At 34.9% G+C, this 72,089-nt stretch overlaps 2 protein-coding genes across 3 annotated transcripts; both read right to left on the reverse strand.

Moving 5' to 3' along the window:
- Positions 1 to 13: 13 nt before the first annotated feature.
- LOC138698313 (uncharacterized) lies at positions 14 to 8,898 on the reverse strand. Of its 2 annotated transcripts, XM_069824146.1 has the most exons (3): positions 8,703 to 8,898; positions 1,057 to 3,249; positions 436 to 722 (listed from the first exon to the last, which is right to left on the reverse strand). In XM_069824146.1, exons 1-3 carry the CDS (start codon positions 8,748 to 8,750, stop codon positions 570 to 572), a joined length of 2,394 nt encoding a protein of 797 aa, XP_069680247.1. In that variant the 5' UTR covers positions 8,751 to 8,898; the 3' UTR covers positions 436 to 569. The 2 variants fall into 2 exon arrangements, with proteins under 2 accessions (XP_069680239.1, XP_069680247.1); XM_069824138.1 differs by having other exon boundaries at positions 14 to 3,249.
- Positions 8,899 to 31,300: 22,402 nt separating this feature from the next.
- Positions 31,301 to 38,143, reverse strand: LOC138698321 (uncharacterized). Its single transcript, XM_069824160.1, has 2 exons — positions 37,913 to 38,143; positions 31,301 to 35,238 (listed from the first exon to the last, which is right to left on the reverse strand). The coding sequence occupies exons 1-2, from the start codon at positions 37,973 to 37,975 to the stop codon at positions 32,848 to 32,850; spliced, it is 2,454 nt and encodes an 817-aa protein (XP_069680261.1). The 5' UTR covers positions 37,976 to 38,143; the 3' UTR covers positions 31,301 to 32,847.
- Between the last annotated feature and the right edge of the window lie 33,946 nt (positions 38,144 to 72,089).

Consider the following 72,089-nt stretch of genomic DNA (forward strand, 5'->3'; position numbering starts at 1 on the left):
TTGGTTCTTATAAACAGTTCATTTATTATGTATTACATAAAACTATGTACAAGTTCATAACATCTCAGTAACGTATAACAAAATATATAGAGAAAAAAACAGACGGTTAACAAAACAATATACAAATGTGTAAAACTTTTATGTACAATTTTATGTACAGATACATCTACAGTTGCCTGGAAAGTGAAATATTTTGCCACTATTCTCTCCAATAGTTTCAATTTTTCCGTACTCTGCAATGTTGTCCAATAGTGTTGACAGACCAATATCTGAATTCAGCACACTCAAATTGACGTCAAGCGACTCTCCAGAATAGTACGGAGTAACTTTCTTATTTACTGGTGCAAATTTTCTCTCACTGCTGTGGATTTCTTCTTCTACTTGTATCTCTTCTTGTTCATCCAAATTCGTGCTTATTTTTCCGCTAAACTTACCTATATTTTCTTTTATATTCGACGCAGATTTCTGCTCTTCTAGGTCCTTGGCTATAGAAATGGTCAAGATATCCTTTTCCAAATCGTATAACAATTCACTGCTGCTCTCAATTTCACCATTTCCCGAATTTTTACTTAGGATAGATGATACAATATTAGTTCTCTCTTCGTTTGCACCGTTTCCAGGTGATTCATTGTGCGATAATGTTGGGATCGCTGTGGTGAGGACTGAGCTCTCGGAAGTAGAGAGGAATAAAGTGGTAACTGGATGTGCTGTTGTGGTAGCAACTGAAAATACAGAAGAAGATTTCACTATTTTGTTAGGAACTTCATCATCAGCAGCAAATAAATAAACTTCATCATTTAGTATTTCTTTGGAATCAGGGAAGGAATTCCTTGTATTGTGTAGTTCAGAACCCTCCAAAGGATTTTTATTTATGACTATAGATTTGTCTGGAATAGCGACTACTTTAGGCGATAAAGAATCTTGAGATGAGGTATAAATTTCATCTGCAAGCTTGGAAAATTGTGAACCTTTCATATTTTCTGCAATAGAAGGTGAAGTTAACTCATTGCAACTTGATAATGTAACTGGCCCTTCAGTGATAAAGTCTGAAGATACCTTTGTATCAGATGTTGAGACTTCTGCTGGAGGAACAATATCAATAATGATGTCTTGTCCATTTGGAAGTTTGATAACTATGTTCTTTGCTTCGGCAGGTAGGGAAACTCTGTGAGACTTCGGACCCAAAGGCAATGGCGCTGGTGTTTCAGTTGTCTTCGCAATTGTTGTTCTGTTTACTTCTTCAGTATACGAAGATATTTTAATAGCTGTTGGCGCACTTATTGATTCATTATGCACTTTGTCTGTAGTGTCTGATGACTGGAGTGATGAACTTTGACTTATTTGATCACTTGATGATTCTTTTTGTGCTACTTCTCTGTCATGAGTATTGGATGTTTGTTGATCAAATATCTCACCCGGGATTTCTGGAATTGCTGTGGTAGTTGAGGAGGTTGTTTCGAATGCTTTCAATACTTCCTGAAAGCTTGGGGAGTTTATACCTTCTCCCACACTGAGTGTTTTATCGCCGACTGAAGTACCCTCAAAATCTTCAAGTTTTATTTCATCAGCTAAAACCGTTTTTTGAGATGGTTTCGTGAGTTCATGACTAGAAAATTCACTTAAACTGTTCGAAATTTCGGAAATCTTTTCAGGTTGTTCAAAGCTTTCGTTTGACTCTACATCTAAAAGTGACTCAGATATTTGTACTGAGTCTTTATTTGGTAACTGAGTGTTATCACTTATATTTGCAGATGTCAAATCAGTGCCTGATGTCAGTGTTATTTTCTCTATAACAAAAGTTTTATCTTCTATGTTATTATCTACTGACGGATAGTCGTTAGATTCATTAGTGGATATGTTGTCTATAATTTGTGATTCACTTTTACTAATATAGAGAGGTTCAAGAACTTCTACTGAAACAATTTCATTATAAGGTACCTCAACTATTTTAACATTTTCTAATATTACAGGACTACTTATGTCTCCAACTTCATTGTCTGAAGTTACATACACTATATCCGGTACAGAATCTTCTACATATTTCTCGGATATGTCATTGTCATCTCCGAAAGTTGAAAGTGGTTTTAAAATATCGACGTAATTATTTTCAGAATTTTTGACGTTACCGAACACTAATTCTTCAGTCCATTCACCGAATTCATTGTGTGACGGTTCTATTTTTCCAATACTATTTTCGAAAGGATTTTTCTGTGGAAATGGCAATGCAGAGTGAAGGTGTGCTGAATTTATGTGAACCGGGTTTTGCATTGTCGTAATAGGAATATTCTGGGTGGGAGCTATTGAAGCCGCTGTTGATGAAGATACGAATGGAATGCGTTGATATTTATAAGGTTGTTTGGAAGATAGTGGGGAATAAATTAAATTGTTAGATTGTGTGTGGTAGTCGGGTTGATAATTGTACACTGATTGCTTTGGATATGGATGTTGATTAAAATAATTATGATTATATATGGAACGTGAGTCAGGATATTGTTGATATGGATAAGGGATGTTCTGGCTTGCTGTTCCATACGTCGAGTTTGTTGATATTGGGTAACTTAGTGGTGAACTCCATTCTATTTCATTGGTTTGTAGATTGTTCGGATATGTCTGGAAGTCATACTTAGACTGTGCTTGTCGTTTCCTTTGAGAAGAGTGTCCATCTTGTTGGATGTTAGTTGGAGGGAAGTTGGCGTAGCGTACACTTCTGTGAAACTGGAAGTGATGATGTGGATCCTGATAGTTATTATTTTCTGAATACAAGTGTGGATGGTTCATTTCCACTTCTCTCTTGGAGGAGCCTCCGGCTTTCATTTCAGCGACTGAATACCTCTTATATTTATTGTTATCCTTTGTAGCTGCAAGTGATATTTCCTCTCTCTCTTTGGTTGAATAGCCATATTTTGCTTTGTTTCCGATTTCTTTCCCTGGCAACAAGTTTACTTGGGAGTAGTAGGCCTGTTGGCTTCTTCCTTTCCTCCCGTAAGCAGTGGCACTTCTGCGACTTCTCAGGTAACTTGTAGAACTGGTCTCGTCTAAAGCTTCAAGTCGTCCATTTTGTTTTGTATACATTACATTTAACTTATTATTTCTCATGTTTTTGTATACGTCTGTATTTTTATGCATGCTCTCTTCAGCGGCAGTTTCTCCCTCTATGTTCCTGCTCATCAAATTGTAGGAACCTGACATATTTTTTTGTTGATTTATCTCGTGGGGTCCAGACTCATCCTGTTGGGATGTTGATATCGCCTGTAAAAAACATACAATTAATAGTAATTTAAAGTATAAGAGAGTAAAATTAGATTTTATGCGCACGAAGAAAGTTTAGCGCCCGAGCCGAAGCCGAGGATGATAATTTCCACGAGCGAATAAAATCTGTTTATTCTCGTGTGCTATACAATATTTGATCCATTACTGGTATCTAATTTAATTTTAAATTGTACGCCTTTTTTGTAATGTGTTGTTGCTAAAGAAGTTATAAATGAATGAATGTATGGTTTTTATGGTTGCTAATATGTTGGTTGTCTGGAAGTAGTTATTTATGAGAACGTTCGTAAAAGTTCTGTTTTTGGTACGAGTGTAAAAAACTTTACACTCATTTCAAAAAACAGGTGAGTTTACTAATGACTGTCATACAATTTTTCTTCTAAAATAACATAAATTTACATTAAATAAATGTTTGAAGTTGGAGGAGCTATAAGATCACAATGTCATGGCCGTCTAAACTCAGAACCATTAAGAAGTAAGTATCCATGGAATGGCAGCCTGTTTTATTCATATTCACGATTTCATGGCCGTCTAAACTGGTCATATAATCAACAAAGCGGTTAGGAACAGTTGAATGATAAATATTGTTACAATGAGTACTACATTTAACTTCAGAATAATAAAGACTGAAATATAGAGATGATTGTTAAATTTGTTACTTATTTGTGTTGCTTCTAATATTTAAGTAATGAAAGTTCGAGGTAATGCCTTAATTTCTTACTGAATGAAGTTTGTACATAGAATATTACATTTCCTTTGGTAGTGCGTAAAATGAATAAAGTGCATAAAGTGATTACTTATTTTTTTTTACGGATTAATGTTTTAAAGACTCACTTTAGGCACTGATAACAATGAGTAAAATGCAACCTTGCGCACTATCATAGAAAAATGTTTTTAATTCATAGCAATGAATAATTTTAATCATTAAAAATTTTTAATTCAGTACTGTGAATAAAGCCATTGTTTAGCTTGCTAAGGACGATGAAATGAAGACCAATTTAGATACCAATCATAGATAAAATTAAAAATATCTCTTCATTAATATGAAAATGTGGCAAGCTAAAACTTAGTAAATTATTATCTATCTCTCATAACTCTGAAGAAATTTTTTGATATCAGGGTAGTAATAATATATTGTTAGGGTAGTAATAATATATTGTTTACAAAATACGTCTCTTGCAGGGTGTCTCTACTGTCTGAAGGAGCAGAGAGAGTGAACATCCGACTCTCCTCAATAGTAGACCTGCTTAAGTGACATGAGGTTGCATCAGAATGCCGAAACAAAAATCAAACGAAGGACAGATAATAGGAGGACTGAATTCAGAACACGGGGAAATTGTGTCTGACTTAATTGATAATGATGTTTTTTTGTAAATTTAATATTTGTTGCGAGTTAATTACTTTAAAACATAAGTATTGCTGTAAATGTAAATTCTATTATTAGTTCATTCATACGATGCGGACTGTACAAGCAGCCGCTGGTATGCACACAAGCATTTTGTAAATACAGAGCTTTATATACGATGCAGCGAAACCTATAACCAATACTTTTTTCAGTCCTACTCATAACACATATTTATGATGAACGAGCGGCTGTGGAATATACTTTCCTCGACAGTTTGGTTTTTAAGCCCATTGCTAAGCCAATATCGTCGCATCATCATGAATTCATTGTTTATAAATAGCTTTCATGGTTAAAATATCACCAAATAAAATTATATTGAACATGCAAATAAAAATACCTTAATTTTGTGGTTTATAAACCGAGAAATAATAGCATTATTTTTAAATACTTTTAATTCGAAATGAAATACAACCAGTGATTAAAAATACAACAATTGTACGAAATCAGCTCGTACATGATAACTACAGTCCTGCGTTTGGTTAACTAAAGCCTCCAAGCGATTCGCAATAGTGTAGGTGTGTATGGAATAGGCTATAGATCACAGGCACCCGACCGTACTACATAATTCAGGTCTGCTATTCAGTGAACATGCCAAAACAAAACAAAGTACTTGTCAGCGATGCAGTGAAGGGCAGCTTGGGAGTCACTAAATAGGCTATGCGGGCTGTGTTTTAGTTGTAGCTATAGCTGTATCGATTATAACAAAATAAATGTATTATCTTACAGGGAAATACGGATCTAACGCTATTTCTCCCGCATACTAGGCCTATACTATTTCGTCTAACTAATTCGGCCTGTTTAAATTTTAGAGATTATTCACGTCTGTGGTATAACGATATAGTGTTAGTGGAGTAGTAGTAAAATAATTATAATTTCGTAAGAAAAATATATCTCAAAATTTATTTCTAAAGAAAAACACAACATTTACCAGAGCTCCAACTTTAACCACCTGATGGAGAGCCATCAGAACTAAACTAAATGTAATAGAATGGCGTTATAATGAGAAAAAAAAACAGAAATGTTCTTTAGGTACTGTCCGTTACTCAGGAGAAGACGAGAGGAAAGAATGTGACCATCTTGACTATCGCTGTCGATTATTATAAACATCGCTCAGATAAGCATCCCAGTAGCCAGGTTATTACTCGTACAGGAAACATGAGTAACAATGCGTATGAAAATTAAAGCCAAGTTGAACAGAAGGAGACCTAATGTTTCCGCTTACTGCAGTACAAATATTGCACGTGTTGTCGTACGTTATCTGTTCACATCCCTCCCGTCCGCTCTCGTCTTCTCCTGTGTCACCGACAATAGTCCCCTCAATTAGACTCAGTGTAAAAATTCTCTAAATATTGAAGTAAAAAGGCGATGATGATGATCATAATAATAATAATAATAATAATAATAATAATAATAATAATAATAATAGTTATTTACTCTCAATAGCCTTTGGGAGTAATTATTTTGTCATACTTCTAAACTGGGATGATAGTGATTTTCAAAGATAACGCTATGAAACTAGGTTAGGAGTCTATTTTTATAAGAGGCAAGCTAGATAAAAAAGAATCAAGCGGTACGAACTAAAATTGACAATGAGATTTAAGGAAATCTCAGTTATGTGAAACATCTATATTAGTATTAAGGTAGACCTAATAAAATACAATATATACTTTATTTAACACCGTATTTTATCTTATTTGATATTCATTCATATACATCTGTCATCATCCTCTGATTGAGGGTTCTGGCTGATATATACATCTGTTATCAGGCAGTACATCTCACTTTACGATATGTGCCAGAGGAAGAACAATTATTTGTATGAATCTGAAATCTGACTAATGTAATATGTAGCTAATTGGCGATGTATGCAATGGAGGGGGAAAGGAACTGGCAACCCTACCTCATTATCTCCTGATTTAGTTGCCTCATAAGTGGTGCCTTCTTGCTATCACTTGTGAGGTTCAGACCTGTCTTCGGACAATTGACTAAACAGCAACAAAATCTGTCATCTTGCCCTGCCGTCTCCAATGAAAGCTACATTATTTTTAAATACTGACGGCCTCGACTGCTAATTGGTTTCATCGCTAAATGCAGTATATTGGAAAATAATAAGAACATTACTCATATACATTGCTCCGCCGATTTAGTAGAATGCATTTGAGTCTAAAGAAAGCAACAAAACAGTACAACGTGGTCTGTTGTTGTGACGAGAATCAAAACCCCCGCATACCGGTAAGGCATCGTGTCACAAACACGTTTACGTCTGAGTATTTCTGACAAAGTAAATATTATTCAAAGCGTTGAAAACGGCGTAAATATTAAGAATATTGTTGATGTGTTTAAAGTGATATTTATTTATTTGATATTGTATTTTATAGATAGACATATTCTGGTAAATTAATTTTCATTAAAGTTGTATCAGATTCACATTTTATAATGAATTAACAACTCTTAAATATCCATTCCCATATGATCGATTTTTTACTGTCCATAACATTTCTTGGCTATCATGCTCTACCTAAACATGATGCTTTCCGATTGTAGAGGACTTGCTCTGCGTGTTATATCTAAATAGGTAAACATTTGCTTTCTATTATGTTGACAGAGCAGTGTAGGGCCTACCCATCACTGTTGTATGTAATACACCCTCGAGGCATATTAATTAGGGAATGGAGAGAGACAGACCGCGTGAAAAACAAACGACGCACGAAGTTTATGTATGTATATATGTATGTATGTATGTATTTATTTATTCACACTGCAGTGGGTATATACCCGGTGGCAGTGGTAACTAATTACACTCAATAATGACAATAATAAACTTATTAATTAAAATACAATTAATAATAATACTAATAATTAATACTAACAATAATTAATAACAACAACAACAACAACAGGGAATATACTAAATTAAACGTTATCTTACACTTTGTGTCCATAGTACCACGAGTGACGTTGGAGTAAACATTTTATGTGAAAAATTACAATTTTTCTCTCTTCTACCTCAAGCACAGGGATTTTGGGTCAAAAATAAATTGGAATGTCAAACTCACGGAAAACAATGCATTAGTATAGATGAGAATGCGAGACCTGACAAGTGATTTGTGCGAGAAGGAAAAGAATGAGTTATCAGAAAGAGAGTTTCTTTCAGGATTGTTAATATTATACCTATCTACTGACACGGAAGTTCATCTCAGACTAAAACCTATCTTCCCCCTCCATACCCATTGGTGATATAGCCACGGCACATGATGAGGTCACGGGACAGGTCTTGCCGCCTCTACTATATAACAAGTAAAATTATGGAAATTCTGATTGAAGAACATATTAAAAACGAACACTACAAGCTTGAATGAAAGCAACATAAAAGAAGAGTTGTATTTGAAAGTAAATAATTTCAACGAATTTCTTATAAGTCTCATCTGCATACAATAAAATCTTGTTTCAGCGTGAAGATATTGTGGTAAATGAATCGTATAAATGAATTATAGAATCAGTTGTGACTGACGTTTTTAAATGTTTTTTTCTTCTTCTATGTTGAGACAATGGCATGATGAAAGTACGTAAAATTGTCCTACATTCTCGAAATACTTCGTGAACTTGCGACGTTCTTAAGACGTATTTTCTGTACTACAATGACATTAGTAAAGTTGAAATATTTGTCCTCCTAATTAAAGAGAGTAAACGCAAGTAACATTGTCAAGGTCAGCAGTGCATTGAGCTTTGGGTGGTTCTTCTAGTTTAATTTTCAGTGAATTTTAGAAAACATTTCCTGGAAGTTTCATGCAATGTTGATTAATATTTTCTTATAATACATTTATGCCTTTACTTTTAATAATTCAATGAACAACAGAAGAAATAAGAAAAAATTGTAATTCTAAGTATTACGAATTTGTTTATTTTTTCGAACAGTCTTCGAAGTATTTTAGCTATTCTTATTTAGCATGATTTGCTGAAGCCTTCTAGTAGAAATAAATAGGATTTAGTACAATAAGCACTATAAATATAATACTGTCTTATACATTACCTGGATCAGTAAGAAAATTGCGATGATAAAATATGATTTTACTGGCATATTTCTTCCTCTACACTTCAGTAATCCTCTCGACTCATTAATATTTGTATCAGGCACAGTTTTTAGTTTCTTACACTTAATACAGTCCCTTAATTATTTCTGTATCAGTTCACTGCACTGTAAAGAATCACTGGTAACAGTGCACTTATCATCCACAACTGATGGGATGAGCGCTAAGCTCAGGTTTTATAACATTTATTCGAATTTAGTTTTGCTGTCATGTGAATTTTTGGCATATTGTGCACAATACAGTGTCGTGAAGTCATTTTGCTTGGAGAACGTGACTGGTTTGTACACAATTGTCATGGACGTAATAAAAGAGTGAAGTAGATTTACGTGACCATGATACATACATCACTCCAAGGACCAAAGTATCTTGAGAGCTGCATCTATAACAACTTGAAAGTTAATTGGGTTGCCTGTCTTTAAGGGGAAAGCTTTTACTAACAAGAAAGTGTTTATTACACTGGTCAATAGTCATTTTGCGCCAGATATGAAACTAACAAATTACTACTAATTTCGACTTGCTGAATTCAAAAATAACAAACACAATGTTCCATGCGTTCGGATTTTCGAGATGCACAATATAATTAACTTTCTATATATTTTGTTTAAAATAACTGTATTTCGTGTGTAATTATTTTGTTTTACAAATTTGACGACCCATTATATGAAAACAATTTTAGTATAAGTAGGCCACCATGTCAGAAGCATTTGTAGAAACAGAAATTATTTTATTGCCCTTTTACGAGTCTATTACTAGGGGGTGAAACAGGTTCGCGGTATGAATTCGCTTGAGTTTACCTGATTTTACTTGAGATGTATATTGTTTATACTTTTAGCTTTAAGGACATTACTGTAGTTTATATTTTGCAATACACCACCCTGTCAAAACCACTTCTAGGAGCGGAATTTGTTTTATTATCCTTTTCGGTTCTCTTTGGAATGAGAGAAACAGGTTCGTCATATGAAATCGCTTTAATTTACTAGAAGATTTTCGTGGTGTTAGTATTCTGCGTAAGACTATATTTCTTTAAAGTGTGCTTTAATGGTAATTAATAGTTTATGTTATACAGGATAAGTGCAAACTGTCTGGTAACAAAATCGACAGTTTCTGCTATATTTATGATGAGTTCGTTCCAGTTAAACAAAAATGAAAATTAACACCATTAACTAAAAAAGTATACGAATTATATTTAGGGTGAAAAGTGGGTGATTTTGATAAAATAAATGGGCCCCTAATGCTTGTTGCAAAACTTGTACCTCAAATGTAGATACAATACTAGTTAGAAAAAAAATCGAGCCATGAGGTTTGCCGTATTATTCGACCAAGGCGAGTGGAGTCGCGAGCGTAATGTGAAATATCGCGATGCGGTATTACGAACGCAGAAGCAGTACCGCCACGGCTCCGGGCTGCAGGACTCCACTGGCCTTGGTCGAGTAATACCAATGATTTGGAGGGAAGCAACAAATCATAATATAAACTGTTACTTTTGTTTGACTCCACCAGTACAGGGTATAACATCTAAAAGCAGACATACAATCTCCTATCCAAAAATTCCATCAGCTATCCGACAGTTCCGAATTGCTCGTGCAAATTTTCTGCATGATTCTTCTTCGTCACCGAATAAGAAGCTGGCCCTTCTGAAGCCTTCGGATACGAAAGCAGTTCCTCAACAGTGCATCATTTAGTGAAACAAGGAGAACTAAACGATTTAGTTAGAGATCTGGATATTAGTAAATCTAAAGAAGAACTATTAGCCTCCAGACTAAAGGGTTATAATTATTTAGCAGAAGACGTCAGAGTGAGAGCATTTCATGTTTGGTATGAATCTTATGTTCCATTCTATTCGAAAATGGACAACGTTCTCTTTTGTAATGATGTTTTCCCCCAGAATTGTGGCGATTTCAGTGATGAGCATGGTGAGAGCTTTCATCAAGAAATTTCAACTGTGGCAAAAGATACCAAGGACAGTGGAGTACCAATATGCTAGCAGATTTATTGTTGGACGTTAGCTCGTGATGTACAGCTGTCAAAAGAAAAAGTGGCCGCTCTCCTGAAACAATGTTCCCTTCGGGTATCTTCGCTACAATTCGGTGACAGGCGATGTTACATGTTTTTGGACCACGTTGTCTGATATCTACAATTATAATTGAAGTATTCTGTGTGTTATTCGATAGCGTAATGTTCCTGCCTCTTATTCGTGAGGTCCTGAGTTCGACTACAACCTCGTGCTTTTTATGTTCTTTTTTGTCCTATTTTTGAGAGAGACAAACTATACATAATGGCTCCTTTCTCTTTTACGATTATTTTAGTAATTAACATCAGGTTCATTAATATATTATGCCATGACTATATCATTATGATATTGTGGCTGCAAATGGAAAGAAAAAAGATTTTATTCTCAATAAAAATATCTTTCGTGGCATAAACAAAACAAATTTACTGGCGTCAGCCTTAAAACGTTCAAACAATTAAGCGTTCAAAAAACAAAACAAAAAGCCACTATTCAATATTTAGTCTATCTTCCTCTTATCTCGGTCATCTTGCAGTCGAGTGGGCATGGAATCGACTAGTCTTTGCAAATAGCGACTGTTCTTAGACACGATATTCCAGGCATTCTGAACATACATACATAAGTGTTCTGCCCATGGGCAGGTCTTTCATTGCAAATCCAGCAATCTCCAATCTTTCCTCGTTTCTGCCTTCCTCTTAGTCTCCGTATATGATCCACATATCCTAATGTCGTCTATTATTATTTTCAACCAGAGACCCAACCAATTCCTTTTTTCTCTTTCTAATCAGTTTCAGCATCATTCTTTCTTCACTCACTTTTTCAAACACAATTTTATTTCTTATTCTGTCTGTCTACTTCACACGCATCGTTCTTCTCCACATCCACATTTCAAATGCTTCAATTCGTTTCTCTTCATTTCGTCATAATGTCCATGTTCCTTCCCCATACAATGCCAAACTCCACACAAAGCACTTCACTAGTCTCTTCCTTAGTTATTTTTCCAGAGGTCCGCAGAAGATCCTTCTTCTTCTATTAAAAGCTTCCTTTGTTCATGTTTGCAGTTTTTATTGGGAAGGATAGGTCTAAATGCGGTAACATCCCGTTGCTTTCCGCACACCACTATCTCTTTCGCATCTTATTAGATTCCAGGGGGCCTAAGCGTGGAGATGAGGAGAGTGGATTTGACTAATTGGGCCCTCCGGACTTCACCGAAAGTCACGGCAAGGGTTAAATATTAGTTCTATCAGGATGTTTGACCCAATCAGAGACCGGGAAATCCCAATTAGCCTTTGCCCCCCACATCCTGGACTAGCTTCTACGAATCATCAGAAAATCTTAGAGTGTGATTGGGCCAATTTTTCCGAAAATGTTTCTACACTTTTGCCCTCGTAGCTCAGCGGACGAACGTCGGAATTTAGATGTCAACGTCTCAGGTTCAATTCCTCGTTACTCCTTTTCATTTTATTGTGGTTCAAGATAGTATAATGTAATAATACAAAAAGAAAAACTAATACCAGTATTATGCAACTGGATTTTTCCAAACCTAATATTAAATTTATGTTATTTATATCGCTAAAGAACGATTACAATATAAATAACTTGAATATTATTTATACAGTATCACTAAAGAACGATAACAGAATATAAATGATAAATATCGGTTTGTTTAATTAATATAAGATATTATATAATGCGTATTTAATTATCTAAATAAAATAACCTATTTTACAAAGAAAGATGTTTATTTGTGTTATAATAATTACTTACATAAAATACAGATTATTTATATTGCGAAAGAACAATAACAACATAAATAACTTGAATATTATGTTATAATGCTAATGAAGGAAAACAGAATATAAATGATAACTTGAATATTATTTATATCGCTAAAGAACGATAACAGAATATAAAAAATGTGGATATTATTCATATGGGAATTTCACAGATCTATTTAAGAAATTGTAGAAGAATAGTAATTAGTAACAGTGTCCTATTTATTCTACACTGGAGCCAAATTTGTAACTTTTAAAAGTGTGGTTACTATGTTGATTCCATTTTTCATTCATTTATTTTATTCCATAGATCTTACATGAGCAATGAGGCTTTAAGATGTGGAACATGTTAACATTTTAGAATATTACAATTACAATTTTTACAAATTTTTATAGTTTTACAATTTAGTAATTTTCTACAATTTTTACAATTTTGTACAATTTTTTTTACATTTTGGCGAGATGTAGTGAGATGAGATGAGGCCCGAGGATTCCCTAAAATATTACCCGGCATTTGCCTTTTCGGTGGGAGAAACCTCGGAAAAACCCAACCAGGTAATCAAATCAAAGGGGTTGATGCCAAGGACTCGCCATAGACTCGCCATAGACCATCCGGCTTCAGTCCCACGGCTGGGGAAAACCTCCGAAGAAACCAAAGTCCAAAGGGGGATCCAACCCAAGCCCGAACGCAGCTCCGGATCAGCAGCCCAGCGAGTCTGCCGACTGAGTTACATCGATGGCTCTACTAAAAGTATACAATACATAGCCAATCAGATTATTAAATTTACAAACGCAAACGATCATTCATAAGTTGAGCTATGTTATAATACAAAACAATTTAATTAAATTTAAGCCATAAACAATTCAACCAGTTGTGATATACAGAAATTGATAATACATATCATGCAAACTACTTCAAATTACAAACACAAACAATTTATCAGTAGAACTATATAGATTACTATTCAATTTAAAGCATATACAATTCATCGGCCAAAACTATACAAATATATACAATACAAAGTAGCATACTTTCATTAAGCTATACAAATTTGTGCAATTAGTATCAAGTAGATTAATTCAATTTATAATCATAAACAATTCATCAGTTGAGCTATACATATTACCATTCAATTTACAGTAGGTCTATATACAATTCATCAGTAGAGCTACACAGACTAGTAATCATTTTAAGAACATATACAATTCATCAGCCAAACTATACAAACATATACAATCAAATTAGTTCAATTTACAAACTTATTTTCGTTAAGCTATACAATTCATATGAAGTAGATTAATTCAATTTATAAGCTTAAACAATTCATCAGTTGACCTATACAGTATATTATTCAATTTACAGTACATACAATTCATCAGTTATGCTAAACAAAAAATACAATACATAGTAAACAGATTAAGTCAATATAAAAACATATTTTAGTTGAGCTATATAAAATTGTACATGTCATTTAAGTAGAATAATTCAATTCACAAGCATAAACAATTCATCAATTGTGTAGAAGGTATGAGTATGTAGAAATTAGGTTAATTCTTTTCTGAACCTTTTCTCGTTGTTCTTCAAATCTTTAAGATAATTAGGCAGTGCATTGAAGACTGTTATACATGAATAGCGAACTCCTTTTTTAAAACAGCTTAGACTAACAGAGGGTAGATGAAGATCTGATTTATGTCTTGTATTAAAATGATGAATGTCTTGATTAGTACTGAATTTATCTCGGTTCTTAATATACAGCATCATTAGGGAAAGAATGTATTCACAAGGTAAAGTCAAGATTTCTAAGTTTCGGAAAATATTTTTACATGAGGTTCTTTTATGCACACCGGCCATTATTCTTATAGCTTTCTTTTGTAAAACAAAAACGTGTTTAGCTTGAGACGAGTTACCCCAGAATATTAATCCATATTTCATTACAGAGTGAAAATATGCAAAGTATGACATTTTAAGTAAGTTTATACCACCAATAGTAGATAAGGATCTTAATGCATAACAGGCAGAGCTCAATTTACGAGTAATACATTCTATATGCGTTTTCCAGTTCAAGTGATTATCCAATTCTAAACCAAGAAACTTTGTGCTTATAGATTCTTTGAGATGAGTTCCATTTAATCGAATACTGTAGGAAACCTGAGCACTATTGTGTGTACTAAATTTAACTGCACTGGTTTTAACAACATTAAGTGCTAGTTTATTTGCATGGAACCATTCATTCATTAGATTCAGCACTGTATTAGAAGTGTTTATAAAATGATCGTATTGTTTGCTTGAAATAATTACACTTGTATCATCTGTAAATAAAATTACATGGGATGAATTGTTTATGGTCAAGGCTAAATCATTAATATAAACTAGAAACAACAATGGACCTAAAATTGACCCCTGCGGAACACCATGTTTAATATTTCTAAATTCTGAATAAGTAACTTTATGACTATTTGGTACATTTATTTCTACTTTTTGTTTTCTATTTGATAAGTACGATGTAAACCAACCCAACATCTCATCTTTAATACCATAAAACTTCAATTTTTTTTACTAATATACTATGGTCTACACAATCAAATGCTTTAGCCAAGTCACAAAAAATCCCACCTACATGTAGTTTCGAATTTAATGAATTTAGTATTTCATCCACCAAACTAAAAGCAGCATTCTCTGTCGATTTTTGTTTTCTAAATCCAAACTGTTCTAAAACTAATATATTGTTGGACTCCAGGTAATGATATAATCTATTATACATAACTTTCTCAAACACTTTTGAAAATGTTGTTAATAATGATATGAGTCTATAATTAGCAATAGTGCATTTATCTCCCTTTTTGTACATTGGTTTTACTATTGAATATTTAAGTCTTTCTGGAAAAATACCACATTGCATTGACAAATTGCATAGATAGCTTAACGGAGGGGATAATATTTCAGAACAAGCTTTCAGAACTTTACTTGGAATTTCATCATATCCAGAGGAATATTTTGTTTTTAGTTGTTTTATCACATGCATGATTTCTGCTGCGGTAGTGGGAATAAATTTGAGACCTAAAAACTCAGTGTTAAATGCATCAGTTAGGTAACCAAGTGCAGCATCTTCTGCACAATCTTGAATGTTTAAGTTCTGAATAATATTTATATAGAAGTCGTTAAAATGATTTGCAATTGATTTTGGGTTATCTATTTTACTATCATTGATTTTAATGCAAGTAATATTTTCACTCTTTGAATATCGATTAGTTTCATTTTTAATAATATCCCAAATAGTTTTAATCTTATTATCTGAATTTTGTATTTTTTCATTCAGATACATTTTCTTTGCATCTTTTATAACTTTTGTCAAAGTTTTACAGTAATTCTTGTAGTAATTAAGAACATGAGAATCATCACTATTCCTACTCATTAAATATAAATTCCTTTTTCTAGCACATGATATTTTAATTCCCTGAGTTATTCACATGTTTTTACTTTTACATTTTTTCACCACCTTGACTGGAAAACATTCATTGAAATAATTCTTAAATGTAGTGAAAAATACATTAAATTTAGTATTAATATCAATGGTATCGGTACTATACACATTTTCCCAAGATTCATTTTGTAGACATGTATTTAAATGATGAAGAGATTCAGCATTTATAATCCTTTTTTATTTTTAGATTAACACTTTGGAATTTTTCACTCATATTGAAAACACTTAGAATTTGTGCATCGTGATCAGACAGGCCATTGACTAATGGTACTGTTGAATAGGAATTCAATCTACTTTTATCTATAAATATATTATCAATGGCAGTACTACTTCCAGCTTGTGTTCTGGTTGGAAAACTTACTGTGTGACTAAGATTATAAGTTTCAAGAAGTGAGTTTAATTTTCTTTTACGTGAGCTTTCTGATAGATAATCTATGTTTATGTCACCACAGATTACAAATTCGGTATGTGGTTTATAAAGTCTTTTCAATAATGAATCTAAGTTAGTTGTATGTGTTGTAACGGATGCTTGATTTGTTATGTATGTGAGTCAGTTATGAGATGCTTGATGTCGTCACAATGTCGTAATTATAGTTTGATTGTGTTTATGTGACTATTGTGTATTAATTTATGATGTATGGTACGGAAAGCTGCATATCTGTGTTATAGAAGTGTTACGTATGTGTGTTGTTAATGTTTTTGTATGCTTAAAATTGATATCTGATATTTGTTTTGCAATCGCAATGCCTAATTTACGGATTGTTTATGTTTTGTTTACATCGCATAAGCTAATTTAATTTTCTTTTCCATTTCTCTTTATGCTTATGTTTTTTGTGTATAAAACTATAGCCCTAACATACATGTGTAAAATAGGGCTAACTCCCATTGGAGATACAATAATAATTATTATTATTATTCATACCGTTATAAAACGATAACAGAATATAAATGATGACTTGAATTTTATTCATATGTCTAAAGAACGATAACAAAATATAAATAACGTGATATCCATAAAGAACGATAACTGAATATAAATGATAATTTGAATATCATTTACATCGCTAAAGAACGATTAAAAAATAAAATGAAAACTTGAAGAAGGCCCGAACCCACGACCTTTGAATCATTAAACAAGCACTCTACCGCTGGTCTACGAGGCGCAGATATGGAACACTTTCATAGTTCCGGAACTGCTTGTACAAGCACATGCATCGTGTAACATCGCCGCGACCCGAAGTGGACTTTGAAAATATTCGCTGTTCATGAGTGCGGCCACTTTTTTTTTTTGACAACTGTACGTGATGCCCAGTGTAAAAGAAAATGCAGAAAAAGAAAGTTTTCATCTTCTGAACAGTGAGTATTTAACCTTATTGTCATAAAGCAGTATTTTGAATAGATATAAATTCGAAACAACCAACAACAGTTTTCTATTGTCATATTCGTATTCAGGGCGTTCAAATTATAGCCTATAGAAAACATGTATCACATGCCCAGCGCAAAAAAAAATAATAAAATTTGTTACGCAGTTATCGAGTAAGAATCCAATAAGTAAGCATAACAATAATAATAATAATAATAATAATAATAATAATAATAATAATAATAAGTTATATTTTCCCTGGCAGAGTTAAGGCGATCAAGCCTTCTCTTCCACTCAACCAGGATCAAATCACATACAGAAAATTACATACCGGTATACAAATATTAACTTAAAAATAATAATAAACATAATTAAGTAAAAAAGAGAGCATAGAATAAAGGAAAGAATTTATACAAATCTTATATCTGGAATATACTTTTGTATGCTTGGGGAAGGGAGGCAAAGGCCAATTGGGATTTCCCTATCTCTGATCGGGTCAAAAATCCTGATAGAACTGACATTTAACCGTTCCGGTGAATTTCTGTGAAGTCCGGAGGGCCTAATTAGTCGAATACACTCTCCTCACCTCCACGCTGGGGCCCCTGGTATCTTTTAAGATGCGATAGAGGGAGTGGTGTGCGGAAAGCAACGGGAAGCCTACCGCATTTACCTTTTCCAAGAAAAAACTACAAACATGGCATGTTCATATGTGGAGACTAAGAGGAAGGGAGAACACTATGAATTAATGAAAGAATGAATGCTTGTTGGGCCCTGAAAGATAAAAACATTGGATAAATAGAAGAATGACTTTGAAGAAGAAAGAGAAGGATTAGCTGAACACGTAAATAAGAAAAAAAACAGCAAGTGCTTTATGAAATAGAAGAAAACAGATCACTAATTTTTTAAATTATCAATTTAAATATCAATGATAATACACAAGCCTCAGTACGTTATCTGTTTTGTTTTTGATTCCCCGCTTAGCCCTGCTTCTTCATCCCTCAAGTTCCAAGATTGGAGTCTTCAACAGTACTGATAGTGTAGACTGTAGAGGCTCTCATCAGTATTTCCGTCGGTACTTTAAGGAGCAGCCATGGACGATGACGCGTGTGCTACAACCTCCAACGCGGAGTATTCAACGGATGGAATACGACCAGATAACCTGGAGATACCGCAACATTTCATTGAATTACCTGAGTTAATGGACTTATCCGACGAATCATATTATGCGAATATAAACAAACGGAATACAGCACTTGACACACTGTTGTGCGTGTTTAAGAAAATTAAGCCAAATGCAAATAGTGAAGGTGCGAAAAATAATTAAATACCTCGAGCTCTAATCACCGGAGGGAATTAAAAAAAATAATAGCGCCGAAGCGCTAAAAAAAAACTGGTAGAGATGATGAATATGAACCATCATCATGTGTGTTACATGCACTTAAATTTCTGTAGAATTGAGAAGTTCATATGTCTAGTCCACAAACTAAGCTTAACCCTACACATCATTCAACTGAGATATCTGCTCATAATAATATTCTACTGACACTTTTCCCCCCATACACGGAAGAATGAACTTGATTTTTAAGTTTAAATTATCATACTGCATTTCTTTAGTTTATTTACCTTCTTTTCTTTTCTGAACTGATAAAAGATGGTGCCATTATAATAGACAAATTTACATCTTTAAAACTTCGTTCAGTCACAAGATATCGCAATATTACAAACAGTCTCAGTTCAACTGATAAACAGGTCCTCATGTTCGTCTTCTGTCTCTTTGAAAGGGGGTATACCATTCGAAGTAAGTTGCCTAAAGTAGGCTCACACTCGTTCCGAAATATTTTTTGTAATCTTCTGCACAATAAGCTACATTTCCTGCAACAGATTCATGCGAAATTAGCCTACATCTTTCGCTTTTGTAGCCAATATTTAACTTATCATTTCGGTTTAACTCTGCATTTTGTGACTAGTGCTAATACTGTATTATGCTAAACACGTCTTCCTTGTATAGGATCTACTGTACGTGAGCGTCTGTACTGAAGAAGAAGGGCATTGATTCTGACCATAAATATTGACAGCAATACTGATCACGTAGGACCGTTAAACATTGATGCCTACTGTCTGTATTATTGACTCAATATTACTGATTGATCAATATTACTGACCGTGTAAGGGCTGTATTGCACTTGCTCCAAGTAAAGAATAAAAATAGGATTGTAAGACAATTATTGGCATTCAGACATATCTTATAGAGTTGCAATTCATGTTGTACATCGTGTACCTCTTATCTAAGAGGGCTCACATGGCAGGAAACGGTGAAAGTTTGGTTCTTAGACAACCACTTTTTTGTATTATTTCTTATCTGTTTTTGGGTCATGGTTGTTGACACATTATCTTTGTGACATCTCAGGCAAATGTAGGTATAGTAGTGTCGTATATTTCATGCTCTATGTTCGGTTCAAGTTTGTCGAGCGTGACAAGAACCGAAGTCTGCTTTGAAGAAGCGGATTGTCTCGCTCGCTCGGTCTTGCGCCTTGTATGATCTATGCTCTTGAAGTTCGCTGGCCTCTCTTACACTCCTATCCAAATCCTTCATGCTTTTAGCTGAGAAAGGATTTTAGAACAAATCTTATGACGTATTATTTATTGTAAGGGAGATAATTTTCATTATAAAAATATTATTAAACTTCGACAGAAATACACATACATGTAGGTACATCACATTATGTTTTTAAAATACATGACAGTTGTTACTATAGGTACCAATTACAGAAAGAAAATAGCTAAAATTACATTCTTCACATAATATTCAAATAAATAACAGTTTCTCGGTAACAATATTTGTGTGACTACACGGATGATGAAAGTATTACAGGCGCTATGTTCGATTTAAGTTAGTCGAGTTTGACAAAGTTCGACATTCGTCAATGTTCGCTCTGCAGAAGAAGGCCTGTCGTGTTTGTTTCACTTTGTTATAAAAATATTGGCTGTTCTCCACTCCCACTCCTTTATGTTTTAGCGTAGACCTTGCAATTAGTTTTTTATATAAAATAAGACGAAGTTTGTAATGTCTTAGTTGTCTCTCTCATGTTCGAACATTGCAGGACACTTTTTTGAACCGCTTAAGGATTTGAGCGCGTATTTTGCGATTACTTTTTTTTTCATACGGAATAAGACGGAAGTTTTCAATGTCTTGGTTTCCTCTCTCATGTTTGAACATTGCACGTACTAGTCGGCACTTTGAACATATACATTTTAAAATATATTTTGTTTGATCTATTTATGCTACATTTATGTGAATGTTCAGTCATATTAATAACAAGAAAAATTACCTATATTCATTATTATTCGTAACTTCGAAAGATATGTGTCTGATATCCTTATGCAGGTAAAGCATAAAGTCGAAGGGAGAGTAGGAACTAAAGAGAATGACACCGAACATATGTAAGGAAAGGGAAATATTGAACAAATGCAAAGGGAGCTTCAGTTCTACAGAGACTCAGCAAACATGAACCGAACATAATACCTCTTACCAGTTTTCAATGGACTCGGTTATTTTAGTTTACATGCTTCACTTCCACGTACTGTTGGGATGTCTATGAAGTAGAGCGAAGTTTGTAGTATCTTGATGTTCGAACATTGCACTATAACACTAAGTTATAGCGTCCATTTCATGACGCTTAATTTGCGCGAGTATCTGTTTAATGACAAGACAAAATGTCCTAATGTGTTGAAATAAACTCATGAGAATTTATTAAAAACCATTTATATGGTATGGTATTTTAATTTAAAAAACCTGCAAGTTACGGTGTGCCTTCACATTTCTGAATTTAGATCACACCATCACTATCTACTTATAGTAATATACCGAGGATATTGCTAAGCGTTTAAGCTCTGGTGACAAACTGATATTCATACTGATGTTAGGAGGCCTAAATTTACTCAGCATTGTTACAATAAATTTTTCCAAGCCCATTTTTTCAGTCACAGTTATTTATTATTCACTTTACTATGTTCTCTTCTTCCAATAAATTCTTCTACATCGCTCTATTATGTCACTTAAAATAATTTATCAACACCTTTAAACTTTTTTTCCACTATTCCTTACACAACTATGTTCACTTTTCTTATTTTACCCCATCACACGCTTTCATACAATCTTTCATCCATGGACTAGGTCATTTAAATCTACACAATTCCTAATAATTTGTTACAGTTCTTCTATTATCATTTATTATTATTTATTCACCACACACTGATATAAAAATGTTGAATTTAATAATGAAAAAATCATATAATACTGCAGTAAATTGGTTTCGGGTGAATGGTTTCAGTTTAAATTTAAATAAAACTCAAAGTATAATATTTTCATTGAAAAATACATCGAACGCCGAAGCTCAGTCACAGGTAAAATTGTTAGGACTTGTATTGGATTCTAAACTAGCTTGGGATGAACATATTAATTTGTTAAGTATTAGGCTATCAAGAGTAATTTACTTATTAAGACATTTAAAACCTTCAATACCAAAATTCTACCTCATAAATTCTTATTACGCCTTTTTCAATAATATATTATCATATGGTATTTATATTTGGGGAAATAGCAGTAACATATCCAAGATTCTCATTCCACAAAAAACGCTATAGGCCTACGCATTTTAACAGGGTCTGCATATGACGCTCACTGTAGACCACTATTTATTCAAGAAAAAATTTTAATTGTCATAAATTTATATATATTCCAATGAATGTGAAGGGCCATGTACGCTGGTGGAATAAATATATCATATCATCATCAATATATATTCCAACTAGTGGCTTGTGCAGCAAATGCTGCAAACTAAGTAAATTAGACGTTCAAATAAAAACTTTTCAGATTTATTTTCAATAAAGAATACCAGACATTTTGAAAGTTATTTTCTTCCATAATAATGAAACATACTCTCTCTGAATGTTTTTTATGTCAAATACTTTTTCTTGAACCTATCCACCTTCAGGCTTTGAGTTTCAACGCGAAAACGCAAGTAACAATGTCAGAACGATCAGTGGGTTTTTCATGTGGGACTAAATAATAGCTAATTCAGGTTATTGTGAATTGTACGCGAAATTTAAAGAAATGTCAGGTTTGCTATGCTTTCGAGCAATAAACATAGCTTCTTGGTATACCTGCTGCACGGAGAGCTTGAAATGTAGAGGGTAAAATCATTTTATCCTCCTAAGAGATCTTGCTGAAATGATCGGGAGACTACAACATTTTCTAGGTCTCTTATTTTATCAGTAAGTAATACCTTTTGGTTTTTCCTTAGGAACTGTAATTTTTGCGCTCTCTCGAGCCAATACTGAAGAGAATTACGCATATAAATATCTACACCACACCGCCATTAAGTATATGAAAAAGACCCAACCACACTTGATTAATAACTATAAAAATAGTTCATTTTTAATAACAATATTATTATCTTAGTAAGTATTGTAGTTATATACTACATAGCCGCCAGTCAGTAAATTATAGAAATGAAGGTCTAATTTCATACATTCTCTACATCTACTTATATAATCCCAAAAGTTTCACTTTCATATCATCAATATAGAATTAATACGTATAATTTTATTAATGAAAATAGTCGCATCGTGGCATTAATTATAATAATATTTAATTTCTAATGATAATAATATCATCAAACTATCTCAAGTTCTGTAGATTTTAATTTTTTTTTGGTAGGTTATTTTACGACGCTTTATCAACATCTAAGGTTATTTAGCGTCTGAATGAGATGAAGGTGATAATGCCGGTGAAATGAATCCGGGGTCCAACACCGAAAGTTACCCAGCATTTGCTCATATTGGGTTGAGGGAAAACCCCGGAAAAAACCTCAACCAGGTAACTTGCCCCGACCGGGAATCGAACCCGGGCCACCTGGTTTCGCAGCCAGAAGCGCTGACCGTTACTCCACAGGTGTGGACTGTAGATTTTAATACTCAATACACAACTGTACTCATAAAATTACACACCGCAGAATCAGACCTGTAAATTAGTTTTAGTAAGCCTTGAAGTTTTTAATAACCAATTGAATTTTTGAGCTCTAAATATGTCAGCAATCCTGCAGGTCATGGCCTTCGTGTAATAGCCTATTGTGTATTGTAAGCTAGTGTGTGTTTTGTTTTATTCTGAAATGATGCAATTAGTTCTCAAAACTGACGAAATATGGATTTTGGAAACTATGAAAATTATGTTGGAAAACTAATGCTTCACTGAAAGTTACTCTTTTTCTGAAAAACTTCAGGTTCTAAGCTTCAAAATGAGGGGTCATTTATTAAAATCCGTTCAGCCGTTTTCCCGTAATTTCGATTACCAGTTCAAATTATGTATATAGATGTCAATAATATATTATCATATGGTATTTATATTTGGGGAAATAGCAGTAGCATATCCAAGATTCTCATTCCAAAAAAAAAAAAAAAAGCTATACGCATTTTAACAGGGTCTGCATATGACGCTCACTGTAGACCACTATTTATTCAAGAAAACATTTTAACTGTCGTAAATTTATATATATATATATATGAAGAGCCATCACGACCGATGTAAGCTGGTGGAATAAATATATCATCATATCATCATCAATATATATTAATCGTAACACTTATCACCCTAAAACAGAAGTTCATCACTACAAAACAAGGTACAATTTACTGTCTTTCAGAACCTAGAGTTAGATTAAGTAAGTCCAAAAAATGGTTCAATTCTATTGCTATAACAATGTTTAATAAGTTACCACAAAAGGCACATGATGCAAGTTATATACAATTTAAATCCATTTTGTATAACTGGTTAATCAACCATCCATTCTATAGTATTAGTGAATTGCTTGACTCCACTGTAAATGTATTCTAAATTTATAAGCTGCATTCTTCTGTATATTACGATTATTATTAATAGTATTGGTTATTATTATTATTATTATTATTATTATTATTATTATTATTATTATTATTACTATATCATTTGTATTGTTGTATTGATCTGTTTTTATATTTCATGTCAAATATTACTTTACATCTCTTTTAATTTAGTATATTTTAGGTCTATTGCAACAAACTGTTGCTCATGACATTAATAAACGATTGATTGATTGATTGATTGATTGATATCTTGCTTAGCCCTCCAAAATGCTGTTCCCCTAATTATCCAATCATATTTATACTTTCGCCTTGACTAATTTATCCTATCTTCATCATTATATTTGACCGGCCAATACTTCAGTAAAACAATCCAGTGTTTAAAAATAACCTTTGAAAGTTGTTTACAGAAAATTAGTTATAGACATAGGCCTATAGGCCTGCTGTGCCTCATAAGAGGTTTCTAGTTTTACCAACAATAGCCATTAGTTTCGAAGCAAGATTTTTGTCTGTATTTAATAATTTGACACTGTGTATGTCACGACTAATAGTTCAGAGAAGGTAACTCAAGGGAGCAAAGATTTTGCTGACATTGTGAATTTATTACTAGTTATGTCAGGGACAAACCTTAGCAAAAGACATGAAGTTTGTAAATACTGAAGCGTTTCTGACTACGACCGAGACCTACTTTGAGATAGCCTTGTCTTGGAGAAGCTGATGAAAACCATGAAAATAACAATCAAGATTGTCATATTCTTCAATGATATTCTCTAACAATTAAGTGTATAACGCATAAAGCCACCACAAGACAAATAGTAAAGCCATACATCGAAGTCTTATAGGAGAGAGGTAAATCACCACTTCCAGTCTGTAATTGAAACCTCGGCCACTGGATTTGTGATCTGTATGGTTCAATTAATGATCATTATTAAAAGAAATGGATGGAGGATTTTGAGGAAATGTTTATAAATGTGTGTAACGTCTATACAGGATTCAGAGTAATGGAATTAGGCCTACAATAGTAAATGCAAATTGCTGTAAGATTTAAGTGTGTCCAATGAACGGAATGATCAAAGCTATGAGTAACAGTCAATTCTCCAATGGTCACGATAATAATAATAATAATAATAATAATAATAATAATAATAATAATAATAATAATAATAATAATAATGCATTGAAACAATGTAATATTAAGAACAGAAGTAAACAACTGTTTTCCAACAACACATAACCCGGTATATCTATTTTGTCGACTTTCTGAAAAGCCCGATGTACACACATTTTCGAAATCTATTACGATTGGAATTCGATATTTTTTCCCTATCCTATGGGTCATTCACTTTTGTTGTTAAGCACTTTTACCATACCAAATCTATCTCCGATTAAAATGAACGGCACCGAAGTTCCGTTCAGTGAATCAGTAAAGAACCTAGATATAGGCCTATATATATGTATGGATAAAAGTTTAAATTGGAACATTCAAGTTGCAGAAACTTTCAAAAAAGCATTCTCACTAATCCACTCGTTTAGGCGATTGAAGAACTTTCTATCCTTTTCCTGAAAAAGATTTTTGTGCAAGCACTCGTGATGCCCCACTTCGATTACTTTGATTTTCTGTTTACTGACCTAAGCGTTACTTTGGCGTAGAGACTGCAACGTGTTCATAATATGTGCGTACGTTTCGTCTGCAATATCGCCGGCTCATCACGTAACACCATCCCTCGAAATGTTGTCCTCACTCCGTCTAGAACAGCCGTAGTCGCGTCGGCAAATTTGTACTCACGATGACATCACTGGACGCAAGCCGCAATACATAAGATGTAACATCAATCGAGGAGTATAAAGCACTCCGTTCGGATCCCAGTGGCGGACTCTCAACACAAGCACCTGACGTAGACTACACAATATTGATTTATAGATGGACAGATTATATTTTATTTCACCTTTATTTTTACTGTGCTACAACAACGTATGAAAATACGTCACAAATTGCCACTCTTAATACAACTCTTTGTTTAGACATAACAAGTTTTCGTTCAGAAAACAAGTGTTCCGAAATATATTGAATATAGAGCCAAACATAGCAGCTGTGTAGCATAGTGACAGGCGATCTATGATAGGACTACGCATACAGTATTTTCTATGAAGAGCATTTTAAATAAATCTAAGCCAGTCTGGTGTGTTATACAATGACAACGTTTTATGTTCTCACTTATTTCCAGCTCTCTTAATAACACGTTACTTCACCTAGTAGACTTCTTTAAAGTCGTATTTTGAGTCCCGTATGTTACTACAGATACAAGTTGCTTTATGATCAGATTAATTTCTTCTATGTGTCTGACCAGTTGCAGGAAATGGGACCTAAATTAGGATTTTTCTTTTTTTTTTTTTGTTCTTGTGTTTTGTGGTTTCAAAAAAAAAAAAGGATGAAATACTGAGCAAAAAATCATGGTTCTAGGTGGTATAGTTTTTAATACATGACTTTTTGAATGTTGATATTACATTATGTACTTTTCGAGGAAAATGTAATTAAAGTTTTCACTTGTTTCCTTAACAACTATTAAAAAGATTCAGGTATTTAAGAAGCAGTGTGTAGTTGTTACGTATGAGTTACACATGGAATAAGAAGGTAAAAATAACATTAACAATTGCTTATTTATATAGTTGCAAGCTGTGTTTGATTAGTTTTTTCTGCAAAATGAGTTGAACGTAAAGTGAACATAAACAAATTAATATGAAATACAACACACATATTAAACATTAAGTTACAGCATGCAATTGATATGAAATATATACAGAAAACATAAAGAAATAATAATAATAATAATAATAATAATAATAATAATAATAATAATAATAATAATAATAATAATTAAAACACTGTCTTCTAGCTGGCCATCAGATTTTTCATTCTCCACGTCACTTTTGTTCCTCTTTCACTGTCACTTGATGTAAAACAATCAGTAAAAAGTTTAAAATTCTTCACTTATACATTATATATTAATTTTCTTCTCATGACATTAAATCAAGGACAATTCCAACAGCTAATTACAGTACAAAATGAAAGGGACTTAAAATCGGCAATGTTATAATCACATAAACGACTTTGGGTCCCTTTTCTGCTGTCGCCATTCAGTCGGTAAAACTCAATTTGCGCGATTTTGTGGCAACTAATAAAACTACGTCCTAGTTTATTAGGTAAAGAAAGCCTACAGGTAGCGCAAGATGTCAAAACATAGAAATGCAGTTTTTACACCGCAAACTCGTTATTTTGTTCTCCTGTAAAATTTCCTTTCACGACTTCAGGTCTCTTTCCGCGCAACTGGTCACACATATATTTTTCATACTTGGAATAGCTCCTATCCTGTTGTTTTTCTTTTAAGTGCAATGATATCGAGCAAATATTCTTATACAGAGTAACACCGCGGGTGAATATTACTAGTTCTACTGTATCAGTATCTGTGTTTTCACCTAAAGCGAGAGATTAGGCCTCTGTTTTTGCATCTTTACTTTAATTTCTCGTTCAGTTAGTGTTTCAAAATCCCTTATTCTCCTTTGTATTGTTCGTGTGGATAATTTCATACTCTTAAAACATCAGATTATTCGGGACAAATAATGTTAGTAACTCTATTCAGACATGTTTTAATGAACTCTCCTTCATTATATTACTTCAATGATTTTGGGATTTCCAAAGCAATAACATAACTAGTAAGGAGTTCCCTTTGACTCATAGCTTGTTTCCTCACATTTTAGTACCGGAACTGTTATTTGAATAAATTATTTTTTTTACGTTTTAATTGCTGCGGCCTGTCCACTTGTCCAGCTCTACTAAAAGAAAATTATGTTTATACTTATTTTCCACTGTATACATTTCCGTTTACAATTACATTGGATATGTTCATGCTTACCTATGACTTCGTGACAATATTATGACGTTTCGAATGTCGCTAGATCTTTGATTTATATGTGCCTATTAGAATTTTAGAACACATGAGGCATCTACATTGTCACCATGTGCACACTAAATACTGTTCCTCCCATTCTTCCTTAAACACACGTTTCCGAACAGACGTTGAAAGTTTTGAGAAAGAAGCAATCTAAATGTAAGCAGGTAACCCGCCACTGATAGATGCCTGTGTACTGGAGTTGTAGGGAAGTTGGACGGAAGGGAGGGTGTGAAACAAAGACAGTTTACAGCTGAAAACCTCCACTGTACACCTTTCATATTATGCCTCTCACCACGGCGAATAGACCGAGAATTTCTTTTACATCCACTTTACTACAGTCTTTCAATTTTATTGAACTTCATAAAGAACAAGCCTTAGCCTTCAGTTTTATACAATAATAATACAATTTTAAACGATTTTAATTTTACAACTCAGGCACACTGCCTGCCTTTTTAATATATTGTATAAATTATAATTATATCCACTTGAAGGTTTTCTTTCTGAATGTTAATTTAATACCATGTACGCCATTTAACCAGTTTAAGAAAAGTATGCATGGTTAGACTATTTACTTGTGTTTTATAAGTGTGTTTAAATATTTTTCACCATGTTCAAATGTTTGTTTGTTAGTAAACTATCACCTGAAAATGACTTGAAAGTAAGTCGAAAATATTCGTGACGTATATTAATATTGCATCCTGATGTAACAGGATCTATTTGTGCTATCTTAACATGATAAGTGATTGACTGCAAATAAAAACTAATTTATATGGTAATAGAAATTGTTTATATGATTTACACAGTATTTCGAGGTATGTTTCACTTTATAAGATACTTTTAACACACTTAAAATTAGGACAAAGAAAACATGGGTTATGAAACTTGTTTCATGATTGTAGTTCCAACTCAAATGAGAATTAATACTAACTCTCGCAATCTTATGAGGAAAAAAATTTTTTGAATTCTGGCTTCACAGGCGACATGATCTAAAATTATAGGTCAAATGTTAAAGCAATGAAATAAACTATTTTCTTTCCATTAGCAAGTTAAGAACTGTATACAGCAATAAAAATAAATCAGTTTTTCTAAACTTATAAAAAAAATGGTGGGTGGTAGAAAAATTCTGACTTCATATTTGGAATTAGCAGATAGTATTATATAAAGAACAGTCGAAATTGCACAGTTAAAAAATCATTGTTGACTAGTGTAATTAATCATTACCCAAGTCTTGGAACTGTAACAGTGAAGTATTCTATACCAGGTAATTCATGTATTCAAAAAGGTGACTATGCGCGTTCACAGACTAAAAAAGTTATATGCGTATGTGAATTCTGGTCAACCGCTTCATTTCTTCGGCTGTACAGGGTGTAAATAAAAACCATCCTTATAAAGTGTTTGACTTTGTGTCTGAAGGTTTTAAAGATTTTCACATTAGCAGTAAACATTTAGATTTCAAGAAGGTTCCACCTCTACAATTTAAGCAGTTGAAGTTTGAAAAGAACATAATGTATTCAATGTGGGATTCAAGTTAAATTGTGAAAATACTGATGGTAAATGTAAGGCCCCTGAAAACTAGAAATGATCGAACATAGTGCTCCTTTCCTTCAATAAGGAATTATTCTTAGAAATATAAGATCAATAAAGAGAAGCCTGCAAACATAAATTTTGTGTTGAAATGAATTAATCAGGAAAACAGAAAATACTATGAACTTTTTATTAAAAACAGCACATAACTTGTGTTGTCTTTTGATTTGTTATTCTTCAGTTAATTCATTTTGTAAAATTCTGATGGTAGAGACCCTGATGTCATGCATAACTAAGTTTTATTAACCATTCTTTAATTAATTTTTAAAGTATTGTTAACAATTAAGGTTTTGTACGTCATAACACAAATACCTAGTTTTTATTTATTCTTTGATTTGGGTTCTAAAATATTGTTAGTAATAACTAAATGGGCCGTAAAAACATTGTGAGTAGAATTTTTAAGTTCCTTAGTTTACATAAACAATGAAAAACTAAACAGAAGGCAAAGTTAATTCAATTTAAATTGAAATCCCACTTTTCACAAATTTGTCCCTTAAAGTGTTGTTACGACACCTGCTTCAATTCATCTGATGCAATAATACCAGTACTTAGTTTTAAGTATTAATTTTTAATTCACCTCTACAATATTGTTAATAATAACTTAATATTTAAGTCTTCTGATACAATAATTGATGTTAACTTTCACTCTTGCATTAATTCTCTCTTATGTTATAATCATCATTTAGGTATATCTAACAACTTCTCACTTCAAAAACATTTTTCAGTATAAAAAGGTTGTAGCTGAAAAATGATCATTTCAACAATAGGGGATATAATAGGCCTTCGATTATGAAAATCCTATCACAGACTATCCTACCTTAATGAAAGCACATGACAAAATTTCAGAAGAATTGAATTAAAGATGGCAAATAGTTTTCAATTCAAATTTCAAGCTTTCTCCTGAAATTATATAAAATGGAGATATAACCTCTTTTATTCTCGATGTGTAGTAATGAAACGGAAATATTAAGCAAAGAAAAATGAAATATAAATTTGAATTAACGTGTATAGACGTCTACTCAAAACTGAAGTTCAAATTAGGTCAGAACTGAATAATAATTGCACATCACAACTGGTATAATGCAAAGAACCCAGGAGATCCAGTCAATGGAACACTGCATAAGATATAAACAGCTACATTAAGATTCTAAACAGGACTTCTCAGAAAATTTATAATCATTAATAGTCAAAAGAAATTACCAATATGTTTGAAATAAAATAGATCTACTACATACGAATAAACTTTATGATCTCACCAAAATGGGCCTTTGGAACAAACTACCATATTTATTAAAAAAACATTAAATGGAGTATTAAATAGATAGATGGATTTATTGAGCAATATTATACATACAGATGTACTATATTATCAGAATTTTCTCTTAATCCAATGCACGGGTCTTCTGACAGTATGTGCAGTGTAAAACAAGTCCAATTTTGTAGGTTTCACTCCCCTCGCCTATGATTAGATCCAACCACTCTTCAAAAGAACACACAGATTAAAATGAATACGGCACAAACAAGACACATTATATAATATACCCTAACCAAAAACAGACACAAAAATGTATAATTGAGTAGTTATCATTATCCCTTCCTCAGTTCGCATCACAAACTTCAACAGTTGAAATTCTAATCTGTCTCTCTTTCAAGAGGAACAATCCAGTCTTTTGTTCGCATTCTCTATTCACATGAGATCAAGACATTTAAGTGAACTCCTATTCTGACTTAGCATCGAGGGTGGTAGATATTTTCTCCGGATATGTTTCGTTTCGACACACTGCAATAAAATATGTCTATAGGAGTCCTTTTCCCCGCACAGTGGACAAAGGCGTTCTCCTTCGTTGACAATTTTATTACCCTTCCATGCCCCCAATCTTGCCACGCTAAACCTGCTCTACTCTCTTAGTTACAAGAATTTATGTAGTCACACCTCCCCCAGTTAAGAATGAAATCTGATTATAAGTGTAGTAAGGATCTAAGAAAGGACGGATGAGTAATACACAAGCACATTACATTACGGAAAATGTATGAATTATTTTATTTTCTTCTGTCATGGCTTACTGGCAAGGGACATTTTATTAGTATTAACATTCTTGGAGTTTGTTGGAATATCATTTCTGGTATCGTGAACAAAGAAATGGTGATAATATAAAATAGTCACACGCATATATTTCCTGTACAATTTTATTGTAGGCCTTTTTACTGATCAATATTCATTGATATTGATATGTACAACAATATAATCTATTCTAAGGTGTTACATTTCTAAGGAAGATAAATTTAACAAAATTGCACACAATGAACACAACTGAACATCAAGTTTCATACAGACATACATATGTTATAATAAATAACTAATAAATAAATAATAAATATTGTTAATTTTAGATATTGAAAGCTGCATAATACCCATATATATCCGTCTATAGTTTGTCTTCAGGTTATAAATTAACTTCGATTATTATGAATAATTTAAAAAAATATATAACAAAATAAGCTTAAGAGGATGTAAATTACACTTATATCCAGATTATACAATGTGTTTGTTTGAAAATCACATGAAGTTCGCATTGTTTTTCTAGTTGTTATATAACTATGGATTCTATTGACCATATTTAAAGTGTCTTATCAATGTAAGGACGAAAATATACAGCATTATAACGTTTCTACAAGTTTTCATCGTCTCAGAACAGTTTACACAATCATTATGTGACTACTATGGATTTCATAAGAATTTTGGATACGTTTAATTAATGGAGTTGCTGTTACATTTCAGACATACATAATTCAAAGACCATAGTCTTCAAGTACGCATTGTACATAAGTGAATTAGGATTTATGTCATGTTTATATCTTTGAAGTTGAGAGATGCTCTCAGTAGATTTGTAAATTGAATGTATTCACATTATAATAAAAGTCCACTTTAAGCTTTAAAAGGAGAATAAGTGAGGTTGCTGAGCAAAATTATTATGACATAAATATCAGTATTAACATTCTTATATAGTTTTTTAATTAATTAACTTTACTACAGAATTGAAGGAAATCCATAAGATCTGGGATATCCATAGTAACTGGACGAAACAGGATTTTGTACCACGATGTCCTCAATTTCGACTACAGAAGATTGTTTATAAGGGCCACTCCCAAAGTATCCAGGAAAACTACTAAATCCGGATGATACAGGTGACTCTATAATAATGTCTTCAATTTCTTCGACGATAGTGGGCGCGCCATATGACATTGGATACCTGTAATTCCAAGGATAGCTGTAATAATCAGTTGAAATAGGTTTTTCCACAACAATCTTCTCGACCTCTTCTACAACAGAAGGATAGCCATGTAACTTTGAGTATCCTGACAAAATAGGATCCTGAACTAACATATTGTGTAAGCCAAGATTATAAGGGTATCCATATTTTAGTGGGTAGCCAGAATATCCTGAAAATCCTGTATAGGTGGGCTTCTCGATGATTATTTCTTCAACTTCTTCTACAATTGTGGGTTGAGTGTACTGGTTTGGGAATCCGAAATATCCGTCATATCCATAGTGTCCGGTTGGGAAAGATTTTTCCACAATAATTTCTTTATCTTCCAAAACTGTAGGGAAACCAACATTTTGGAGATACCCGTAATTTCCTGAATAACCGTACTGTCCTGCTAAGCTAGATGAGTATCCATATGACGTGGGATAACCGGAATATCCAGATGCACTCAAACCACCTACTATAGGCTGATCAAAATCAAGAATTGAAGGATATCCATAATTATTTGGATAACCATAATATCCTGAAAGTCCTGTGGAGAGAGGTTTCTCTATTACGAGTTCCTCCACGACGGTAGGGTGACTATAGGTGCTTGGATATCCATAATGTCCTGTTGGTATAGACTTTTCTACAATTATTTCTTCAACTTGGCCTATGCTCGCTGAGAATGGTGAAATTGAGCCAATAGCGGATGGATATCCAAATTGTTGTGAAGGTTCAAAGTATCGTGGATATCCGCCGTACAGTGATGCAGTGGGTTTCTCAATAATAATTTCTTCAATTTCCTCCACAACTGTGGGCTGGTTGTATGCAGAGTACCCAAATTGACCTGGATATCCATAATATCCACTTGATAATGGTTTCTCTACAACAATTTCTTCAACCTCTTCTACTATTGTTGGGTGACCATACGACTTGTAGCCAGAAGAGAAAGTTGAGAAAGGATTATTTAGCAGGATGTCGTCAATGCCAAGAATGGATGAATATGATTGAGGATTCGAATAACCATAATATCCTGGAAATCCGAGGTGACTTGTGGAGATAGGCTTCTCAACAATAATTTCTTCAACTTCTTTTACAACCGTGGGGTAAGCTGATGATATAGTTTGCCCATATCCCGAATATCCAAACGGAGAAGTTGATACAGGCTTCTTTACAATAATTTCCTCAACTTCTTCCACAACAGATGGATTTTGGAACGATGAAGGATATCCATAATATCCAGATAGACTATTAGGATAGCCATAATATCCAGATAGACTATTAGGATAGCCATAGTATGACGGATTGCTATATTGTGAGGGATACCCAAAATGGCCCGCAGTTACAGGTGTTTCTATTATTATCTCTTCAACTTCCTCCACTACAGGTGAGAGAGGACTGTCGATTAAGATATCTGTAGTGTCAACAATGGAGGGATATCCATAAGGTAAGCTGTAAGATCCCGAAAGTCCATAGTTTCCTGCCCAGAATGAGTTTCCCATGATATCCCAAAAAGATGGAAAACCTTGGTTAAGGTATCCATATTGTCCAGAGTAACCATTGCATCCAGGATTTAAAAGTAGATTCAGAGAGTCGAAATATTGGGGTGAGAATGGACCTCCGAAGTAACTATTGCAACCCTTATTATATCCCGAGAATAAATTAGAACCTGTGGAAAGTGGACTAAGGTATGATGACCATGAGTTTGTGTTGGGATATCCAAACTGGTTATAGCCAGACAAATATGATGAATAAGGACTGAACGAGAATGGATCAATTGAAGATGAAAGGTAACTTCCAGGATAATTGTAACCGGAAATACTGTTTGATAAAAGCGAATTGGTTAGTATAGCGTTACTTTTATAATTGGAGAATGGGTTACAATTAGAATAAGAAGAATAGGGTGTAGGGTAGAAAAATAAAGGATGGCGGTAGGGTGCATACTGAGAGAAAGGTCCTGAACTGTAGGGTCCTAAGTATGAATTACTGTCGAAGTATCCAGAGAGGCCGCCAAATGAAGGAGTAAGACTGTCAAATACAGTTGCAGAAGGAAGCACCACCTCTTCGCCATAAGGCACTCCGGCGCTCAGTGATGCGCCGGCTACCAGGCTGCTGTACAATGGAGAGTGTCTCACGTCTCTTGTCGAGGCTTCGTCTTCATCACTTTCGGCCTGAAAATCAGATGTCATACATGAAATATATATGAATTCATATCTGGAAAGCTGATCAGGAAGAGAAAAAAGAATTGACTGAGTCACTGGCTAAGAAGAAACTGGCTACTGAGGGATGCATTGGGAAGAAATGGTGAACAGGAGAAAAGTTCGGGACAGAAGAAGATATCAGATGATAGACAACATTAAGATACCTGGATCGCATGCAGAGTCTAAGACGAAAGCTGAAAATAAAAAATGTGGATAATGCTCTTAGGCAGAACACTATGAATGAACGAATATCTGGGTTCGTTTCTGTGTGTTAAGATTTATGCAGTACTCATAAATTTATATATTTTATCAATGTAAAAAGTCGAAGTTTGGAATAAAATTTAAATGCCACTTTCCCTTACAATAATGGTCATGTAATTAAATTGCTCTGGATAATTTCCGATGACTGGAAACTAATATAATTATGTTTTTACTTATTCTTTTACACTTACTTATAAATGGTTTTTAAGGAACTCGGAGGTTCATTGCCTCCATCTCATAAGCCCGCCATCGGACCCTATCCTGAGCAAGATTAATCCAGTCCGTACTATCATATCCCACCTCTCAAATCTATTTTAATATTATCCGCCCATCTCTTACTCTTTTACACTGATTTCAAAGCTATTTTTTTTCTATCACGTGAAGCTTTTCAAAATAATGACTCATGAAATTGATTGCTGAGAGCTTTATATTTCAGTAGGGACTTAATTTATTGGAAGGGACAGACTTGTAGGCTTTTACTTCGACACAACTGCTGGTCTGTGTCATTGTCTGACCTGACTGATGTGTGTTTATTTTTCATTGCTGTTTTATTTGAAGTTTTGCGGTATCTCTACGCAAATGTTTGAACAATTCTAATGTATTTTGTTGCATTTGGGGAAATTATGTAATGCTGAACACACAACGACAGATTTTTTTAAGAAAATGTACTATATTTATTTTTAGTGAAACTTGAATACCAAGACAAATCATGTGCACTATATATAGTTTGCCGATCCTGTGTTGAAGGGCTAAGATTTTTGGCCTAAAGGGATGAAAAATACATAACATTTTCAATTCCATGATCTTAAGTTACTAATATACCTCTATAGCTATTGTTACTTATGTTAGTTAATGCTAAGAGTTACAATAAAAGAGTAAGAAATTAATCGTGTATCCGAGCATTCTATCAGCCATTAGGCCAGTTTTGCACGGAAAAACCTGCCTGTTCCTCTCCCTCCAGTTGTATTATGGAATACAGTAGAAGATAATGGTGAAGTGGATGAAATCTTCGAAGTTTACAATGTCTTTAGATCTGAAGATGAGTTTACCGAAACTTGTATTCAGTTAGCCTCTATGAAGGAAATTATATACCGTAATATACAACCTTTCTTTAGCAAAGGTGAAAAAAATGTACCTCATTATGACAAATGATGTTTAGAAACAAGTGACACATTAAATTAAGTCGTAATCCAAACGAATATTTTTTTAAGAAATACCCATGTTAGCTCTTTGTGTGAATAATCAAGTACCATATAAATTTATGTATATCTTCAATTTGACTAATGTCTCAGTTGAACAACATATTGTTTCATTTATGCATTCTGGCAATTTAGTTATTTTGAGATATCAGAGGAACGACTTGTTTTTAGAAACATTCTACGGAATTTGCTATCTGCTATGAATAATGTGTATATCATTTTGTTAAATGATACTAAAAAGAACAAAAGCTATTCAAAGAAAAGTTGAATATACAGTGGTATCAAAAACTTTTTCCTTACATTTTTATTGTACCTTGTTTTTTGACTATACCATGCAGGCTTTGCTTAATCGTAAGTTTTAATTGCCATGGTAATATTTTACACTGCATAGATATAGTCAGGACATAGTTAAAAATGCAAGAAAAAAGTTTTTGATGTCACTTTAGATCAGAAAGAAAACGGAAAACAACTTGTAAATAGGCCTAATACTTAATGCATTGGTATATTAATCTACATTAATAAAGAAACTATTGAATCGATCTGGGAGGAAATCAGATAGTCCTAAGCACCTCACCTCCATTGGAAAAATTTTTCCTAACTCGTAGGATGTTCAACATTGTTGACATAATCCTGGTCATATCCGCAATTTTTAAGAACCTCGTGAAAGTATTAGGGTCTTATTCACGATACTAGGAATATTTTTATTTTTTTTTTATTGGACAAAGAGACAGTGTCTCAGAGTGCGTGCAGAGTCACCTACCCGAAAAACAGGAAATTTGACGAAATAGTGGTCGGTAGTTTCACCTAGTTCCCTCATTTATGAAAACTATTAGTTTTCATTGCTCTTAGAAATCAATCAGCCTCTGCCCGATTAAAATAAACGAACCTCGTATAGATTTTCGAGCATTACAGCCATTATAACGTCGATTACTATATTTTTACTTGGTTAACGACGCTGTATCAACTACTGGGTTATTTAGCGTCGATGGAACTGGTGATAGATTGTATTTGGCAAGAAGAGACCGGGGATTAGCCACAGATTATCTGACATTCGCCTTACGGTTGGGGAAAACCTCAGGTAATCAGCCCAAACGGGAATAGAACCCACGCTCGAGCGAATCTCCGGATCAGCAGGCAAATCGAGGACTATTAAAAATATATTACGAATAAGACTTAATTCTTACCTGGCAAAATGAGACAATAATGAAGGCTACAGCACACAACAGCCACAACGTCTTAGCCGCCATTTTGGAGGTAACTTAACTTCCGAACGAGGTAAATTCCTTCTACGCTGATTGAAGCTGAGAACTGAAACTACCGGCTGGAACTTTAAGTGACGGAGTGTTAACTCTCGAATGTAAAATGTGACTAAGACGTTGTGTGGCGAAGAGGAAGGTGGAAGGTTTCCTGAAGAAACCTCAACCAACTGATACACTTCTCTGCGCTCCACTGTCTTTTATAGTGTCTTACCTTCGGTAACGCACTATTTGTTTATTTCTTTGTTATGATTGCGTTCTCCAGTCTCAGAGACTTGCGTCGCATACCTTGACGTTTCCATACGGCTTGTGCGTGGGGTTTTGTCGTAAATATCGCACTGTGACCTCGACGTTTCGCCAATGAAGGATTCCTCACGTTTGTCTTTGAACCCGGAAGAGACTGCACTATTAAATATGATTATAATTAAGTGCATTATTTTATTAATTTTACTTCGCTGTGGAGCATACGTAAAATACGTAACTACAGAGTCTATGGCGTGCGAATAGATTTATCTCGCTTATGCGCGGAATGGTCTGGTTTGAATCTGCGTTCGTACATAAATCTTATGGAAGAAGACAGAAAGGGCTAATTGTGGAAAGAACGAAATGAGAATTCAGTGACTAGAAACATTATATTTAATATCTTAAATACATAAACGTACGTGACAATGAAAATTAGAAACTAACGAAAGAATAAGAAAGAAAAAAATAAATCATTTGAAGTTTATACTTTAATGAATATGGAAAAAAGTGGAAATATTAAGAAATACAAATTTAAATAATAAAAAATAACAAACAAGTTTAGTTAAATTACACCCAGAACTTCTAACATGTAACCCACTAAAATATAACAAGATTAATAAAAACATGTTAATGTCTTCAATTTGATTAAATAAATTTATACTCTATATGTAATGAATCAGATAGCCTGTATGTATTACATTTGAAAAGTCCACTGCAAGAATGATGGATGTCATTTGGAATACATTTTTCAGGAGAAGCAATTGAAAGTTTGCAATGCTTAGCGCTCAAAGCTTAACTGTGATTTTCCGATCATTACTGGACAATGACTATCAGTGTTAATGCCATATAACTCTCTATGTACATTCTATATGTCTTGAGGTATGCATTGACAGTATTTTCGACAAGAAAGGACATCCATCATTCTTGCAGTGGACTCTTCATTTGTATTTTTTAATTTCGGAATATATCTGTATTGTATAAACCTATATATATATATATATATATATATATATATATATATATATATATATATATATATATATATATTTCTTATTTTTCTTCTTTTTTTTTCGTAAAATTTACGTCCTGTCAGCGTATTGTTCGAAAGTGTCTGAAACTGTATCCATATAACTTTTAAAACGTGTACAACGCTTAGAGACACGCTGTACGTATTATATTTTCAGTGAATAAGAAGGCAAATGTGATTCATCAGTTGCTAAAACTGTTTCAAGATCATTAGTGAAGAAAATAATTTCTATCACTATAACCAAGTATAACACTCCTAAAAAGAAAACTCAGATTGCATTACAAACAGTTACGAAATTCAAGAAATTAGATGATTTCGGACGTGATATAATACGACGCACCATTTATGAATGTTACAACAATCACACATCCCCTACATTGGGCATCATTTTAATTGCAGTGCAAGAAAAACCACAAAGCACAGATTGCGAATTGCTGTATTGGTAAAACAATATATTATGTCACTCAATTGTTATAGTTTATACTATTCTGAAATTTGTGAAAATCACAAATTTATTATGATAACTGTATAAAAGAATGAAACTATTATTTCATGATTCAAATAAGTATATTTTTTTCATATTTAGAAAATGGGTCTGAAAGACCTAACCCGTGCAATTACGTAACTTTTCATGACCCGTTCACTGGCGGTTTAATAATAATAATAATAATAATAATAATAATAATAATAATAATAATAACACTAATAATAATAATAGTATTAATAATAATACTGGGTTTGCAGTGAAAGACCTACCCTTGGGCAGGACACTAAATAATAATGAAATAAATGGAAAAAAAAATAATAATAATAATAAAAGGCTAACAAAAATGACAAAATTTGTCATTTGTCAAACATTTAATGTTATTAGTGAAAATAAACATAGATTGTAAGTCGGACGTACTCTAGTAGATGTTGCAACGCTGCTTCCTGAGTCGCGTGTCGAGTTGTGTAACAACAACCATTCCTTCCTTACTCACTTGTTGCACCTCTTCCCCTGGTTTTTCTCCGAGCATTTACATTACCTAAGGGTACGTACACATTGGAGCGAGATAAACGATAAAAGAAAAAGCGATGCTTTATCAGAGAGAATTAAAGCATGCATTGTCATTGAGGTGTGCATACTGGAGTAACGATAGAAGCTAAGATACATGATAAAAGCGACGAAGAAGAAAAATCCCATTTTCTTCGCTCTTATCTTTCATATGATATCTGATTAAGATCGTATTAACACAGTCTAGTACATACAGTCACGAAGCTCAATACGTAGTAAATATGCATCCATAGATAGTTGCTAACCACTAGGATCGCCACTATCGCCTCATTACAGACAATGTGAAATAGTATCTGCACAGTCTATTGTTCCTAGCACCCTCACAACTCAAGCTTCGTGACTGTCTATACTAGACTATGATATTAATCTGTATAATGACCGTTGGTTATCGATACATCAGAGTATTAATGCATTTTTTTTCTCGCTGTTATTTATACTCGCTTCAACGTCTTTGGTCATATCGCAAGTTAATCTTTTGGGTGAAATCCGAAGGCCTGTGTACTATTGTTGAGACTGGTTCTATTGTTGTGAACTAGATGGCGACTGTATGTATGTGTTACTGATTTCTTATATGATTTCGGTGATGAATGAGGCCGGTGATATACAGGGGTGTTGTGGCCCGAATTTCCTGGCATTTGCCTTACGGTTGAGGGAAAACCCTGAAAAACCTCAACCGGGAAATTCAACCCGACCGGGAATCGAACCCGGGCCCTCTGCGTAAGAGACCAGCATGCTGACCCCTACACCACGGATTAATGGATTTATGATTATTTCGGCATATTAAATTAATTATCATCGATACTGACAAATTGGTCCGTTGTGTATTTATTCGTGATACGTTATGGAATCAAAAGAACCAATCACATCGCAATAGATTTATACTAGATAAGCTTTGGAATAAGATAGCCCTCGACATGCGTTCAATTTAAATATATTTAGGTTATTGAACCTAGCAGCTGATTTTTAGTGTATATTTTCTTTCATTAAATGGATGTATAGAATAATATTTTTTTTTTTCACTTTATTATGCTTTCCGGCTCTAAAAGCCTTACAGCTTATGTTTAAACGAACAGTAATACAATTCTGAGAACAAAGCCCAGAGAGAGAGAAAGAGAGAGAGAGAGACTCCTATCCTGTATCCTTCATACAGGGTGATTCAGGAGGATTTACCGTCCCTTATGGGGTTTATTTCCGAAGATATTCTGAGCAAAAAATGTATATGGTAATGTAGGCATCGTGTTGAAAGACGAATATATTCTATTGATAAATCAAAATGTCCGTTTCCCGCGTCCTCGTTGCTCCGATACGAACACTTGATTCTTTGATAATACCAAAACGTCGCTAGGTAATTTCTCTCATCGTTTATCGTTGCTGCAACATGTACGTACGCAAGAAGCCGTTTTTACATAATACACATGAGAGAATAACATCACGTTACAACGCAACGATACAAAAGTCGTGCATGCACAGCATAACTTATATGAACGTTACAGAGATCGTTATGTAAATTGTATCATTAGATCTGTTAATAAATTTGACTCGAACGTTTTTCTATTTGCCAGCGCGTTATAGCATTCTTCTCTCTGTTTACGTAGGAGGGGTTCGAAGGCTAGCACTGCAGCGTCGAATGGGCTTATTATGCTTTGCCACTCCTATAGGCTAATTACGAATGACTGTTGAAGTCCGAACGGCCGCTTTCTTTGTGATTTAGCTATTTAGTGCCATCTGGCAATTGGGCCATGTAGGAATAAGGTTCCGGTGGAGTCCCGCAGAGTGCTCTTCCAACGCCCAGAAAGCGTATCACCACAGTCTAGTATATACAGTCACGAAGCTTGAGTTGTTGAGGGTACTAGGAACAATAGACTGTGCCGGTACTATTTCGCATTGTCTGTGATGAGGCGATAGTAGCAATCCTAGTGATTAGCAACTATCTATGGGTGCATATTCCCTACGTATTGAGCTTCGTGACTGTATATACTAGACTGTGGTATCATTCCTTCTCAGGTTGATTCCATCTGTTATAATAATGTAGTTCGTGCGTTAACAAAATAATTTGGAATGGTTAAATGTGTTTAGTCCGTGTAATTCAATAATCAGCAAGTTGCGTCAGCATTTAATTTGTAAATAATAATAATAATATTGGAAGGAAATAATAGTGTAGCAGTCTTCAGATGTCCACCGCCTTGGTCCTGTGGAGAGAGTATGCACTTCCTATTGAAGAGGTCCATAGTTCGATTCCCGGGATAGGCGATGGGAGAAAATTATCATTCTTCCACGGGCCTGGGTGTGTGTGGTTAACCCTTGTCATGTGCTGTTTTGTGTTGGGTCAGCTGTGACCAAGACTTCTCTTGGCTATGACCCCTTGTGTACTACTGACCACATAAAGAGGGATTCCCGCAATGTGTGCCTGTCTAGTGTAGGTCCGTTTACACACATATACACACACAAATATATGTGTGCTCTTCCTTACATCATACTGGTATGTAAGTCGTAAAAGTAGGACGTAAAATATGACGAAGAAATAATGAAAGAGAGAAGTAGAAACTAATTTAGATTGTTATCTTTATATTTATTTATTTATTTCTTTCTTTATTCTGGTGTAGTTAAGGCCATCAGGCTTTCTCTTCCACAACACCAGGAATACAAATACAATAATATAGAAAAATAGAGAAAAAAATACACTATATACAAAATAAAGCTACACAAAAAATAAAGAGAGAGAGAGAGAGAGAAAACACTATAAACAAAGTAAAGCCACACAAAAATATACACAGGTTGCAGTCTTGCAGTACATTTTTCTGCAATATTCATTTATCTAATATTCCTTAGTTACAATTGATTTGATATCCAGTGAAATTTAAACTGAAGAAACTCTCACTCAAATTTTTATTGAATCCGCACGTTTTTGTGTAGTTTACCTTCTCTATTTCTCAAAAGTTGAATATCGGTGTAGGTACTTAAGCATTTTTGTTTTCAATAAGTCCTTCAGAACAACACAGTGTTTATTTTTCGAAGATACAACATCAATATATAATTTTGTTGTTAATTTCTTAGCATAACGTCATACGTGAAGTGACCTTCTGAGTTCAGCTTATTGGTGGTATGTTGTAAGTAGGCGGTTGTGTGCGTAAACTAAAGCTTTACATCTGAACGTGACACAACATAATAACAACATTAATCCTTGGCTTTTCAAAAGCGATTAAGGAATGTTGTGTACATCGTCAAAGGTCATCAATGGTAAGGATCGATGTCAGCTTGTACTGTATTAAGGTACGGTCACACGTCGCTACTTTTGCTGCGCAACTTTTGTACTGCAGCTGCAAAAGTTGCGTGTCGTGTTCACACGTAAGCCAAAAGTAGCGCGCTGCACGCTACTTTTCGTGCTGCGCAACCCGAGTGCAGCAAAAGTTGCAACTGGAGGTTGCGAGTCTGTTCACACGCAAGGCGCTACTTTTGCAGCCGCAGTCATGCTGCAGGTTTCCATCTCCGTGTTGACTTCTCAATATACAGTTCGCATTATTAATAAACTCATGCGAAAGCTTACTTATCTATTATTTGCTTTTCTGTCCTAACTAGTATTCAGAAATTGGCATTATTTTTACTATAAAGCTTTTAAAAACGCCTATATACTTAAATGATAACCAACAGCATATTCACGTAATCAGTGTTGGCAATCCTCCTGTTTGAAACTACGCTACAGAAAATTAAAAAAAGTGAATTATATCGTCAGCAAATATGCTCAGACTGTGTTGTGCATTTAATAACTGTTACAAATAATTTATTTTCATTACATCTAACATTAAAATACATCCAAACAATGAAAGTATCATTGGCACATTTGGGGGCAACACTGGTCGCAACTGCAGCAAAAGTTTCAACAAAACCGATATCAAAAATGCTGCGGCTGCAACCCTGAGAACCCTGTTCACACGTCGCTACTTTTAAGTTGCGCGCAGCATGGACAAGTAGCGAGCAGCAGGTTCGGCAGCCGTTACTTTTCGGGTTGCACCGTTGTTCACACGTCGGAGTACGAGAGTTGCGCAGTTTTTTGTACTGCATCGCTGCAAAAGTGGCGACGTGTGACCGTACCTTTAGGGTTGCCATCTTTTTAAGAAAAAAACGGGAGGCAAAGGAAATGACAAAATCTTACATAGAAAATTGACGAATTGTTCAGCCCAATTAGTAAAACTAACTTTACATTTTGGTAATAATCATCAAACAGTCAAGAATCTAGGCCTAGTGACTTGTTCCGATCACTTTTGTAATAATGCTTAAATGAAGAGTATTTTGAGCCAGAATCTTGAGTCGAGTAACAGTTTTTAATTGTAAAAACTCCCTGCATGAATTGTTAAAGCTGACTGATTTGAGTAAATGTGTCGCGCTCTTATTTCGAACATGTGTCCACTTAGCTCTCTTCATGAGAGAAAACACTATCTGTATAGGCATTACTATCTGATATGCTTAGTACAAAACTTACCTGTTTTTCAAAATTTGTAATTAACCTATAATTGAGATATTTGTCATAGCACGGGATAAATTTTTGTATCCTTATGTCTTAGAAGTCAGCCGCCTCGGATAGGAACCAGCGTTTGACAGCTGTCTGCACCTCTCTGTCGATCCCATCATATGGCAAATGTCTCAGTTCCGGTGGGGAATATGTTAAATAATAGCTAAAATGTTGTTGTGTCTGTTCTAATAAATTTTTCCAATGAAATTGTGTTTCCTTTCTGTTAACGGCCCCTGGCAAAATTATTTTACGGCCCTCGTAATTGCGGTCGAGTGGCCAAAATTTGTATAAGCACTTCTTTTGACATTATTAACACGGTGAAAGAAAAAAAATTAACTTTTTATCTGCACCCATCACAATGTTTGCTTGTCAGACACAGTTTTGTCGCGTCGTTGCCTGTGTACACACGCTCAATCAAACTTACTGAACGCACCGTAACGACAAAAATGTCGTTCAACAATTTGTCGCCTTGTACACACAGTCTTAGAGCAGTCTTGTCAGACTATAGTGCACGTCTAGAAAGTTGCGAGCAGGTACCTGGTTTGACGTAGGAGAGGAGAGCTTGCAGCGCGAAGGTGAGTTTCTTTTATTTTAGTTGATTATTTAACGACGCTGTATCAACTACTCGGTTATTTAGCGTCGATGAGATTTGTGATAGCGAGATGATATTTGGCGAGATGATGCTGAGGATTCGCCATAGATTACCTTGCATTCACATTACGGTTGGGGAAAACCTCGGAAAAAACCCAACCAGGTAATCAGCCCGCGCCCGAACGCAACTTCAGACCGGCAGGCAAGCGCCTTAACCGACTGAGCCACGCCGGTGGCTGCGAAGGTGAGGAAAGTGTTGTAAGCTACATAACGTAAATATCACTGCAACTGCAAAATGATTGAACTAAAAACACTAATATTTATATTTCTATGTTACTCGTAACATTATCTAAAGAAAAAAATTAGATAGCTTATATACCAGTGGTCTTCAGTAGTCGCTGAAATGGGTAGAGTGCATGGAGAGTAAGCAAATATGCTCCGTCGTGCACAAGAGATAGGGAGACAGCATACCCGCCAGCAGCCACGAAAGCACGCTAGGGCGGTGTCTTGTTCGCGGGTAAAAGACGCTAGCCTGAGGGTGCAGTGTTCTGATGACTGCTGCTATATACCAACAACAAAGTAAGCTGTTTTTGATTTTGGTGCAGTAGTTAGGACTACAGAAGTAAATCGTATTAAATTTCCTTGTGTACAATGAAACGTTATAATAAAATTGGTGATAACATAAACTGACTTTTCTATAGTCATTACACAACTTATTTAAATTAATTAATTCTTATGAACCATTATTACTTAAAACAGCTAATTTATTTAGAGCACAAATTAAAAAAAATACTTAAGAGTGCAGTAAACAGTGCTATTTTTGACCTTAGTTGGTTTCCAGGTGTTAATTAAATTTGTTAGCTATAATTGAAGGTCATTAAGTTGAATCTGCTGTTTGTTTGCAACACTGATGTAATGGTTGCAAATGAAGTTGAAAAGTAGACAATAGCGCAAATGGTTACACGTCAATATGCGCGGCGTTACATAAAAATTTAGCAAGTCTCATTATGGATGTGAGATGATTGTCTGTCGAACGGTATGTCTGTTTAGTTTTACTTACAGTACTTACATTCTTGCTTACTTACACGAGGTTCACTGCCGCCCTCACATAAGCCCGTCACCGGTCTCTATCCTGAGCAAGATTAATCCAGTCTCTATCATCATATCCCATCTCCTTAAAATCCTTTTTAATATTATCCTCCCATCTACGTCTCGGCCTCCCAAAAGGTCTTTTCTCTCCGGCCTCTCAACTAACACTCTATATGCATTTCTGGATTCGACCATATGTGCTACATGCCCTGCCCATCTCAAACGTCTGGTTGGATTTAGGGCCCTTACACACGAGCGACTTTTAGCCACCAAGGTCGACTGCAAAAAGCAGTCGGTCTGCCGCCGACATGAGCGGTTCTTCGACGGCAGAAGCAGTCGACATGAGCGACTCTGCAGTCGATGCGGGCGTTGTGTGTCGTCGGTTCCGGCGGCAGTCGAACTGCAAAAGGTGTGTCATTATTCACTCGCATTATAATAATGCACGTCGAGGAAGAACTAATTGTATTATTTCTTCTCCGTCCAAGAAAAAGACGTGTTAAATGTAGAAAATATTGGAAACATCGGATTGTCTTTCAATGAGCGCAGTATGGCCATTTTCACTGCCTTTTTTACGAGCTTCGTGCCTATGAAGATAATTTTCTTCACTACTTCAGAATATCAGGGCTATCATTCGATCATCTGTTGGAAAAAGTGACAGACGATGCAGACCTAGGAAAATTTTTTCTGAATCTTCTGAGAGATCTGAGAGAAGGAAAGCTAGGAACATACTGCAGGCCACAGGCGTCATTCAGCTAAGGTGCTCGCCTGTCGATCCGGAGTTGCACTCGGGTGTGGGTTCGATTCCCACTTGGACTGATTACCTGGTTGGGTTTTTCCCGAGGTTTTCTCAACTGTAAGGCGAATTTCAGGTAATCTATGGCTAATCCTCGGTCTCATGTCGTCAAATAACATCTATTACCAATCCTATCGACTCTAAAATATCTAGTGGTTGATACAGCGTCGTTAAATTACCACAAACACTGCAGTCACAAAAAAGGAGTAACTTCTCTTTCTGACACAGATAAGCTTGACAGATCAGGGAAAGAAAGATGCTGCTAATTTTGGGAAGGAAATTATAATTACTACACCGAAACGTGTCACAAAATAAAAAGAGCGTACATGTCAGCTGCCATAAAGCCTATTCCACTAACTCCTGAGAAAGCTTTGCCTCTTGTTACAAAATAAATATTTTACCTCTAACTGCTGTACAAAGTTTGATCATAATCTGATAGATAGAAGGAAACTTATTAAACTTATCTAAATTAACCCCTGTAATGGGATAGTTTCCTTTGCACAAATATAATTGGAGCTTGTACACAAAACAAATATGTTACCCTTAACTACCGTACAATTTTGATGAAAATCTGTTTCGTATGAGAAAAGGTATTAATTTTATCTAAAATCACCCCTACAATGGGACAGTTTCTTTTACACAAGTATAATGAGAGTTTGTATATACTGCCTATAACTACTGTGCAAATTTTAATTAAAATCTGTTAGATAGGAGAAAAGCTATTAATTTCCTCTAAATGCACCCCTTTCTCTCAAACGTAACAAGAGTTGCTATACAAAACAAATATACTACCTGTAACTACTGTACAAAATTTCATGAAAATCTGTTAAATAGGAGAAAAGTTGTTAATTTTTCTATAAATTCAGCACCTATAAGGGGTAGTTTCCTTTATACAAACGTAATCGGAGTTTGTATACAAAACAAATATACAACCTATAACTACTGTACAACGTTTCATGAAAATCTGATAGAAGAAAACTTATTAATTGTTCTCTAAATACATCCCCCGTAAGTGTAGTTCCCCTTGTACCAACGTAATCAGTTTGTATATAAAACAAATATACTACCCGAAACTATTGCACAACGTTTTATGAAAATCTGTTACATAGGAGAAAGTTAATTATTTTCTCTAGGTGCAACACATAGGGGTAGTTTCCCTTATAAAAACGTTATCAAAGTTTGTATAAAAGACAAATATACTACGTGTATCTACTGTACAAAGTTTCATGATATCTACTAAATAGGAGAAAAGTTATTGATTTTCTCTAAGCGCACCCTTTATAGAGGGTAGTTTCGTTTATTCAAACGTAATCAGAGTGTGTATACAAAAAATGTACTACTTGTAACTACTGTACAAAGTTACATGATAATCTGTTAAATAGGAGAAAAGATATTAATTATATCCAGCGAAATGTAATGTTTTGAACCATTGAGTGTCGCCGACCTTGGCGGCTACAAGCCGTCCGTGTATAAGCAGAAAACGCTGCCGCCCGTCGCGGGAACCGACTGCAAGACAGCAGCTGCAGTCGGTCTGCCGTCGGTGTCAGCTCTCGTGTGTAAAGCAACCGGCATTTTCCATTTAAATACATTACCGACTGCATCCCCGCGACAAGCCGCTAAGGTCGACTGCTTTTTGCAGTCGACCTTAGCGGCTAAAAGTCGCTCGTGTGTACGGGCCCTTAATGTTCCTAATTATGTCAGGTGAAGAATACAATGTACAGTTCTGCGTTGTGTAACTTTCTCTATTCTCCTGTAATTTCATCCCTCTTACCCCAAAATATTTTTCTAAGAACCTTACTCTCAAACACCCTTAATCTCTGTTCCTCTGTCAAAGTGGGAGTCCAAGTTTCACAGTCATATAGAACAACCGGTAATATAACCGTTTTATAAATTCTAATTTTCAGATTTTTTGACAACAGACTAGATGTGTAGTTTTATTGACATTAATTCTGGAAATACTATTCACATGTGTATGTAGGTATAAATGATTATTATTATAGGGAGAGGAGTTACATCACAATAACGTCTCGGCTTCGATTCTCGATGGTTTATGGATTATTACATTGATGTAATCCCTCCGACTGCATTATGGTGCTAGAGTTCACACAGACATTAGCATAAGTGAGTATAGTACGTCCGCTCAAATGAGAGCCACTTGCACCTACCTTGAGCGGGAGGCGTCAGGTGTTTCAGACTTGAAGCACGCGGCTGGTTGTTGGTACGTCAGTGCTGTTGACAGATCTAAGTCGGTGCTCCGAGAACAAGTTCACATAATATTCGGTTTCAGACAAGCCCGAAAGTATAATACAGTTAGCTCAGAACAAGGCAGAAGACTGTAAATGTATATTGTGGCTTTTGTGTTCCATATAATATAAATCAAAACTAAAATAGCTCCAACGTCAAATAAACTTCTCAATGCAATGCGTAATAAAACACAAGCTTCCCAATATGAACTTCCGTATCGAAGAAATACTTTACTGGAACTATTATATTCAATGGGGTTTAAATATAAAATTCATGAATCTCAACCAGCAGCAATGGAATCATTACGAATACGGATGTGGCTTTCCTCGTATTTACGGAATATAGGGTGTTATCGACAACTGGGTTATGAAGAAATATATTTAGACGAAACATGGTATGATACCCATGACGGAGTAAAGTGTCGTTGGTCAGATGGGTCAAGTTATTGTGATGACAATTTTTCTTCAGGTAAAGGACAACAAATAGTAATTTTACATGCAAGGGGAAGAAATAGTGTCATTCCAAGAGCATTATTCGTTACCCACCAAAGTACAGTATGTGTGATGCCCCGGCTGATTATCGTGGGACTATGAATTCTAAAATCTTTGAAGTATGGTTTGAGGAATGTTTGCTAAAACGACTGGAAGAACCGTCTGTCATCATTATGGGTAATACCCCATACCATTCCCGTATTGTGAATCCTGTACCTACCACTAGATCAACAGTAGATGCCATTAAAACGTGAAAATAACATCCCTTTGCCCTCGCCAGTCCCAACAACAAAGTTACATCTGCTACAAGAGATAAAACGTAGCGATTACAGAAAAGAAATATGTATGTAATTGACGAACTATCATCGAAATACGGCAATGTTGTACTACGACTGCCCCCCCCCCTACCATTGCCATAGAATTCGTTTGGTCGGAACTGAAGAGAAATGTCCGGTCAGAAAATGGATTGGGAAACAAATCTGTTCAAAATGTATGTGATTTGATAGTAAATGTGATGGATGACATTAATAATAAAAAGCATTGGGTAAAGTATATCGTACATGTAAAGACATAAGAAAGTGATTACCGCTCCTTAGAAGCTAGCTTGGAATCTTGTGTAATTGACTGAACGGATTCTGAATAGGTGTTCGTGTTTTGTTTCTGTATTTACAAGACGCACACGAAGGTTCACTTCAGTCCTCAGAAGGGAGGGATGGCAACGCAGTGTTGTTTACATGGAATCTGCTCGGAGTCGCGTGCCTACTTGCTCCCTGCGGTAAGTGTGTCCAATTGCACGTTCCAAGTGGCTCTCATTTGAGCGGACATACTATACTAGGAACATTTCCACAGTCTAGTATATACAGTCACGAAGCTCAAAACGTAGTAGATAGTTGCTAACCACTAGGATCGCTAATATCGCCTCATTACAGACAATGCGAAATATTACCGACACAGTCTATTTTTCTAGTACCCTCACAACTCAAGCTTAGTGACTGTATACTAGAATGCGACATTTCTTTGAGGGGAAAGGCGACGAGCATGTTGGATTGCCATCTCTATGGTACTCAGTACCGACTGTTTCATAAGGTGGGAACCTAAACATCCTACTATCCTAAGAGACTTACGGAGCCTGTAATGATGTACTCCGTAGTTTTGTTTTGCTTCTATTACAACAATAAATTTGCTTAACATATACCATAATTTTAAAAGAGAAAAGTTTATGTCACGAATAAATGAAGCTTATATGTAGATACTGTATTTACAATATATAAGATTTGTCATATTACACAATTCACTGCCTGAAATTTCTTATTTTCCATGTACATCTTATTTTCCTCTGTTTTTCTTCTTCTAGATAAGAGGATTTCTTCTACTCTATGGTGGTAACGGCAGTGATGATGGTAAGTTTGGTTGTGTTTTTTAGAGGATTCATTTTCTTTTTGTTCCTGTGTCTATGCTTGTTGCATGATAGCTGTTTTGTTAGATGCTTTTTTAATTTACTTTTATCCACATTATATATCTTTTTTTACTTACCCTTATTTGTTACAGATTTTATTATTACTTCTGTAAGAGAGTTAGGCCTTATTATAGACTTCAATATTTTCATTTTGGAATTTTATATTATTTTTATGTTGATGTACGTTACTCTGAAATTATTATTGAGCTATACATATGACAATGAAGTTGCATTTTGAGGACATAAAGAAGCCTTTTTTTTTATAATTTCCTACCAACAAGTAATCGTACGTTTAGGTATCAATATTTAAGTCCATTGTTATGAACATAAAAAGTATTTTAGTCAATAATTTACTAATATAAAACCTAGAAACTGTTTACAGAATGTTACTCGCAGCTCAGATGAAAAAGTAACACCATGGATAAATATATAATAGGATGCGAAACTTACTGAGTTTCCCGTAACACATGCTAGAGGCGATAATGTAGAAATTTATCTTTCTGCCACCTGTTGGGCGCAGGATAACTTATAACATGTAGCAGCGCACCATGTTGCGAAAATAAAAACTAATTACTCCATGCATTTAGCAGCGCACCTGGTGACGAAAATGCTAAACTATGCAGAAAGTATTCCCTAATCCCTTTACATTTTTATTCCTCACACCATCTTCCACTGAAAATTCTTACCGGAGCCAACAGGAAGATAAAAGAAACAATCTATTTTACACTACCCAATTAAAATACAACCAGACAGAGACAGAAAATAAAGCAAACGGTTAGGTAATTGGGATTGTATTCTTTGGGTATTTAATGTACAGCGCAATGGAAAATTCTGTAAAAACTACTTAGATAGTTCAATTTATTATATTACTATTACTTTAAAATACATTCAACAACACTATTTTTACAAGTCCATAAACATCACTGTTTAACATGCACTGCTTATACACACACGTAGTATCAATTTATGTTCATTTATTAGCCAGTTTCTGGCTGCCATCTTGTCTTCTCGAGCAAGGCCTTGAACGAACGGATAAATAGAGAAATCTGGGTAATGTACCCAACACGTAGTTCTAATGTTCACCTCCTACGACGTCGGGCGCTGATCATCTTATTTGAGCCCCCTGCCGCCAGATGGTTCTGACCGCAGTTTCGCATCCTGTTATATATTTATCCACGGTAACACTATCCAATTAAAAAAATAAAATAACACAGTGTAAATTGTAATTAGGCTTCTCTAAATGAGGTACAGGGACATTATTTTATTTTTACTTCAATTTTTATTGTACCTGAGTTTTTTTAATGTACTTCACTCCCACCCCTTCTACTAATAAAGTTGTAACTGTCCTTAACACAGAACCAAGGCCGCATATAGTAAGCAGTACTGAGTTAGTGAGTACAGTACGTTCTAGAAATATGTTCGCGTTTTCCAGTGACGAAAACTTTCCATATTGAATCATATTTTCGCACAGGTACTGACTGTCGTCCGTTTGCCTACGTCGCATCCCGATTTCCCCCACCTGCTTCTGCTCGCCCCAAAGGCTAGTGGCTGGGCGGTTTTAGTTCTTTTCTGAAAACATTAAATTCTTTTAGGAATTGAACGTCTACGTAATATTATACAACTGTTTAAAATAACTTAAATAAAAGGGCTCGTTAAGTAATAAACTGTCACGTGATTTTCCCCCTTTCTACGATCCTGCGACATAATCACTTGGACGGACAGTAGATAGCATGTCTGAGTAATGGTGGGTTTACACGTGCTTGGTTATACTGGCGCCAGTTAACACGCCAGTCGTACTTTTGCGCCAGTAAAGGTTTACACGGGTTTCTTTATTTTGCGTCGCCAGTGCCATTTTCAAATGAAGCTGCTACCTGAGTGTTGCACGAGGACATACCATGTCAAGTGAAGTTGAACTTGTTTATAGAGCTTGCCTAATACTCGTAACTTTGTTGGATGAGGAGATGATTTCTAACTTAGAATAAAGAAAAACATGAAAGAACATTGCTTATTATGGGTGAAAAAGTGGATTGTTTGGAGGGAGAATTTAGATACATCTGCGAGAATTCTAAAAGAATTTTCAATATCAGATACCGGTACGTACTAATGTTTCAGATGACAACAGACAATTCTGATAATCTACTACAACGTGTAATAATAATAATAATAATAATAATAATAATAATAATAATAATAATATTAGGCCTAATAATAACAATAATAATAATAATAATAATAATAATAATACGTGGCGACACAGCCCATGAAGGTCCCAGACCAACAGCTGGCTACTGCCCTCACGTTCACATGCCGAAGCAGAGGTGGACGATCACCCAACCAGAATGGAGGTATCATGTGGTTAATACGACAGTCCCTCAACCGTTATAACTGGCTTTCGCAGCCGGATTTCGCTACCTATCGTAACTTACAAAGTGCATCACGATGCTGGGTAGACACCGGTCCCATACACTGGCCGAAATTTCATGGGAAAATTTCTTCCCCCATGAGGACCCGAATTAGCGCACATTCCGTAACGCGACTCTTAAGCAGGATGCCTTAGACCACTACAACTTCTAGTAGTATCATTAGATTCAAAAGTTTGCTACCGATATAAGAGATGCTTTACTTCCAAAATTGAAATCGGAAATTACATTGGCATATTTAGCACCTGAAAATTATTTTGCTATTCTACGCTGTATCTCTACATATATCTAGTGGCCTGGAAGGGCCTTAAAACCACGAGAATAAATAAATTTATTATTATTATTATTATTATTATTATTATTATTATTATTAACTTATTATTATTATTATTGTCATTATTATTATTATTGTCATTATCATTAATATTTGTATTCCGTTCCAAAGTGTATATTACAATATCAAACTTCTAGCCAGAAGTTCAGATATCATCTGCACTGCACTAAGTAGAACAAGCGGGCAGCTTAAAATACTTGAGGTGTACTGTTAGTAGTAACATGAGCTGCTGCCAAGAAGTTAAAAGGCAAAGGAAGCTTTCAACAGAAAACTGAGTATCTTCTGCTGATCTCAGGAAAAAGAACTAGGGAAGACACTAGTGAAATGCCTTGTGTGGAGTGTGACATTATATGGGGCAGAAACATGGACATTACGACGAAGTGAAGAGAAACGGCTGGAAACCTTTGAATATGAAGAAGGATGGAGCGTGTGACGAAAGAATAATCCTGAAACTGATGAGGAAGAGAAAAAAAATTTGGCTTTGTCACTGGCTAAGAAGAAATTGCGTACTGAAGAATGGACTGGAAGGAATGGTGAACGGAAGAAGAGTTAAGGGCAGACATCATTAACATGTATGGATTATATGCGGAAATTAAGAGGAAGACTGAAAATAGGAAAGACTAGAGATTGCTGGGTTTGCAGTGAAAACCTACCCTTAGATATAAAACTATGAATAAATGAATAAGTATAGTATTTTCATAGGTAAATAGCACGCACACATGTCAGAATGTCATTTTTAAGTAGATAGCACTTAGCCCCTTTTGAATTTACAGTTTTAAATTATATATAAATTAAGATTGTAATATTTTTATACAAAGTTCTCAAAATTTCTGAAGACTATCTTTCTCTTATTTCCACCACTTGGTACAAAATCCTGTCAGCAACTGGAAACCATGTTACTTTAGGTTTGTTAATGTCATCTGAACCACCGTCAGATTCCATGCCTCTTGTTACTTTCTTTGCCTCCGTAGTGTACGCATCTCGTATGAATTTTATTTTTGCTTTCAGCTAGGCAATTCCGAATCCATCAATTTTCATTGTCCTTTTCATGTTTTCGTAAACCTCTATTCTGACATCCCTATTTTTATAAAGATTATAGTTCAGATTCCACAAACAATGATGTTTTTCATATAAGTAAAGAAATTTTGTGACTGTTTCAGAATTCCACTTACTCATTCTTATAAATCAAATTTATAAAACTTGATGCAAAAACATCAGCGGACTACGTACTGTACAATACTGGCGTGCCGATGAGAAACTTCATGTTTACACGTGCAACAGAAATGTCCGCTTGCGCATGCGTCGCCACTGGCGCATTGAAAAGTTAGAATACCACTAACTTTTCGAAACATTGCATGCAGTGTCTAAACTTGCACGTCAGTAAAGGTTTACACGTGAAAGTTGATTTTACTTGCGCGCCAATAGCTATTGGCGCCAATGAATCCATGCACGTGTAAACCCACCATTATGTTGTTACTCTGTGAGAGAAAGATATATGGCCGTGTGCACCATTCTCGATCATCTAGCCCGTTTATCAGCAATCACGGAAACATGGTTAATTCTTGACAATGATCAAGTTACAGATGCGGTGCATCGACATTTTCCCTCGATCAACTCAGTACCGTCAGCTGACGGTACGCTCGCTTGAGAAGAATCATCTGAGCACTAGGTTACCGCATATAAAACAGCGAACGAACGCACTCTGTCAATTATCGCTTCGTTTTTGTTTGTCGGACTGTTTCAAACATCCTCGCAATTTTCAAATTACAAGTTTCAATAATCATGGAAGAAAAAAGGAAAAGAGCACTGAACTTCTCACAGTTCGAAGTGGGAATTCTTTTAGAACTCGTCAGCAATTCTGCATCCATATTAGAGAATAAAATTACTGACGGAATTCTATAAGAGAAAAGCAGGCTACCTGGTTGGATTTAACCTCACAATTCATACGTGTTTACATAATTCCACATAATTTGTAACGTAATTTATACAGTGATTATTTCATATTATTGATAATAATAGGGAAAATTTCAGTATACGGATACCTCACTGACAATTATTTTGAAATAGGCTACTAAAAAGAGTAGATTTGTATGTGTTTGTCGAATGCTCATCATCTTGCTTACGAAAAGACACATTTCAGTGCCAATAATTTATTTGGGAAAATTTCAGTATACGGATACCTCGCTAACAATTATTTTAAAATAAGAAAAAAGCAATTTGTCTGTGTATGTCGAATACGCATCATCATGCATACGAAAAGGAAGTTTTTAGTGCCAATTTATTTTGTGTGCACAAGGTTGGAATTTTGGAGTAAGAGGGAAAGGAAAGTATCCTTGTTCTGAAATTTATCCATTTATTTTGTGTTCACAAGGTTGGAATTTTGGAGTAAGAGGGAAAAGAAGGTATCTGTGTAATTTCTCTTAATTCAATCGTAAATAGCCTCCAAAACGTCATGTAGGTCCTAATAGTTTCAAACGGCAAATCTATAGCTAATAAGTGATAACCTCACATTCTACAAAATGGTCATTTAGTTTTACTATGTTATTACCGGCATAGAATAACTACTTTATTATTATGTTAACAAAATTGGACAGTTAGGCCTAAATAATATTTTGTCCTCAAGTAAAGTCCCGATCTTTCAAAGCAGAAACATATATAAAACATTAGTCTATTTTGAGAAAAAAACATTTTTATTATTCACCTACAAACTTACTCTTTCTACAATAACACCAATTCTGTTAAGTCCGCAGTGATTTGTGTGTTCAAGGTACATCATTTCATCTTCAATTCCATCAAGTACGTCAAATCGTGCCGCCATTTTGGTTTTCTCGACTTGACCATGTTGAATTCAAGATAATCGGTCCCACACCCGTGATCGAATTTGATCATCATCAACTCGCTTGTGTAACTTTGATAGAGATTGATACTCCGCAAATTGGCGTTGAAGATGGTCAAGTGCCGACTTAATCATGGTCAAATCTTAATCGAGAATGGTGCACACGGGCAATAGTCTATGACGAGAATAAGAGAATAAGAGAGTGATAGTACTGCACAGGTGACGTAATAGCGGCGCGCTGTGTGGTACAAGCGATTGCCGTTCCACAAACAGAACAGTCGGGCAATATACCGGTGTAAGTTTATTTTCTAGATTATCCTATGTCTTGCCTTAGATCCGTTTGAAAAACACTAAGTTCATTAAATCTTACTGTATATAACAAGCGTAGTGACTCTAAATACTCCAGAGGAGTGTCAAAGCAAATTAAAATACCTTTAATATGCAGGCATTAGGAGCGTCAGATTTGTTTTATCATTTTTGTCATTTTTCTCATAACTTATCAGTTTGACTTCGTCCAGTTTGAAATCCCCTTCTTCAAATAAGCCAGTTTGGAGTCCACCTCTTCTGAGGCTAATTTGGAATCCAGCTCTTCAAATGAATATGGCCTACTTTTCTGTGAAAAACATTTTAATATTAACACTGTTTTATTCGATAAGTACTGTCCGCACGATTCTGATTTTTACTTTTATCATTTGAGAAACTGATTAGGAATGATTTATTATTTTACAATTTTAAAATAAAATGGACGATTTTCTTTCAAATTAAATAAAAAGATTAACAAGTGTCGTTATTTTCTACAATTAGGAATTCTTACAACTTTACTGCAGTGACTAAGGGACAGAATGCTGCTATTCAGAGTTCGTGTATATATTCTTGGTGAGCTGGCGATACGCTGTTGCCAAACTACGCAGACGTTCAGCCTAATTTTCCAATTAACTATGTACTTAATTACAAATACACAAATAATACTGAGTGTTCATTTCAAAGTGTGTCATGACGTCACTGTTGATGAGTCAGCGATTTGAAGCGAGTTTCAGCTTTTATGTCAGAGAAGTTGCCTATTAATCAAGGCGTTCAATCTGAACTTGAGAACGTGTACGGTATAACTTGAACGTCGTAGCAACAGATGGCGGTCTGTACGGTCTGTATGCTACTATAACCTCTTTCGAACTGTGTTTTGCTCGGGCAAGTCGTATGCAGGGTATTTGTTATCATCGTTTGCATACGGCAATATTCCACAACACAAATCAAATGCTCCGTGTCCATGTTGACCGTCGAAATTAATGTCAACAAATACGTAAGTAATCGTCTTAACCCTCTCCCCATATCTCGACAGTAAGAAAAAACTCACCTGAGTACATGTTTCGAAAGAGTTCACATTTCTGCCACTACCGGCGTTACCGTACGTATCGGTAAGTACTCTTCAGAATGAACGCCGTACTTTCTAGGCAACTTCTCTGGCATATAGGTAATGCACCTCTGCGGAAGTGTAGGAAGATTGAATTCTCTAGGCTCATCGACTAGCCACATGACGGCATACAGCGAGCCATGACACACTTTGAACTGAACACCCAGTTTAACTTCACTTTATTGCGAATAGTTGTGGCGTCTAGCAAGCTAAGGACTATATATAAATATGAATCCTACGTACAAAGCAATAATTTAGTCAACAAAGAAGAGGTGGACAGATGATAATACACGTCGACTGTTCACATCGTATCGAGAGTTTAGTGGCTTAATATTAAGCATGCTGGAGATAGCATTGCTTTGTTTATAACGCACTGGTTAGTTTCAGTTTTATTCAGGAAACCAGAGGTTACCATAAGCCAGTGAACAAGGATTAGAATTACTGGTTGAGAAAATGAAGAGTACCCAATTTGCGACCAAACCTAGACGTTGCTATTGATGCTCCACCATAAAACTCTAATTAATAAATTACATATTTCCGATACAAGTGAATGATTGGTATTGGTTGCTAATGGTGTTGATATGAAAGTATTTAAAATCTGATTGCAAATCAAAGCTCTATAAATTCTTAAAATCTAAATTACCATAAAATAAAAAGTATATAATGGATTAGATATTTTGTAAATGTACACATAGACTTACGGTAATCAGAATGCACATTGATTAAGACACACTAGAGCTCGTATGCGAAGATCTAAATCAGTGTCATCAGGTGAAATAATAACAGCAATTCCTTGGAAAGAGAAAGAATAATATCAGAAATTGAGGAAATGTCAGAGGAAGATGGACGTCAATTTAATAGTATAAACGTGTAACTATTGATGGTATTTTCGTATTAGTTTGAAAAATACTTTACATCAATAAATGTTGCAATTAAATGAGAAGCTTGGTAAGTGACTCGTTCTTTAACTTATATTTTATTCGTCACCTAAATCGGTTTTGATACCCATTCGAAGGTTACTCTTACCATATTCTTCTATAGAAGGTAGCGATGTAGCCCACATGTGTAGATAGAATCATTCGTATTAAAATTAGCGAGATTTGTGGTAGACAGGTTTCTCTGGATGTTTATGAGAGATTGGTGGTGATCAGGTTTCTCCGGATGCTTTTGAGAGATTTGTGGCGGAAAAGTTTCTCCGGATGCTTCTGTGAGATTTGTGGCGGACAAGTTTCTGCGGATGCTTCTGAGCGATTTGTGTCGAACAGGTTTCTCCGGATGCTTCTATGAGATTTGTGGCGGACAGGTTTCTCCGGATGCTTCTGTGAGATTTGTGGTAGACAGGTTTCTCCGGATGCTTGTGAGAGATTTGTGGCGGACAGGTTTCTGCGGATGCTTGTGAGAGATTTGTGGCGACAGGTTTCTCCGGATGCTTCTGAGAGATTTGTGGCGGACAGGTTTCTCCGGATGCTTTTGTGAGATTTGTGGTAAACAGGTTACTCCGGATGTTTATGAGAGATTGGTGGTGATCAGGTTTTTTCGGATGTTTCTGAGAATTTGTGTCGGGCAGGTTTCTCCGGATGCTTCTATGAGATTTTTGGTAGACAAGTTTATCCGGATGTTTATGAGAGATTGGTGATGAGGTTTCTTCGGATGTTCCTGAGAATTTGTGGCGGGCAGGTTTCTCCGGATGGTTATATGAGATTTATAGTAGACAGGTTTCTCCGGATGTTTATGAGAGATTGGTGGTGGTCAGGTTTCTTCGGATGTTTCTGTGAATTTGTGGCGGACAGGTTTCTCCGGATGCTTCTATGAGATTTGTGGTAGACAGATTTCTCCGGATGTTTATGAGAGATTGGCGGTGATCAGGTTTCTTCGGAAGTTTCTGTGAATTTGTGGCGGACAGGTTTCTGCGGATGTTTCTGTGATGTATCTTTAAATAAATATTATAATCCTGTTTCATAAAAACTTTATTAACAATACTCTCAATTTATTTAACATTTACACATTATTTACAATATTTACAATAGCCTATAATGAATGGTAGTTTGGAAGATGTAATCGACAGAAGGCCAACAACATAAACACTGGCATGTGTTGCATATTTATACTCGTGTAGTATTTAATATGTGTTAAAATGATTTAATTCTTGGAAATGCTTCGCATGTCATTCTAAGCTTTAAACTGACAACTTTCATGGCGTTATGTTGATTTAGTGGCCACAGTGTCCTTACATTTCCTTCGTTGCTCATTTGGAAACTTGGTTGTAACCAATAAGAAACATGTAATCTCCGTACCTCATTGAGACAATTACTTGTTTAATTTTCGTAATTAGAAGGTATTACGTTTATTGCAGTTATCTAGATTATACACGAATTTCTATGCCTCTAATGAATGCATGTGCGAGTATAATGACAATTTCTTCAATATTTGTAAAATGAGGTCTTTCTATATTTATGCATATAGGCTGCATGTTATGCATTTTTGCAGTAAATATGACGGTAAAAATGTTTCGGATCCTTTGTATACCGGTACTAAACGAAATTTAAAATACTAATGACACTGGAAAGATGATTTAAAGCGCTCAGAAAGACACAGAATCTCGAGATTAACATTAAGGCCTATACTATGAGTAGTTTCTATTTTGCAAGTGGATGCTGAGTTAGGGACAAACGAAGTGTACATGGAAAGATCAAGAGATTTATTTGAACTGGTCCTACGGTCTCATACTAAAGCGTTCATAATCGTGATGATGATGATGATGATGATGATGATGATGATGATGATAATTATGTTGAAATATTATGGAAATGAGTCCATAAACAAGGCATAAACGAGACTTCAATAATATGGGTAATAGAGCAGAGTGAATTATCACAGAGGATATGAAACGCAATTTCTTTAAATTTAATATTTGTGAAAACAAAATAAGACATTTTAATATCATCAGTATATCAGACATGGAGTTCCTTGATTTCACAGAGTTTAAGAGATTGGTATAATAATTATTATAGGACCTATAGCTTATTTATTACAAAATTGTTAAAATGGTTGATATTTCCTTTTGGAGACAAATTAATGTAGACTTCAATTATTGCAGTTTAAAAGAAAGAAATAAGAAGTCTCTCTTAATAAGTCTATTGATCCTTATCACCCTTCTGTTATACCTTTGGTCGGAATCTCCTTTTATCACAATATTATTACATTCTTTAATATCATAATCAACCAACCTGACTTAGGATTAACGAGCCGTTCTGATTCCAGTGAAATTTGGTAGCTTTATTGTAAAGAATATGATTTTCGTTGCTTCGGTTTGTCATTGAAGCTTTTTTTTTCACCTTCTATGCTTACCGACTTAAAATTCAATGCGGTGGAAGGGAGGATATCTCTTTGGACTAACAATTGACGGGCACACACTGTAGGCCTCCCTGATCATGTGATCAGCATGGCATATAGTCACTGCTGAGGAAAAAATACAGAACAGCACATGACAAGGAACAAACGCTCAGTGCTATAGAGGAAAGGTTAATATTTTTCATTGCTCATGCCGGGAATCGAACCACTGACCACTTGGACAGAAAGTGCGTACGCTATTCACAGAGTCAAGGCTGCGAAAGTTATTCAAGTTGCAGATGTTAAATGGAAGTGCTCTATGAATCTATAGGATGTCTCTAAATTACACCGACAAACTTTAGGATCGGATAAATAACCATTTTACAACACGTTTTATTAAGGAACAAATGCAGTGAGGTATTGAGTTCGGACTGCTAATTTAGACTGCAGTAAGTTTTTCTTTGTTTTCTGTTGATTTTCCTTGTGCTTTTCTGTATTTTTGGGTAAAATGAATAGGTACTTATACCATTAATGATTTGTTCATTAAATTTAATAATTAATTTTGAAATAAATGATTACCTTCATCTCGCCCTGTAAGATAGCCCGATTAATGACATAAAACTTTGTTGCAGCCCAGTTGTCCTTAAAAAAGTGTTATAAAAAGATTATCCAATCCTAAAGTTTGAGAAATTTAGATACATTCTGTATATTTAGCTAATTGCCTAAATAGATTAATTTTGTTATTTACGAGTCCCTATCACCACGGCATGGCGCGTCCTCAGGTTGCGGATAGAGGAGACGGCCTCCAAATTTGGAGGGCATCTGCGAATATATTGAATAAGCAGTCGTGGACAGCCGATATGGGGTGGTCCTCCAGCTTGGGGATGAGCGAAGGGCTAACAAACCATCACCGTGAAAAACAGCTTGTTACGAAACCTCAAAATAAGATCCAGACGTTTGAGGGCATGTAGCACGTATGGTTGAATCCAGAAATGCATATAGAGTGTTAGTTGGGAGGCCAGAGGGAATAAGACCTTTAGGGAGGTCGAGATTTGATGGGAGGATATTAAAATAATGGGAGGTGGTATATGACGGTAGGGACTGGATTAATCTTGCTCAAGATAGGGACCGATGGTAGCTTATGTGAGGGGCAAAGAATCTTCGGGTTCCTTACAAGCCATATTAAGTAACTGTTTTGCTATTTTACATCTTGTCAAACGTACTTGGGCTTTAAAAGTAAGATATTGGATACTCACATAAAAATAACTAAAAAGCATGGAGATGTGAATGTAATATCCTTATAGACAGAACGACATTTTAAGGTAAGCGTTCACTACATCGTATCGCACTCATCGGACGAATCGCACGGATCGGAAAATGACAATCTTTACTGTAATTGTTATGTAACCGCGTTCACTACATCTTATCGCACCCATCGGCTCTCGGCAAATCCGTCCACTTTTCTCGGATGAGCAACTTTTCCGATGCGTGCGATTATGGTCTTCTTTAATAAAATAATTTTAATATTGGTCCACTGTTACTATTATGTTGTGCCATGTTAGTGTCGCGCCAAAATGGCAGACGGAAAACTTATTTCGCTTGTAGAAAACTGCGAAGAATTATATAATTTGAGGCATTCTCATTACAGTAATCAAGTGGTTTCTTACATATATATTATGTAACCAATATCTCTTTCGTTTCTTCCTCTTCAATTAAGAAGTATGAAACAATTACAAATTCTTATTCGGTAACACTCATGATTAGTAGACCTAACCTCAACACTCCTCTGTTTCAGCAATGCCAATATCGTATGACGTCATGTTTTAAACGGCTGATAGGGGAATCCGATGAGGCGATGAGGTAGAGCCGTTACAGTGAACGCACTGCACTTAAAATATCCGTTGCGTGCGATTCGTACCAGGAGTGTAATACGATGTAGTGAACGCTTACCTTTAGAATTATAAGAACTTATAAACATAAAGTCACGAAACGTTATTTAAAATTTTATTTCATTTTATTTGTTAGCGTAGTTGGAGCATTTACTTTCAGCCTCTAGAGATACTGTAGGCTAAACAAAATTTTAGATCTTCGACTTAGTAAAGAGTAAAGGTATTCGCCTATACGCCATAATTTGCACAAAAGAATAACAGGTAGAACTACCTTGCACTCTAGACCTGCATTAGAAGATGATGTGGTCATTATCACTCTTCGCCAGGAGAAAGATCCTTTGATTAATTTTATAGTAGTCTTACTTGATCCTTTTACGCGCTCTGGAAGTTAAGAGATGAAAAATATCCCTTCAAACCGAGTTCTAAAAGTCCATTGCCTGACGCTCTGTCGACGGAGCTATCTCGTCTCCATCTCGGATTTGTATGGAGCTAAATTTCGTATTCTATTACAAGAATCGTGAGGCGGAATATTTACGACTACAGCATCACTAAGCAATCCGTGCCTGAATCACTACTCTAGTCTCGAATATATGCTAGTACTGTGGACCAAAATTATTCCGATAATTTAAGAAAATATAGATTTTTATTCGTTCACCTCGATGGGAGCTTTTATTTGTGTTTCGTGCTCACCAATCTTAATTTCTTGATATTCTTTGCTTTTCGACATGTGAAATTCTGTACTGCGACGTAACCTTTCGTGGGATGAAGGAGGATAATATATAAAATTTTCATATGGTGTATATTTTTCACGTACCTTCTTCATACGCATAGGGTTATCTTCTTTATATTCCACATGTTTGTATGGCACAAATTGTATTTCAGGCCTCGATGGAACACTGATATATTGGTTTTGCTTAAAGTCACTAATTTCGGAATGCGTTAAATGTTTCTTATCAATTTCACTTTCTTGAGGCCCTAGTATGAACTTAGATGTTGGATAAGTCCCTGCTTTAAGGATTTTCTTGTTCTGAACATCATATTTTTGTAAAGATGACTTTCTGTTTGAACATTTATTAATATTATTATGATATTCATTATTTCCTTGAACTACTGAATTGGGATAACTATTTTCCTTCTCAGATTCTTTTATGAAGTTGAATGTAAAATAAGGTGAGTCATTGTATTCATCATAAACATTATCGTGTTTGTAGTAGTTGTTTGTCTTTTGCTTTGTGTTGTCACTATTAAGCTCATGAAATTTTATAGAAGGTGACGATTCCCAAAACAATTTCTGACTCGGATAATCTTTCTTGATGCTATTGGGGAATGGTATCAATACGATTTGGATGGTACCAACTGCTTTGTTCTCAGATTTCCCTGTGTCATCTTCGCCTATCTCAGCGCTGTACGTTCGATGTTTATATTTCCAATCCTCTAATGTATTGTGTTTATCATTTTCAACCTGTAACTTTATCGTATCTTCAGTCGTAACATTAATTACGTCACTTTTACTATTTTCAGGTATTAGAGATCCATTCTCAGTCACAACAGCAATTAGTCCACCTCCAACTTCGTTCGTGATATCATGTGAGGTTTTATGCATTTGGCATATATATGTGAGTATAGGTTGTATCTCTTCAAGATCGTGATTTAAACGCCAAATTATATTCTTTATACTGTTAAATTCATTATTAGGGCCATCTTTATCTAAGATGATACTTGAAGATGTATCATCAATAATAGGTTGTCCATATATGAGACTTTCTTGCGCAGGACTGGTAGTCACAATTTTTCCACCTATATTTTTGTATTCATCCTCTTCAGTAGTCGCTTGGCTATGAGACCATTCACTAACTTCCTGCCTTATATTCTGTAGATCATCTTCCAATTCTCCAACTAGGACTTCTGTTTTCTTGATGTCTTCATTAATAATGTTCTCTATGTCTTCACCTATGACTCTGTTACGAAGGTAGTTCATATGGTACCACTTGTTCACAATAGATTGTATGCTGTCTATTTCGTGTTGAATTTGACAGGCGGTCTCAATTTCGTCTAGAACATTGTCTATGTCATAATTAATTACATCTCGGTACTGTAAATACTTATGGTATAGATCTGTAACAACTAATTGCATGTCCTGTATATCTTCTTGTGTTACTTCTGAAACTTTAATTTCGTCAACAAAGTCCTTCTTAGCTTCTTTTCCTACACTTTTGAGGTACCACGTTTTGACAATTGATTGAATTGCATTTATTTCACGCAACAGTTTTTTAATTTCTTCTTTCGTCATAACATTAGATGCCGTATTTCCTTTGACGATTTTATTTGGTTTATCATGGTAATATGGTTCGGGTCTTGCAGTGCTGAAACTGTTCTGTGGTTGGAAACGATGCCATTGCACAGAAATATCATTTTTATCTTGTTCTTTTCTATACAATTCATTTATACCACATTGGCAAGCGTCACACCCTATGAGTTTCAGGATATCATTGCACGTGTACTTCTTAAACTCATCACATCCAATGAGTCTCATTATTTCATCGTATGTGTATTTCTCATCTGGATAGTTACTTACAATATCTTCGTTTATATGTTTCAGCTCATATCCTTCAGGAAGGAAATACGTGGTGGAAGGATCTTTCAGTTCTTGCTTAATGTAGTAATTTGGCTCAAATAATGATTTAATTATCTCGTAGGTATCAACTTCGTAACCGGAATCACAAGTTTTTTGAATGTATTTAATAATTTCGTTATCGTGCAATATGTTGCCGCACTTCTTTGAGAGTTGCACTACATTTTCTGAAGCAAGGTCATGATTTTTTATCACAGGTTTGTGTTTTTTACATTTTTTATTTTCCGGATTCTTTGTAAATTTAAGATGTTTGCGCTTTACTGGATATTTTTGTGTTGAACTAGCTTTGTAGTCTATTAAGTGAGGTAATTGGGGAAGAATTTGTTCATATTTCGCTGTACTGATTGTTTCTGCTTTGGTTGTTTGATCACGTCGACAATCTTGAGAGTACATAACGTTCTTTCCACTCAGTACTGAATCATAAACATTGTAGTTTTCCCATACGTCTTTTATATGTTTGTCCTTATGTCGTGGATACTGGTCACCTTTTCTTTCAGTAGCTTTTGTTTTTAAGAACATTGTGTTGTCGAAATTTTTGTCTGAATTGTGCGTAGATTCAATTTTTAATTGATCTTTCGCTTTCTCACCCTTTTCATTTTCTGTACCTATTCTCCTCTCCTTTTCTACTACATCATTATTTAACTCTTGAATTTCTGCAATTTTACTCATAGATTTCTCAATTTCACTTTGTAAAGCATCTGTAAGAAGTTCCACTGCCTGGAGTTCCTGTGCTTGATTGAGAAAATAGTTTAATTGAATGGGAGGCACCGTTAGCACATCTTCTACTTCAAGTTGTAATGAACCATTACGTTCTAAAGCCAGATTATTTTGGAATGATCCTGTAGATATATATTCGAGATTAATGTTCCCACTGTTGGAATTGGTAATGCCTTCGTTTGTAGCATTTTCTAGGGTCTGATTTTCTACGTTAGAAGACGTAAAGCTATAAATTCCTTCGATCTCTTCGGCTGTATTTTGTGTAAAATTGTTTGCATTACCTGCTTTCAAATTGGCAGCAAAGTGCTTCGCGTTAGTTGATTGTTCTTGAACGATTCCGTACTCTTGAGCTTCAGTTTCTTGTGCAATCTCTTTTGCATTGTTAATTTTTACTGTTTCTTGTTCACTTTGGCTTTGAAATTGATTGGAACTGAAAGTGGGGACTGTTGATTTTATATAAATATCAGCATTTCTTACCAGAGGAATAGTTTCAAAATTATGATGATAATTTTTACGCTCAAAGTTTGGTTTCAGATATTGCACATAGTTTGGCACGTAAGGAACTGATCTTAATAAATCGTTCTTTACGTTCTTATATGCTTTTATGTTATACACATTTTTAATCTCGTCGACGGAGTCATATTGGGAGTGCGGGTAAGAATGAGGATAACCTTCAGGAATGAATTTGTTACGATATTTTAGGTAAAATTCATTTTTGTTGTCGCTGGCTACTTGCATATAATCTTCATCTTTTACATCATGCGACTTGTATTTTAAACCTGATTCATAAAGGTTATGTTTAGGAAGGTCTTTATAACCGCGAAATGACAAAATGCCATATGAACTATCACCATTATCTTTTTCTTTGAGTTTAGCTTCGTAACATCTATGATGATCTGGTTGATTGATTTTTATGCCGTATGGTCTAGCGACATAGTTTACTAAATGTCCAGAATTAGGAACAGAATACGTCAGAGGCTTGATATTTTCGCTATATTTTCGCAAATCATAATCTACCTCACTATCTCCACTTCCATGTTTTTTCGCATTGTATACATTTTTCAAGCTACGTCCTTCATTCCAGAAGTGGTCTCCTTCAAACTTGTTATATATTGGTTTGCAAATACATTGTTTATTTACAGTATATGGAATTTTATGATCAGATTTTCTGTCTGTGTGCTCATTTATAAAACCATACTTCGTATAGTAACCATTTTCTTTAGTGATGGGGAGTAATTGTTGATATATCGGTGAACTTGTTCTGTGAAGAGAACTTGGCCTAGCGTTGAAGGAATTATGTTTCCTCTCAGAATCGATATATCTTCCAATTTTTTCGGTATTTTCAAATTTATCATAATCATGAATCGGTTCATATTTATCGTATTGGTGTCTCCTTCCATCCGGATAATTCACTTTTGATGGAAACTGTGTTATTACGAACTGTTGATTATTATTATCTCGTTTTGCCCTCTGGTCTTGAGTGACGTCTCGACTATTTATCCTGGTTTTCCGTTCGCTGTTGTTTGTGTAATTTTTTGCCTGGGATTTACGTTTAGCTGTCTTCAGTTTCTGCTCCTCACTTACCTTTTCTAAGTATGCATTACTGCCATTCCTTACATTTTCATTATTGTGATAATATTCTTCGTCCTCCGTTCCTCTTCTTCGGATTATCTTGGTATCTCGCTGAACTGTCTTCCTTTTGCTTGAGTTATTTCTCTGGGTGTGACTTCTTGAAATTGTTTTCTTACCTTCAAAGGAGATGTGTCCCATATCCTCCTCTCTTTTAAGAGTATTATCACTTTTCTCAAGAGTTCTAACATCTATGTTTTTGTTCGTTTCGGATTTGAGAACTTCATTGTTTTCATTATTGCGACGTTTAACTTTCTCCTTCTTTACTATTCTTGAAGTGTATTCATCATAATCATAACCATCATCACCATAATCATCATCATCATAGTTGTCACTTCTCTTGTGTATTGTTGTAACATCTCTTTGATCATGTTGGTGACGGTTCGATGTTTCAGCACTCATACCTTCAGGATGGGAGTTCTTCACTTGACTGGAATTAGCATTCATGCCATTCATTTTGACATTTTTCGATGCAATTGATTTAGACGCATTCTTCCTATTTTTCGATCTCCTCATCTGGGATCTGCCACCAGCAATAACTACGTCTGTACTGCTTTCCGCATTTGAATTTACAGGCATATTTTTTGCATATGTTTGTGCAATTGCAGGCAATTTCTCAACTTTGTATCTGTTGATAGATTCCTTAAAATTGCGTTCATACTGCGGAAAATTCTCATTTATTTCATCATCTCTATTCTCTTCCCAGTTCGAACGCTTTCCTAAAACGTTAACATCTTTTTCATTGAAGGCTTGTCTGTTATAATAAAACCAAGGCCTGTCCCCAAAAGCACGCATATCTTCCTCCGATGAAATGTACAACACATCTTCATCTCTTTTGATAGTAGAAGGAACTGATGTACTCTGCAATAAATCCCTTTGAAATTGTTGATTTGAAATGCCTTTCATTTCTTCCGAACTTTCTACTTTGTTTTTACAACCACAATTACTGCTTTTGGAATATTTAGAAGTAGATGAGAGCTCAGGATGATAAGTTTGTGAATGTTTATCATATACGTGTGACATTGGCGAACTTCTTTCTGCTTTATCTTCAATTTCAGCGATCCTGGGTTCATTAATTTTATGTGTTTTCACAAATTCATTACCATTGTAGTAAAACTCAGGATCTATGTCAATATCATCTTTTGACCTAACATTATTTGCAGCTCTGTCTTCGTTATATGTTAAAATTGAAAACTTTCCTGCTGGAATGGATCCAAATTGGTCTGTGTAATCAGTAGCTCGTCTCGTTCTTCTACTCTTGTAGCGTGTCTGATGCTGGGTGGGGCTGTATCTGGATCCTACGCTTGCATAAATGGAACTGCCGCTTCCAAAGTTTGCGTATTCAGTAATACAGTTGTTAGTGTCCTCGTCGCTGCAACAGAGAGGAAAACGGTGAGAATATTAATATTTTAATGAATTATTGCATGCGTTTGACTCTTGCTATGGAATAGAATTTCAATATGTGTCACATTTATTTTTGTCAGATGTCTTCTATTTTTATTTGTATTTTAAGGGTAGATTATTGGGACGTGACGACTGCCTACTTTAGCTCTTGACCTTGCAAATGACATAAAGGCCCTTCTGAAGCATTCCTACGTCACAGGTTTACACAATTTATATCATGCATTAAACAATGCTTATAGTATCTTTTGATGAAAAATAAATCATTTATCCCCAACAGAATATTTATAGGATGCCCCCAAATACGGTAATTAGAATTTCCCGTAATCTTGATTTTCAGAACCTAGGTACACTTATCTCATAAACTAATGGAGATAGAGTTATGAAATTTTTGTGGCAAGTACATATTAATTAGCACTTTAAAATGAATGGAGTGCTTTGCATTTAAACTTCATCATTGAATTTTTAGATCTTCAAAATTAAAGATAATAAATATGTGGTGTTTAGTTAAGAAACTAGTGCATTCATTTTGTCAAGTGAAATATTCTTATTATACCAGAAAAATTAGAGAGGTTTGACTAAAATTCTATGAGATATATGTACCGAACTGATGAACCATGCGTAACAATTTATTTTCTAATTACCATATTTGGGAGCACCCTATAAATATCCTGTTGGGGATAAGTGATTTGATTTTTCATCAAAATATGCTATAAGCATTGTTTAATGCATGGTATAAATTTCGTAAACCTGTGACATAGGAATGCTTCAGTAGGGCCTATATGTCATTTGCAAGTTCAAGAGCTAAAATGAGCAGTTGTCATGTACCAGTACCCTTAATTCGTACTACTGTAATAAAGTTATATCTTTCGTTGTCTCAAACATTTTCATTCTTCGTTAGTCTTTGTAATGGCATTAATGAAAAACTGCTTTGTGACTTACGATGATAGCCTATATAAAGTAAAATTGTAGCTGAAAATATTTTATAATAGGTCAATACATATAGATTGGCTCTAATATAACATATGAAAATGAAGAAGACATTGAAATTAAAATCATAAAATTTCTTATCATAATAGACTTTTTAATTTTTTTCTCAAGTTGGAGATGAGTCTTCTACTCTGGCAAATTACTCTAAGTCCCCCAAGCTAGGTGCATTCTAACCCTCACCAGTCGAATATGCTAAGGTCTGCTGTGTATCCAGGGTTCTATATAGGCAATCCCACGGGCCCACTGAACCTGACTCCTCCTCACGTCGCCTATCGGTGATAAGAGAAATGTTGATATGAAGAAATGTTGATAGAATGATATCCATGCCTGTCCTGGGAAAATGGGAGAGCCCTGAGATGTACTCCAACAGCTCCCTAGTTCGCCATAAGAGTCACTCTGAATTCTTGAATGAATAATTCCAAGCCTGACGGAGGATCAAACTCGGACCACCTGCTGACATGCTGTTGTTTAGTTCACGCAGCCATCTTAGGGGAAGTTCATATGTTAGAGATGAATCAATTAAACCAAATTACGGACTGCGAACCTACAATATATTGGAATGTGAAAATTAAATGTGGCAAGCAAGAAAACAAGTTGAAAACAGAATAAATGTTGTGGTTTTTTCATCGTGTCCTGCGACTCCCCGGTAATTTTGTATTATAATGTAACCTATAAGCAGTTCCGAAACATTAGACATAGTAATTTCCGACACACCATAGTAAACTCAAAAACCTTTGTTCTGAAGGCAATGATCATGACCAGACAGTGGATTTTCGGATGGAGCGTAGTAATGATTCAACGACCTCCACGCAACTGACGTGAACCTAACATTCGGCATCGGGACCGAAAACCCACTGTCTGATCATGTCAGTCTAAAATTCCAAAAAATGAAAACAGACTAGCCTTCGAAGCAGAAATGGAATTTTCCCTATAAACGCGAGTTACATCTTGTTGTAAAAAGAAAGGAATGACGAAATTATACATGAGTTTCAGGTTACTCAAATTTTAGAAAAAAAATTGATAA

The sequence above is a fragment of the Periplaneta americana genome, chromosome 1 (genome assembly GCF_040183065.1).
Source record: "Periplaneta americana isolate PAMFEO1 chromosome 1, P.americana_PAMFEO1_priV1, whole genome shotgun sequence".
Lineage (NCBI taxonomy): Eukaryota > Metazoa > Arthropoda > Insecta > Blattodea > Blattidae > Periplaneta > Periplaneta americana.

What these genes read in the sequence shown, in the direction of transcription:
- LOC138698313 (XM_069824138.1), bottom strand. Translation starts at nt 8,750, where the DNA reads ATGCCAGTAAAATCATATTTTATCATCGCAATTTTCTTACTGATCCAG. An exon ending in CAATTTTCTTACTGATCCAG is followed by an intron (nt 3,250 to 8,702) that starts GTAATGTATAAG and finishes TGTTTTTTACAG; the next exon opens with GCGATATCAACATCCCAACA.
- LOC138698321 (XM_069824160.1), bottom strand. Translation starts at nt 37,975, where the DNA reads ATGGCGGCTAAGACGTTGTGGCTGTTGTGTGCTGTAGCCTTCATTATT. An exon ending in TTATTGTCTCATTTTGCCAG is followed by an intron (nt 35,239 to 37,912) that starts GTAAGAATTAAG and finishes TCTGATTTTCAG; the next exon opens with GCCGAAAGTGATGAAGACGA.